Genomic DNA, 60,948 nt, shown 5'->3' with positions numbered 1-60,948 from the left:
TGCGGCTGGTATTAATGGTGGTGGTGGCGGTGTTTGTTTAATGCGCAGAGTTGAAATGGCACCCAGTTAGACAACGTTTTTCTTTTTCTTTAATTCTTTCTGCAATGTTTTTATTTTTCTTTATTTTATTTTTTTAACTCAAAACTTTGTTGGAAAAGATTGACTGGTCAACACTGATTTACTGAAAAGACGAAGAAAAAAAAAGATCGACGGTTCAGCTGGAATAGTGATCAAAATCATACTAGGGTAATCTAGTTACGGGCAATAATAAAATATCAACAGACTAAAATATCGGTAACAAATCCGTTTTATTTCAAAAAGTCGGAGGAAAAAGTCCGGTTAAAAATGTGGATCGCCAAAAAATAAGATAAGCTACAGAATTGTGAGTATTTCGGATTTGGTTAAAAACAACGCTAGTGAAAAAATCGGATATGTAAAAGATTACACATTATAGGATTATGATTTGCAGCTATTGCTTAGATAAACTAAAGTCATTAAACAATAAGTTATAGCCATACTAGTGTCATTAGAATAATGCTTAACACTTTTTTATTGAAACTTTCAATTAATTCAGCAACAATGTTTACTCTGTTGTCACGTCACAAAAGATATCCTAAATTTATTAGGAGAACAAAATGAAATAACAATAATACTAAATACAAAAACTAATTCGCAAATAATAAGAACGGTGAACCAAGATATGTGATTATTTTTCAAATAAAAAAAACAAAAACACCCTCACTATATAATTGCAGTTAATTAAAAGAAAACACAAAGATCCAAATATGTAAAATAGTGATTCATCCAAAATGTTATGTTGTATACACTAATAAAATACAAAAATAAAAATAAAAATAAAGTATGAAATTAGTCAAATTTCGCTATGCATAAAACAACAACAATAAAATGCTTAAGAAAATTTGAATCTTACATTGAATTCTTAGCTACCTAAATCTTAATATTATTGAATGTCTCTCTTACTCTTTATAAGGACACTATGGGTTTAAAAGAAAAAAAATAGAATTTTCATTAGATTACTCTTCTTCTAAGGTATAGGATTGTTTTAATTGCTATGTTTTTTAGAAATATATTGCTTGTACTTTTTCATACAATTTTTTTTAAGGAACTCATCAGTGAAATTTTTGATGGAATTTTTTGTTAAATCAAAAGTATTAATTTACTCACACTGTTAATGTATTTATCTTTAAACCAAAATTCAAAAATATTAAGCTAATGAAGAAATAAAGTTATAGAGAAGAAGTTCTTTTTGAAAAGAGATAAAATACAGACTTATATCAGTTCCATTAAAAAAACACGAATTTTTTAAGATCTTTAAAAAAACTCGGAGTTTTAAACATATTTCCATTTTTTGAAAAACTCGGGTTTTATATGAGACTTGCTAACTGTGGTTGTTCTCTGACCATCTTTAGACATCTCTAAGAAGAATTAAAAAGTAAAATGTTTTGGAGCTCGAAAAATGAACCAGATCATTTCCTCTTCTGAAAATGGATGGCGTCCATTTGATTCTAATACAGTTTTAAAAACTAAAATTCATATTTTCCTTTTTCGGAATCGATCAAAAGGTGAATAGCAAAATGATTTGATCTCTTCCCGCCAGCAGCCCTAGTCAATCTCCATATTGAACTTAGTAAATGCTTTGCTATGTTTCCAAGACCAGATTCTTCTTTGAAATTATTGTTGTGCTTCATTTTGCTTCAAATTCACTGCCCATTAGATTGACTAAGGCTGGCTTTTGAAATTTTATGCATGCCATAAAGATACATTTAAGGCGCGTTTTACATAAATGTGTACACCCGCAAGTACACAAAGGCAGGGATCAATCATCTATTCAAATAATGGATGGTGAAGATGGAGCAGTTTTGGTGGAGGTCACCCTACGTTGGAAGGTACACAGACTGGCGTCTATTTCTTCTCTCAATGTACTCTGGAAGCACCACCCACATACCTACAGTGATGAACGATGGCAGAGAAATTTCACTCAAACTCTTTCGAAATTTACTGTCGACATTCATGACCTTTTTTATGTAGTAAACAGTGAATTTGTGGCAATTTCACTCTTTAACTCTTTCAGAATTTTCTATCGACATTCATGACCTTTTTTATGAAGTAAACAGTGAATTTGTGATCTTTCGGAAAAAACAGAATACTTCCAATGCTTTCCTAGTCCCTACCATACTGCCTGCTCTTTTCCAAAAGTGATACCCATCATGGCTTTAGAAGCTGTACATGATACCTTGTAACGCTCATCGCAGGGTAAAACACTTAGGATTGACCCATCCTATAAGCATCACACATCATTGCAATATATATATAATAGATGCAATATACTATATAGAATCCCCATAGTGGTCATAAGTTCCAAATATTTGTCCCTTCTTTTATTTAAAGCAAACGTGACTCTTTGTTAGTTCACACCAAGTTTCAGGGGGCAAGAATTTATTCATCTAAGCGGTTCCACAACCTGGATATCGACAAATGGAATAGATATTGAATTACAAGAGAATCAAAACACATAATTTGAGCAACCAAATCAAGCCTATTCATTGCACAAGATAAGTACAAAATACAGGCGTGGTTTTATCATTTTCAGTATTATAAGACAAGTAGTATGTTAAGGGAATGATGATTCAACAAATTTTACATAGAAGTAGCGTAGGAAACAGATTCAGTTGCCAACGCCATTCTCTTGCGCAGGGCTCTTGCTTCCTTTCTTGGAGGAGCCGCTGCTAAACTGGTTGGTCACACTCCTCCCCACAAAGCGCCCTGCCTTACCAATCCCACTACTAACTGCTCCAAGGCCGCTGCCCACAAATCCAACACCTGCCCCAATGCCGGTCCCCACCAACCCAACGCCAGCACCAATGCCAGTCCCCACGAGCCCGACCCCTGAACCCACCAAAGAAGCAGCTCCATCTAGGGCATCCATGGTGCTTCCTATCACACCAGCTTCCTTTAACTTCCTCCTCTCCTCAAGTATTCTCTTCTCTTCTTCCACGGCCTGCAACTGCTCTTCTTTGTTGAATTCATGGTAAAAGACCTGAAGAAGACACACAATTTGATCTCTGACCCCACAAGCTAGCAAATTTCTCATTTGCATGGCTAAAAACTTAGCAATGTGGCAGGTATAACAAAAAGAAATGCATTAGGAACAAAAAACACAAACCATACTGGTCTTTTACAGGAGGAGATTAATGGAGACCCGCTGCAATGGAACACTCAATTATGAAGCCAAATGTAACAAAAAGAGTTGTTCCAAGATACCATAGGAAAGAGAAAAACTTTCGAGTGACTAAAATATTCTACTATTAATTACAATAATCCAGATTCTATGAGAACTAAGAGTTTGGCAATTGTTATATAGGTTAGTTATATCAGAAGAACAATATACAAACACAAGCCCTAAAAAGGCTGTTAGGTGCTTACTGACTGCAATATTCACATGATTAGGATGCTTTTGTCATCCCTAGAGAAGATTGTAAACGAGACGATTGTCTAGGACAGTACTTGACTCTTGTCATGAGCAAAGATAACTAAGAGTTTGGCAATTGTTATATGGGTTAGTTATATCAGAAGAACAATATACAAACACAAGCCCTAAAAAGGCTGTTAGGTGCTTACTGACTGCAATATTCACATGATTAGGATGCTTTTGTCATCCCTAGAGAAGATTGTAAACAAGAAGATGGTCTAGGACAGTACTTGACTCGTCATGATGGTTTCCTACTTTCAAAATTAATAGTAAATAAAAAAAGAACTGCTAAACAATAAAGGTCCACCTTCCCGCCTAGGTGGCCGCACCACACCTTGTATTGGGCCAAGATGCCTAGGCATTGGTAAGCCATTATGAGTGACCTGTCCCTGCGTGCTTCCCTGCCTAGGGGGGCTAGGCACCGCATTGGCGGATGCCCAGCGCCTGGACTGGGTGGGTGCCCACGTCACACCCTAGCGCGACGGTGTAAAATGCCCTTGGCAAGAGATATTTTTGGCTTTTTCCACCTTTAAGGGGGAGAAAAGGGTGTGTGTCCACAGGTGGGAGGCTTTTTTGGGTTTGAACCTTTCAAACCACAAAAAAAGTTCAAGAAAACGATATTTTCTAAAAAACATTTAAGATTGTAAATTTCGACAAATTTGATAAATCATCCCAAACTTCACTTTTTTTGCTGAACACATTGTGAATCACAATGATAAATTATTAGGGGAATTTTAGGGTGATTTAGACGTTCAAACTTCCAAAACTTTGGAAGATGAGACAGTCTTGGAAGACTAGGCAACAAGTGTTAGTTTTTAATCTTCAATTTGAGATTTCTTCCTTTTTGCCAAATCTCTTCCACATGTTCTAATAGCAGCGGAGTGCAAGGATGAAAATATAGGTTTTGTAAAGAACAAAGAATAGAACAAAATCCGGTGCAATTTTTGTGGTAAATATACAAATGCGAGGATTAACAAATTTAAGGAACACCTAACCAATATTAAGGAGAATGTTGCCCCATGTAAGGATGTTCCAGGCGAACTTAGGAAGGAGATTCTTGACTATGTGGGTGCTGAAAAAAGGAAGAAATTGGCAAAAGATACAGGTATGGCAGAGTTGAGGGTAGAAGTGAATGTTCTTGGTGATAATGAGGTCAACGATGACGAAGGGGAAATACAAGTTTTTTCTTCTCAAAGTTCATTGAGAGAATTTCAGTTGAAGAAAGCTTGTAAAAGGGGGCAAATGATCTATCTTCTCCCCACCCCAAAAAATAAAAAACACCCACCCCCCACGCAAAAAGAAAAAAAAACAAAAAACAAAAATCATCATCGTTAGAGCCTCTTTCCCAGCTATTTGGGGTCGGCTACACGAATCCTAGGGCCATACCCTCAGTGAGATCGTAAGTCCCCATATTTTTTCTCACTACCACCAAAAAACGAAAAAACCTTGATGCTGCCGTAGGCCCTCGACTAGCGTCAGTGCCTATGTAACAATGCCAAAAAGATGTTATAGAAGTGTCTAATGGCACACCAAGCCCCAGAAGCCCTCGATGTTTTCGGTCCTTTAGGAAGCCTCCATGACCCATTAGACTTGTATTTTATGGAACACCATTGATCTCCAAAGAAGATCCTGGTTAGTGGCAAAACACCACTGCCACTTACCGAGGAGGGCCATGTTAGTATTTTCCAAGTCTAATAAGCCCTCCGGCCGGCTAGCAAATATTGTCCCCATTTAACCAAATGGTAATCATGGTGGCCAGCACAACCATTCAATGGAAAATTCCTCATGAAACTTTAAAGTTTGTGAGACACTCATTGGCACGCAAAAAAAGGGCATTTGAAAACTAGATATTAACAAGTGTGGACTAGATCAAAGTAATATGGCTAAGGAGAGAGATTGACATTTCTAGGCAGCCAACTTTCTCCCAATTTTTTAGTAATACCATTCCAAATGGATTTCTTTGGCTTGCCAATGTAAGGGTAAACCTAAGTATTTGGTTGGTAGGATGTCTGCGCCACACCCACTCTATTTGCCCCATATTTACTCTCAAACTGGAGGAGGCTAATGCAGACATAAAATTAAGAGCCAAAGATTGTCTACCTGCCGTGGGTGGCAACTAGAAGCTCAAAGTATCATCCGCATATAGAATGGTTAGTTTACAGGGATTTCAGTTCTTTTAGGGATTCTAGGAATTTTTTTTTTTTTTTTTTTTAGTATTTTAGGAGATGTTTAGAAAAGTGGTTAGAATACTTATGGAGTTACCTGTTTTATTCAGGGTAAAAGTGTCATTACGAAATCTATTTAAGTGTAGAGACTTATAGGGTATTTTTATAATATTTTAACTTAAGTGGGTATAGTTTTGGTCTTTTTTTTATTAAAATGTAATATAATGGTCTAGGATGTTAGGGTTTCTAACACTTTTTGGGCGTGAGAAGTAAAAATAGGCTATGAATACTAACAACGACCCCAATTTATATTTTGGGGTCACTTTTTTGTGCAAGGACAGCCAGATTCACTCAAATCTGGCATGTTTTGATGATTATTGAATTGTTTTTTGCCAATTTTCTCTATTTCTTGCATCATAGGAGAGAACCCTAAGAGGGAGATTTAGATCCTGCACCAACCAGCCATTGTAGTATAAACAATTTTCAAGAAGCATAAAAATGTATCCTGCAAGAGAGTCATATCCCACATTACAACAATATTTTTTTCATTTTAAAGAAATAGGCTTTTTAATGTTTAACGTAATGAACAAAAGTACAATTTTTCCATTTACCATATTTATAAATCTCAGTGAATATTATACAACAAATTTTTACAGCGCATTAATTTCTCATGAAATGAGATTGAATATGCAAATATCAATTAAGCTCGAGCGACCTGTTACATCATTACACTGTTAATATTTGATGTCTCAGCAACTACCCATTGCCCTCATTAAACTAAATAAAGCTTTATGTACCTCCCTTCAAGTAGGGATGGCAAAGGGTTGGGTCCGACTGGACCCAAACCCAAACCCGAATAGATTCGGGTCAAGCTTTTAGACCCGGATCCGACCCGTTAGGTCCCAAAGTCACACCCATACCTATACCCGTCAGGTTCTGGGTCTGGGTGGGTCCATTGCCACCTTCACTATGTTCTTTTTTCTTTTAGCCCTTTTTTTACCATCATATGCCCATATTATTGGCAACAAGATCACAATCAACCGCCATTAGATTTCAAGCCATCTGATTTGTCGTTTAATAGCTAAAGATGACTGAGTTCTTATTGTATATGATCCTTAATACACCCAAACAAATAGGGCTTGAAGTATTTTATCTTCAAAAGTTTACGAGTACAAGTCGGTCCAACCGGACCTGGACTCGGACCCAAATAGTGTTCGGGTCCAGGTTTGGACCTGGACCTGACTAGCCGGATCGAAATGTTGGATCAATACCCGGACTCATGTCGGGTATACTCGGTGGGTCCCGGGTCAGGTCCAAGTCCATTGCCACGAACTTCAAGCAACCTACCCACTCTAAACTTCTCATCCAAAGCACCTTCAACAAGAAGCCATGCTTCGAATGTTATGCAAACATTATTTCAAAAATTCCAAGCACACTTCTTCGATTTCTTTTTGTTTTAGCATGATTTTAACATATCTTGGCACTTAGTATGGCTGCTCCTTGATGCCTCAAATCTTAAAGAAAAGAAACATGGTTTCTCCCTTTCACATCTTCCAACAGACGTTTCATGCATAATAAAAATCCATATTCATGTAAGAGATACCAAATTATGAATCGGATCAAAGGCACAACTTGTTTTAGATGCGCATGAAAACAATGGATGTAAGTTTTAGTTTCTTGTTGAACTCTATCCAAGTAACATTGGTCTCCAAGAAATAACCAGACTAGAGTAGGCCCTTTCCAGTAAGAGGTAATACCACTTAAGAATAAAGCTTTACTTTTTCTAAACAAAATTTTGTAATGTGGACCTTATACTTAATCTGCTATTCCTTAACCAAATCCTCTTTTCTCTATATTTACATGCCTTTTAAATTGTTAGGCTCAAATAAGTTTTTACATGCCCATTAGTATTAGGTTCTGAGGAAAAATCAATCTTAAACATCAAGGATAACATCTAGAATTAATAAATAAGAAAAAAGAAAGGAAACACAAAATACTAAGTTCTAACCTTTATGTTAAGTGTTCCTCTATCCTTCTTATCTTTAATCTTCAACATATCAAGTGATGGTAAAAGTCTTAGTTCAAGCTCTTTCTCAGTTTTGGGCACCAAGTCAATTAGAGCTAATTTCACAATGCCCAATCTTTTGTCTTGTGTAATGTCTTTATCAAAAACCTGGAAGGAGAGAAAAATATGAATTAACTACACATTTCAAACCACAATCAAAGAACCATTAATAATGCAATCCATATTAACAAAACAACAACTACTATTGTACAACAAGTAAATGGCAACAATAAAACTACCACAGTACAATTTGTTCATTTTCAATAGTTGAACCCACTAGGAAGCGGCAAGTTTTGAGGATTCAAATTGAACTTTGCGCTATACATCCTAGGAATGCTTACATCTCGAGTATTAGATTCATGCTTTTGCCTTTTGTTATATTGTTGGTAGCAACCACAACAAGAAGAGTAAGTTACACATGGTGCTTGGATAAGATGGTTTCTTACGATTTCACTCAATTGTTTTCTCCAAATATTTCCAAAAGTTCGGAATATTCATTGGCTTACAGTTTATAATTAGCCCAGTCAATAGAATACCGAGTAAAACAATATTAAAATGGTATGGAGACGTCTATAGGGAACCAGCTACATGCATAAAAACGGTGCACACTGAACTTTTTTTTTCTTTTTTCAATACCAGGTTCGGAGACCAAGGCCTAACTGAATTCCATCCCATGGTTGAAGTAAACCAAGGATCACCTAATATTTGGTACCAGGTTGCATCCGAGGCCATCAGGCCATGAGCATGCGTACCTGGGCATCACATAAGCACTGAGGGAAAAACAAATCCATTGATACTTGAAATCCAAGTCTGAGGCCCTGGTGGAGAAGATTCTAGCACCATCCCAATACCAACATCTCCTCCATGTGTCCCACCAACGGCCCCTTGTCACATCTTGCCTCACCCATCATTCCGACATCTAATGTTACCCATCTATCCACTTCTCACCTAACTCTTCTTACCTCACTCTTATCCTCCAACACCTAGCTTTCATGGTCATCCACAATGCCCCCCGGTGTTCAAAAAGGCAATCACCTCGGTGCTTAGGTGGGCCAAGGCCATAGGTGCATTGACTAGAGGTAGGGGGCAACTTGGGTGGAGGTGCCTCTAGGTGCCCGCTTAGGCGGGCCCCTAGTGACTTGACAAAGGCTGGTGCCTTGGCCCCTTCTTCTTCTTCTTCCTACATATACATATTGTATATTATACAATTCTTTATATATCCATAGTACTACATAATAAATATAGTATTACTACAAAGCACTTTAGTAAACTTAGTACTATAGGAATATAATATTACATATATTGCTATAGTGAACATACAATATTATTAGAATAGTAATATAGGATATTAGTAGTATATATCATATAGCATAAAGAAGTATTGGAGTACTATCATCATCATCAGCTTTCAAGGCTTATCCCAACTATTTGGGTCAGTTACGAATCCTATTACGCTATTTTGCTCTATCAAGAGCCACACACTTAGTTAGACAATAAGTCACCGTATCTCTTCTTCCATCTATGTTCTTTGGGCCTTCTCCTTTCCCTTTTAAAGCCTTCCACTCGAACCATTGTTCTAGGTCGATGCTGCACATGGCCAGACCACCTAAGTCTACTTTCCCTCATCTTGTTGCCTATTGGAGTTACCTATAAGTTCTCTCAGATGTATTCATTCCAAATTCTATCCTTTCTTATCTTGCCCCTCATCCATCTCAACATCCTCATCTCAATTACACTCATTCTATATATATGTTGTTTTTTTACCGCACAACATTCCACCCCATAAAGCATGGGTGGTCTTAAACCTCCCCTTTAGTTTTATTGGTATGCAACAATCACAAAAGGCTCCAGAAGCACATCTCCACTTCGTCCACCCATCGGCGACATATTCCTCAACCTCTCCATTCTCATGGATTATTGACCCAAGATATTGAAAATAATCTCTTTTAGGTATATTGTATATAGTTGTTGGGATCTCCTAACCCCGAAGGTGATCCCAGTCCAGAATATGCTTTCAGGTTTCGTGAAAGTGATCTTCAAAGGATCTTGATTTTTAAATTCTAGGATCTTGATCCCACCTGTTACTGATCTCAATCCCCACAATTAAGAATCTCAATCCCCAACTTAAAGACTAAGATAACAACAAAAATGATGATTTTCAAATCACCTAGCAATGCAATTATATTTTTAATATTGTTGCATTACTTGTCGGCTATAAAAGAGATCCCTAGTTTACAGAGTATGTATACTCCTATATTATAGATACTCTCCAAGGTTAGGAGCAAGATCCCCAAGAGGTAGGAAGATCCCAAAAGGTCGTGATTGAGATCCCAAAAAGACTGGGATTGCGATCCTTAAGATTTAGAGATCTCAACCCATAACATATGCATATGCATTGTAAGGAATTGCAGTCTTTCCTAGCATAAATATCCATCCACACCCGACAATGCTCCCAACCAGAGGGATCATCTAGCCTTTTCACAATCCACCCGCTCATGATCCCAACATTTATGATATTGTCGTGCCACTTACATACCCTCAAAGCTTGGATGCCACCCTCTTTTAATAATTGTGCTCTTTCCAGAAAAGACATTAAAACCAATAATTGTGCTCTTTCTAGAAAAGACATTAAAACCAAGATCATTCCCATAACAAACCTGGAGATTTCCAAAGGATCCCTATCACTCCCTAGACACCATATAACTTCTATGAACTCCCAACACAACTTTCAACCTTTTTAGTTCTTACAACATGTCCCACATTTCACACTCATCTATGCATTAAATCTCTTTAGGACTCTCTTCGGTGTAGGCACACCAATTGTTGACACCTAAGATTGTGGGCCCCACACTGTCCCTACATCAGTCTCCACGGCTTAGAAAGAACTCGCCCTCGAGTTTGTATTGGAAACCCCACAATATTCAGTCAAATTTTGTATGCTAAAAATAGGGTGAGTGTGGATGTTCGGCAACAACTCGATCTTTGTAAAAGTTAACATTAATTTTCTCTCCAAAATGAGGCAGGGCGTAACTTTTGTTTCATTGAGCTTGTTGTGAGTGCCCACCAGAAACCTCTCTTTAGGTAGGCCGACACAAAGTTTCCTTCTTTAAAAACCAGCTTTCGACGATGTATTTTCACAATTTTCTTGTCTTCACATTGCTAGCCTCGAGCTTTCTACGAACTTCTTCACGGATCCTCATTATAGACTTGGCAAGGTATTAGGCATTATTTGGCTTGATTCTATTTGGCAAAAGGATAAGGTCAAGATAGTGTGTAGGGACTTGCCCATATACCACCTCAAAGGGAACCTTGCCGGTGGAACGGGTCACCATTAAGTTGTAAGCAAAATCGGCTTGTAGCAAGATGACATTCCACTATCTAGGCCTCTTTCCTGACAAGCTTCGGAGAAGGCTTCCTAGTGTCTGGTTCACCACTTCCCTTTGACCAGCCATTTGAGGATGATAAGCACTAGTATAAATCAATCCCAAGACATTTCCACAAAGCCCTCCAAAAGTGGCTAAGAAATTTAGCATCTCTATTTGAAGTAATAGTCTTAGGGATGCCATGGTGCTTAACCATGTCTCAAAAGTATAAGTTAGCAACGTAAGATGCATCCATAGTCTTTTAACTAGAATGACATGTGCCAGTTTAGAAAATCAATCCATGACCACAAAGATGGCATTCATGCCTCTTTGGGTCCTTGGCGAGCCAAGAACAATATCCATACTTATGCCTTCCCATGGAGATTTAAGAACCAGTAATGGGAGGGTACATACCTGTGTTTTGGGCATGTCATTCGTAAATGTGACATTTTGGGCACCACCTCACAAAGTGGTCATATCTCAGTGAATCTTTGGCTAATGGTACTTGTCTTCCACCAATGCAATAGTTTTATCACGGCTGAATTGCCCTCCCAAACCTCGTTTAGGCAGTTCTTTAGTGAGGCCCTCTCGAAGAGAGCATTTTGGAATGCACAAACAAGCCTCTTTAAAGAGGAATCCATCATGAACTAAGAAACTTCCTGGCCTAAATTCCTTGGATGATCTCCAGGCCTCTCCAAAATCTGGATCGTTATAATACAATCCTTCATCTCCTTAATTCCTAGGATATGCGCACTCATGGTGTTTAGAAGTATAACTCACCAGCTAAGTGCATCTGCCACTGGATTGAGTCGCCCGCTTTTGTGTCTTAATACAAGACTATACTCTTGTACGAAAGCCATCCATTTGGCATGTCTTTGGCTGAGGCTTCCTTGGCTGTTTATACAATTGGTGCCTCATGGTCGAAGTTGAAAATGAACTCCCTTTGGATGAGATTATACCACCAACTCCAAAAGGCCTGCACAGTGGTATAAAGCTCAAGGTCATAGGCAGAGTTGTTTTGCCTCGATTCATTGAGCTTTTCACTGAAAAAGGTGATAGGGTGACCTTAAGTGAGCACTCTACCGATGCCAATATGTGAAGCATCGCAGTCAAGCTCAAAAACTTTTTCGAAATCGGGCAGTGTGAGCACAGGTGCCGTCAAGAGCTTTTCTTTCACAAGATGAAAGTTCTTTTCGGTAGTTGGCAACCATCAGAACTCCACTCTTTTCAGGAACTCAGTTAAGGGTGCTGCCATGGTGCTGAAGGTTTTTATGAGATGCCGATAAAATGTGGCCAGCCCATGGAAACTCCTCACCTCATGGATGTTTTGGGGCGTCAGCGAATCTTGGATCATCTTAACTTTGTTTTCATCTACCCAAACACCAGAAGAGGCCAAAACAAAGCCTACAAAGACTAGGCAATCCGCCATAAAAGCACACTTTTTGAGGTTAATGTAAAGCTTTTCAGCTCGAAGTGTGGTTAGAACTTCTCTTAAATGATCGACAGACTCTTTTTGGTTTCAGCTATAAACAAGGATGTCATCAAATAAACAACAAATTTACCAAATGAAGGGTCAAAACACTTGGTTCATTACCTGCATGAAGGCACTAAGCGCATTGGTGAAGCCGAATCACATGATTAGCCACTCGAACAAGCCTTCACAAATTTTGAACACCATTTTCCACTCATCACCTGGCTTGATTCGGATTTCGTGGTATCCACTTATGTCAATTTTGAATGAAAAATACTCACCTCCCAATATATCTAGTGTATCATCATGCCTTGGGATGGGGAAATAGTATTTGATCGTGATGTGGTTGATGGTGTGGTTATCAATGCACATTTGCCACAAACCATCCTTCTTTGGGGTCAAGAAGGTCAAGGACTCACTCTCTTTTAAATGAACCATTTGTGAGTAGGTCCATGACTTGCCAATATTAAGTATATGTAATGATGAATATTCCTTAAGAGGAAGAAGTCATTACGGAAGATCATATGGAGAGATGTCCTTGAACTCCTCTAGAAGAGGTTTCAATTCACAAGGCATGCTTTTGGGTTCAACTATTCTTTAGCCACCAAATTAAACATAGCTCCACTCCATTACACTCTTCCATAAGCTTAGACAAGGAGAGAGAGCAATACCCTCCTCTTGGACAGGATTTGGGAGCACCTTCCTCCTTTCTATGCAAAAGCACAACCAGACTCATTTACCACAACCTCCACATTACCCAGTTGGCCATGGAGTTCTACAAAGCCCTGTCCTCAAACAGAGCACCAACTACTGCTAGAAAGATGCAGTCCATCATGGCTCTCACCCAAGGTGTAGGCTTTCAGTTGGCTTGTGGTCCTAGACAAAGCTTTAACCCTATGCCACATTTATAGTAGAGGAATCCACTCTCAAATAGCCGGACCATCTGCAAAGAATAGGAACTAGTGAACCACATCATCATTCATTGTAATGTTCGCCGTAACAAATATGGCACTTCTCCCTTAAGCTTTTCATCCTGTCTTCGGTCATGCCAGTTTCTACTGCACCCAATTCAAACCCTTTCTTTCCCAACCTTCTCCCTCAACAGGTTTCATTTCTTGGTGACTCACTAGTTGCTATAGTCTGGTTATTTGGTTGAAATATAACAGTAGAATTTTCCATGGTTCTGATTTCTGAGCTCACTTTAACCATGCTTCTTGATGCAATCAAGAAGTATGATCTCTCCCAGGGTCGTATCTTGCAAGGAATTCATCTTAGGAATTTGCAGGCCAATGGAGCACAATTACATGCTTTAAATCCATAGATAAAGGAAAATCCTCAATCTGCATTCCATCAACTAATAATGTAATCAAACTAAACTTTGATGGGTGCTCAATAGGCAAGCCTGATCTTCACAGATCAGCCTGCTAATCCCTTTCTTACTTTCTCAGGACCAGATGCTATTGAGGACTCAATTACAGCAGAGACTCAACAATGTTAGATGGGTTAGGCAACTGCTCAATAAAGGAGATTCCCTTAGTATCATTGGCTGAGCCAACAGAGGGTCCACTTGCCCTTGGCGATTGGAGCATCTCTTTAACAAGATCTCACATCTCTGTTCCACTCTTCGGTGTCCTTCATCTATACCCAAAGAGAGGTACAAGCAGTTTCCCACTCTCTAACCAAGAATGGTGCATAAATGACTTCCCTCTCTGTAATCCGAGATTGGAATTCTCCACCTTATGAGTTTCTCTCTCTCTCTCTCTCTCTCTCTCTCTCTCTCTCTCTCAGAGTTCCTATTTTTGTATAGAAACCATTTGTGATCGATATTTCAGCCTCAAGTCACATTTTTTCTCTTTCATGTAACATAATTTTGTACAAATTGGTCAATTTAATACATAGTTCTTTAACCTTCCAAAGAAATACACATATATTAATTCAATACCTTCACATAACATCTGCCACCCAGACCATTAAATTTTGTAATATTATTAACTAGAACTGCTACATCTATGTGTTCGCTTCATATAAGCAAAACGACCAATTGTAGAGCAACCATCCTACAGAAGCAACTAGTAAAACAGGGCCAAGAGTAAGAAAAACAGACCTCCAAAATGAGGGGTTGAGTTTCTTTATCTTCCACAATCATCTGAAATGTCTCATTCCACACAGGACTAAGATTATCATCAACAACTTTTGTTTTAACTTTGAACATGGGTCGAATGTACACAACAACATAGGGATCTGACTTGCCGATCATTTCCATATTCTTCAGAGCATTTGCTTTCACTATTGTCACAGAAAGACGTCCTTGTGGTTTTAGCTCTAATTCACTGCACAATATAAATGTATTTAGAAACAAAGATTCCAATAGAAAGTTTTTTCTTGGTTTTTGTTTTTTTGAGGAAATGGTTAACTGAAACTGGTTTTTGTTGTTAATAGTCCAATAGAAACATGTATGAAAAAATTGACCAGAAGCCATTGATTTCAGTTAGTTATATATGCATGGCAAAAGAACAAGCAGAGCAACAAACTATAACCATGCTCTTGCTATCTTCTATTATCATACGATAGAAAAATTGCAAGCAAAAACAAAAAAGAAGAAGAAGAAGAAGAAAAAGAAAGTAAGAAAAAATGGCAACAATAGAAATGTAGTCCCCAGTTCGTATCTACCTCGTATCAACCGCTACACCTCCAATAGGAACAACAATCCTATGAGGCCACTGAAGCATATCTGTAACAATTGAATTCACAGTGTCCTACAAAAGATGAAATAGTGTAGAATATTTAAAACTTTTAATGTCAAAGAACTGCTACGTACATAGAAAAATCATTAGAATATTAAACAATATGAGAATCTATAAACTTCTGATCCTTCAGTGGTCCAACACACCTCGATCATATCTGAAAGTCCTGGAATCGCTGATATGCTTCCACCAACAGCCTTCAATGTGTAATCAATTCTAGGCTTTGGCTGTGTCACACAGACATCAATGTTACCAGCTACTGATATATTACTTCCTCAAATGCAATTACTTGGACCAACCTCAAAAAAGAATAAGATCAGTAGTGTTACAAGCAAGAAATACTTCCATACTTCTTTTATCAATATACAGTTTATTTAATCGGATAAAATAAACCCATTTTTTCTGTTATATCTAGATGTACAAGCCCAAACTGGAAACAAAAATAACATGGGATCACAAAGCACAGGATGTATCAAAACAAAACATGCTGTAGGAGGAATATTAAACAAGCTAGAACCAGTTTGTCACAGACCAGATGGTTATTATCTTCAAGAAACTTAAAGATTTATTTATATAAACTATTTATGTAAGGCAATAACAAGTGGATCATGCTGAGCAACAAACAAAGTTTAGAATAAAATAACCATTAAAAAATGGCATATTCAAATGCAATTAAGCAAAGATTAGCCATAACGCAAATTATAATGATAACAGATTGACAAGCAAATCAATACTTCCACCATCACATCTTCAACAAGGCCTCAGGCAATATCTGAAGCAAGAGAAGTAAAAAAAATTAGAGCTCACGTAAACATAGACTAAGTCTGTGCAGCATGGTTCCTAATCAAATCATAAATAACTTAACATTATTTGTTTAGAGAAAAAATCAATTCTACAGTACATATACATGCCACATTTTGTCAAGAATATTTGAGAGCATTGAAATTCAGGTAACAAGTGAAGCTAGCCCCAGATGCATTCCCATCAGATGCTTTACAAACCAACATTAGAATTTATGCAGCTAATTGATTGAGAAAGACTATACACAGATTCTTTTTTGGTAACCCATAATTATATTGTGCAACCAATTGAGATTTCCACAGTTTCGCCAGAAAGGTTCAGACCCACGTCTTATCGTTTAGCTCTAATACAATGTTCGTCGCCTGAGTATACACAAACATGCACTCTTCTTAAGGACTTAGCAAAATACTCTGTGTACTTTTTATATATGGTCTGTATGACAACCTAATGATTGGTCACACATTCGTTTATATTCCACCAAAAAACACAGTGACAATGATAGACACATACTGCCATGGGTGGCAATATCAGAAAACAAAGGTGACTACACTCAGCACCCTGCCATAGGAAATACGAGCTACCTTAGCTATTTTGTATCCTCACCCAAGTCCAAATAAAATCCTATCACCATAATACCTGTAGAAAAAATGAAGAAAATAATCATGTTACCTCAGCTAGGAGAGCTGCAACAACAGCAGAAATGCATGGAATCTCTTCAGCAAGTTGAAAAATCACTCGTACAATAGTGAAAACTTGGAGATCCTTCAGCTGAAACCGGAACCGCAAGACTAAGACTCAATCTAGTTGCATTCCATAACTTATAAAATAAGCATGATTCATATATTATACGAAAGCACATAGGCTTTCATATGCGTTACGAAAAACATATTATGGGAAAACCTTGCAGCTTAAACCCATCAAGGAAAACAAAAATCCAACAAGGAGCTAAACAAGATATCAATAAACACATCATGAGTTAGTTCATTTCTTGGTTAACTGAATAAGGTATGCACCTGAATGGGCAGCGAAGCAACAAGGGCTTCGACAGCAAGAATGATGCTTGGATCACCACCCCATCTCAAATCCAAATCCATTGTTATTTGACCTTTCTTTAGGCTTTGGACACGAATACCTAAAGCAAAATAATTATACCAAAGGATCAGCTTGATGTCCCCACAAACAAGACATTTGAAAATGTCTGAAGTTCATCCAAGAATGACTAGAGAAACATACTTCGCTAAACTAAAAATCCACCGTTCACACATATAAGAGCTACTAGTAACAGACTCTAGAATTTAGACACTATAACCAGATCAAGACAGCAGGAAATATTAATGAGATGATCTTCTTCACTCCAGAGGCATTTACGTAATTTTTATCTAATGCTTTAGGCATGTTTCTGAAGCTTTAGCAGTAGATGCTGGTGTTATTTTTCAAAGTTAAGAATGATTACAGTGAAATTTATGAGTTATTTGATCCATACAACTTTTCTTATAATAAAAGAAATAAGCACTACATAAAAAAGCCTTCTCAAACTGTAAATACCCCTTATAGGGGAAAGTTTTTCCATATCATCTCTCTATAGCCTCATGCCTCTGATATAAATCTCAAGATAGAAATTAGAGTCCGGTGCTTACAACTCAGTCAATAAAACACATGCATTTAGAAATTTTAGAATTATATAGAAACACAATTCCTTGAGATCTGGAAAGTAAAAATGGAAATAAGTAGTTCTCATTAATGAAAAATGTCGAGTGATCACCTTATCTACAATTATCTATATGGAAAAGATTAATTCCCCCTTTAAGAAAAATAAACAATGCCATCAGACATATACAACTAAATACAATTTCGTTGACAAATAACAAATGTTATTGATATAAAATCGGGTGTACAAAATTTTCTTGGTTCCACCAAAAAGGGTTTCCAAATTTGTGAAAGTAAAATTCTACACACTTGAAAGCAAAACTATGCCCAGGATATAAAAAATTTGGACTATTTGGGAATCTCAAGGTGTGGGTACCACATTAAATGATGGTAAGGGAGATCTAGCCAGCCCCCTCCTTTGCCAAAGTATCCGCTACTTGGTTGCTCTTGCTTTGAAGATTACATAGAGCTGGGAGCATAGGATATTGATTTGGTCAAACACTTGTCCCAAGCAATTGTTCGATGAGGTTCAACATCCATAAATAAGTCGTTCCCCGATCTTCCGTTGCAGTTTTAGATGCTAATGAACATGGCTTTTGCTTTTCTTACTGATGAGTCGCAAATATAGTTGTTGGAAACGATTCCGAATCCAAATCGTTTTAGGGTGGAATGACAAAACCGCAACCAGCTAGAAGATTCTTGTTTTTGGAATTGATGTTCAAACAAGAGGAATCGTTGCATAGGATAATGATTTGGTCAAAGACTTGTCCCAAGCAATTGTATTCGATGAGGTTCAACATCCATAGGATATTGATTTGGTCAAACACTCAAGCAATTGTATTCGACGAGGTTCAACATCCATAAATGAGTTGTTCCCCGATCTTCTGTTGCAGTTTTGGATGCTAATGAACATGGCTTTTGCTTTTCTTACTGATGAATCACAATCATAGTTGTTGGAAACGATTCCGAATCCGAATCGTTTTTTAGTGGAATGACAAAACCGCAGCCAGCTAGAAGATTCTTGTTTTTGGAATTGATGTTCGAACAAGAGGAATCGTGGAAAACGAGACTCCTACTTTATAGGAAGCAAGATTCGACCAAAATAGAATCAAGATCCCTACATCGATGGAATTGATAATCCTAGCTCTATAAATCGAGTTTCCGATGTATTTGGAATCGACCAATATGGAATCAAGATTTCTTCATTTATGGAATTGAGATTCATACATCTTTAGAATCGAGATTCCTAGGCATTTCAAATAGAGATTCATACCAGTTTGGAATATAGATTCAACCCAGATTGGAATCGAGATCCATGAAGTTTGGATTCGAGTTTCGACCCCTGAGGCAATCAAGATTTGTAAACCCCTTACAATCAAGCATCAAGCAGACACAGGGATAGTTAGTTTTGATTCTTTGTTCTACTTGCCAATGAAGTATTACCAAACTATTTATAACATATTGCCAATGAAGTATTGTTTTACCAAAACAGTACTCCGTTAATGCCATACAAATTTGAATTGAATCAACTTGGCACACATGTCTTGTACATTATTTTTAAATTTCGTAACATAATATATTGTAGCAAAATAAAATCAAAACCCTCTTTAAAATATGATAATAATATAAAAATATCAAATCAAATCGATGTCAGTGCAAACTTTGTCTATTGGGTCGTCAAAAGTCCTCAAATCAACTACTAGAAGCTCTAAATCCACCCATGAACTATTGCCTTTGTCTTGGGAAGACATTGCAAAAATCAAAACTTTATCAATCTTTTGATAAATCACAAAATAGTATTTTTTGCGGAGTTTTTCTCACCCTAAAAGCCACGGTTTTTGTTTTGGGGGCTCAGAGGACCCCCCAAAACCCTTTTCCCCCAATTTTAGGGCGGGCAAAATGACATTTTTTTCCCCCAATTTTAGGGGGGGGGGAAATGACATTGTTTTTTACTCTGGTCGAACGTTTTTTTCGTCCTTCCGCAAACTGTCACTGGGCGACACCTAGGTGGGCGCCAGACTGTAGAGCCTAGGCAGCGCCTTGCCCACTTAGGCGGGCACCAGGAGACAAGCCGCATAATTTCACCGCTAGATAGCGCCTAGGTGGTTTTTTTGAAATTTTTCGCTTAGGCGGTCGGGCGGCGGAATTTTCGAACACTAGTTATACTTACCTTTGATACTTGCAAAAGATATTAAAATCATACATGTTGAATACCTCTTAAGTCTAACATTTGCATTTGCAAGTTCATTCGAATTACAAATACTGCTGCACTGCATTCATTGGATTACTATTTGGAACACCTATAAACTATGGGAAACAACGTCCTCCAATTAGGTTTCCAATAAACTGAAATCTGAATCCATAAATATTTGAGGTGAGATTACTCGTACAATGAATCGCAGATTTGTGCACTTATGCAACACATTACTTGATTTTGTGGAATCAAGATTCCAAAATAATTCGGATCGAGATTCTATAGAGGTCAAAGCAAGATTAGTGTTGATTAAATCACAATTCCCTGCACCTAAGAACCAAAATACTTGATGCTGTGCATTCTGGATATAAATCCAAAACGAATTGAGATTCATTACATGTGAAATAAGGAATCAACAGATGTTGAATCAAGATTCAATAACTGTTGGAATAGAGATTCGTATAAGTTGGGACCAAGTTTCCATAAATAATGGGATCAAAACTCCAAAAAAGTTTGAAACAACATTCCTAAATTAATGACTCGAGATTCCTAAGATCCAGGAAATTAGTTCCATAAAGATTCCTTGTCAGAATCACGGAATCGTGGTTGCAAACCAGAATTGCGACCTCAGCAGAGAGATTGCAGTAACTATGGTTGCAAACCCAGAGTAGGTAAGAATGGGTTGGCCCATAGTTACAGGATCGGAAGCAAGATCAAATCCTAGATCAGGATCAGGAGTGCGGGATCGAGATATGCCTGAAGATCCATGGGATGGGGATCGAGATCTATACACAAGTGAGTTAAAGGGATCATGATCCCAATTTGAAGGAAGCATGATCTAAATTTGTCCCATAAAGTATATGGGAACGAGGTCCATCTGGCTTAGAATTGTGTCCAAATGTGAGACTTCATTTTGTCCAAATGCGAGAAATCTCATTGTATCTAAATATGAGGAATCATTCTACTTACGTTTGTACAAGTTATGTTGTATGTTTGCAATCTCATTGTGTCCAGATGAATGGAAATCGTGTTTGGGATGTTTCAGGTGTATTTAGTCCTCCTTTGTTTCTGTAAATCAGTGAGTAGAGTGACTGTATCAGTGAGACATGGAAATACTTTTATGAGAAAGTGTATTTAATAAAGGGTGTATGCAAGTCAATTTGTAAAAAAATTTAAATGTTGTGTGCTTAAGAGACGGTATTTAGGTAACCCTGCTTTACTTTTATGAGAATGTGTATTTAATAAAGGTGTATGCAAGTCAATTTGTAAAAATTTTAGGTGTTGTGTGCTTAAGAAACGGGTAAAAAATTTAAGTGTTGTATTTTCATTGTGAATTTATGATTTGAGTACTGGATTTATATAATAGCATAAACTATAGGGGAATGATCCTATGAACTTTCAATACAGTGTGTTACTGTGTATAAAACATTCCAAACCCTTCTTTTGAAAAATTCCCCTTTGCTCTTTTCTCATTCTCCCTTTCTTAATCGTAACAAAAATAACCCATCAACACCTCTTTTTTCTCGTCTCTCTCTAACTCAGAGCGCTCTCTCTTCTGCTTGCAATCTAGCTCTTCAAAACCAGACATATTCCCCTGCTTGCAAAATGTCTACAAAGAAATATTAAAAATCATGACCATGTGTTGGTCTCAAAAGCTATGTTGAAAAACCCATATGTCTTTCTACGAAACCCAGACACACATCCGCTAAAGAGAGGAGCTACCCCTTCTTGAATCTCAGCCTTTCTCTCTCTTCCTCACCATCTTCAACTATTAAAAGAACTTAGGTGTTGCACTCTCTTTTCACAGATGCTGGCTTTTTCTTAGCATCATTTTGTCCCTTCCTTTTAAGTATTTGTAGGTTGGGAGTTTTCTCTCCCTTGTTCTGCACCATCAATGAAATGGAAATTCAAGCCCCTGCAATTTTGTGTTTGCACTTCCTTTTCTTCCATTAAAAAGGGAAAAATAGAAGAAACCAAGCCCCTACTAGACCTCTGATGATTCCTTTTCCTTGACAAAGCATCTCTATGATTCATCTATCTAATGCAGCCTAATACAAATATTTACCCCAAAATTTCACCACTCAAAGTTTCAGGACAACAACCTTTGAAGTTGCAAGAACAAAAAAAACCATCACCATGGATAGGGGTAAAAGTGCTAGAAAGAGAACGGGAGGAGAGGGACAGATGAGGGTTTCAATGGGAAGAGAGTTAAAAGGGCATTCATTCCCTTTGCTACCTCTACTAGAGAGAGAGAGAGAGAGAGACCTCTATAGATTGATCTTTGGCACCCATAGGAGAGAGAGAGGTGTCATTGTGGGAGAGAAAATGGGGAGAGAGAGAGATAAACATGATGAAAGTAGGGAAGAGAGAAAAAAGGAGAGAGAAACTGGTGGGGTAAAAAGGTAAAAGTACAATTAGAGTAAAACGACCTTAAAGGTGTATTGAAAATACACATGATCATTCCCCTAAACTATATTACTAGAACACATCTATAAGTATATTGATATTGATGCAACCCAGAATACTGCTCTTGAATATCTAACTATGAGAGACAAACTTAAAGTTTACAAGAGGAACCGTTGAAGGGTAAAACAATCCTTGAATCTATCCTTTTACACCTTTTATTTATTTCTTGAGTAATTTTACTTAGGGAGAATACGTAGTAATTTCTAAAGTCATTTGTCTCTTTATTCATTTAAAGTCCTTTCTAATAAATAGCCATGATTAGATTCATTAGATGACCAGGATTAAGTCTTGTTTAAGATTTTCTTATGTAAGAGATGTACTCAAGCATAATGAAGCATCTTGTTATGGACTTTATTCAAAACACTAGAGCAGCAAGAGCTCCTTCTTTTATCTCAGGTTTTTGTATCTTTCTCTAATTTTGGATCATCCTTATCTTCTTCTTTGCTAAACCCTAGCTCCAAGCTACTAGATTTACAGCAAGTTGGTATTATAGCCGGACGATCTATACAGATGTTACTATAGCACTTTGCGGACGGTACAATTGTGTCGATTTGTGTGCCCTAGATCAACAACCATGCCTCCATGCCGAGGAAGAGGAGGAACAACGACAACTATAAAAGTCTTTGATGCTAGTTCTCGAGAAGGGATTGAAGATCTGAGGAGATTGGTCGAAGCCTTAGCTCTGCATTTGGCTCAGATGGAAGCGCCATCTCAGGAGGATGAGATCGAGGCAGATGAGTTGGTGACCAAGTTGGTGTCAAACAGGTCGGATTCATGGTGTGATCCTAGTCAAGAATTCACTGCACATTGTCATCGACCTAGGCACGAAATCACTGATGATGTGAGCAGGTTTTATGGAAGTCTATCCAAGGAAAACATCGAGAACTTCGTTCTCATCAAATGGTTCTCAAGATAAACACGTAGTGGACTAGGACTCATTACTTAGCCTTTGACAAGTACCTGGATAAATATTTGGATGTTAAAAAGAAGTTGATGACCATAGCTTTAATGGTGATCCAATCCATAAAGAGGATCAAGAAGAAGATCCTACCATCGGAGAGGATTTTGTGGATGCTTCTATTCTTGATGAAGAACATGGTGGATGTCAAGGAGCGGTTCCCAAAATATTGGAGATAGTTGGTATTTTAGTCCCCAGAGAAAGTAGTGAGGAGAACAGTGTTGAAGGAGGTGATGTTGTTCTTCCTAGAGTTTTACCTGAATTTAGGGTGTCATATGATACACATTTTGAAGAGTCAAGATATTTTCCCCTGAACTCTCAGCTGGTGAGTTTGATGCTCACAGAGGGGTTTGATGAAATCATTCTCTTCAAGAGAATTTAGCTTGAGTCGTCCCTCTGCTTCGATGGAAGAACCAAATATGTTCCTTATCATTTTCTCCCAAAACCTAAACCTAAGGAGATTTGCATCTTGACCTCACCAAATTCAGCAAGGATGCGCCTCAGAGTTCTAAGTTTTTCTTGCAATCTAAGAGAAGAGTTTTCCTCAAGTATGTTTATGATTGATAGTGTTGTGCACTTGTATTGCAGTAGTATAAGCTTCCAATGTGCACAAAACGTAATAGATGAGACGTCTATAAGAGAGATCATGACCGAGAAAATAATCAACTCTAGTTACTTTCAATTGGATATCCTTAAGGTTAAGTTACAATGTTCCCAAGAGATGAAAAACTATGGGTACAATTTGCTCTTGCTAGTATTGCTACATCAAAGTGGTGTAGTGAAAGATTAGAAAGTATGGAAACTGCTAAGTATACCCATGCTAAAGTTCTAAAACATGGGTTTGGTTGTAATCTTTGCACTGGCATTGCATTCTCATCAGTTCATTACAAGGTTGGCAATCTCCTTTCGGCGCATTCGATGATCTATCTTAAAAGTCATCGAGGTGAGATTTTCTACAAAGTTATTTTGAATGGATATCTCTATGGACGTAGGATTAGAAGTGATTCATGACTCTTCCCTCCTACGCTTGTTCATGGTTCTAGAGCAAGTTGTTTTGAATATCATTAGTTGAGCCAGCATAAGAATGGACTGTGTGTAGTGATGCAGAAGATTAAGGACATCCAACAAATCGAAGTTTCTTAGCCATATCCGTACTTCCGATGTTTTTAATGTCAAGCATCTCATTTCATATCGTGGTGATACCTTTGATGACAAGCCGATGTATTTGGGGGAGAGAATTCCTTTGATGAAGGAGGACTGATGCAACCCAAAATACTATTCTCGAGTATCTAGAACAGAGAGACAAGCTTCAGTTTACAAGAGGAATCACAAACGGGCAAAATAATCAATGAATCTGTCCTTTTATGCTTTTTATTTATTACTTAACTCGTTTTAATAACTTAGGGGCAATAAGTAGTAATTTCTAGAGGCCCTTATGTCTTTTATTCACTTAAAGTATTTTATAATAAATAGCCATGATTAGATTAGTTTGATGGACATGATTAAGCCTTGTTTAGAGTTTTCTTATATAAGAAAAGTACTCAAGCATAACGAAGCATCTTATTATGGACTTTACTCAAAGCCCTAGAGCAGCAAGTGCTCCTTCTTTTATCTCTGGTTTTTCCATCTTTCTCTAATTTTCGATCTTCCCTATCTTCTTCTTTGCTATACCTTAGCTCCAAGCAACTAGATCTATGCCACATATGCTCTTCTTTGCATTGGCATTGCATTCTCATCAGTTCATTACAAGGTTGGCAATCTCCTTTCGACGCATTCAATGATCTATCTTAAAAGTCATAGAGGTGAGATTTTCTACAAAGTTATTTTGAATGGATATCTCTATGGACGTAGGATTAGAAGTGATTCAAGACTCTTCCCTCCTACGCTTGTTCATGGTTCTAGAGCAAGTTGTTTTGAATATCATAAGTTGAGCCAGCATAAGAATAGACTGTGTGAAGTGATGCAGAAGATTAATGACAATCCTACAAATCGAAGTTGCTTAGCCATATTCGTACTTCCGATGTTTTTAATGTCAAGCACCTCATTCCATATCGTGGTGATACCTTTGATGACAAGCCGATGTATTTGGGGGAGAGAATTCCTTTGATGAAGGGGGACTGATGCAACCCAAAATACTATTCTCGAGTATCTAGACAAGAGAGACAAGCTTCAGTTTACAAGAGGAATCACAAAAAGGCAAAATAATCAGTGAATCTGTCCTTTAATGTTTTTTTTTTATTACTTGAGTCGTTTTAGTAACTTAGGGGCAATAAGTACTAATTTCTAAAAGCCTTTATGTCTTTTTATTCACTTAAAGTATTTTATAATAAAAGGCCATGATTAGATTAGTTTGATGGACAGGATTAAGTCTTGTTTAGAGTTTTCTTATATAAGAAATGTACTCAAGCATAACGAAGCATCTTGTTATGGACTTTACTCAAAGCCCTAGAGCTGCAAGTGCTCCTTTTATCTCTTGTTTTTCCATCTTTCTCTAATTTTCGATCTTCCCTATCTTCTTCTTTGCTATACCTTAGCTCCAAGCAACTAGATCTATGCCACATATGCTCTTCTTTGCATTGGCATTACATTCTCATCAGTTCATTACAAGGTTGGCAATCTCCTTTCGACGCATTCAATGATCTATCTTAAAAGTCATAGAGGTGAGATTTTCTACAAAGTTATTTTGAATGGATATCTCTATGGACGTAGGATTAGAAGTGATTCAAGACTCTTCCCTCCTACGCTTGTTCATGGTTCTAGAGCAAGTTGTTTTGAATATCATAAGTTGAGCCAGCATAAGAATAGACTGTGTGAAGTGATGCAGAAGATTAATGACAATCCTACAAATCGAAGTTGCTTAGCCATATTTGTACTTCCGATGTTTTTAATGTCAAGCATCTCATTCCATATCGTGGTGATACCTTTAATGACAACCCGATGTATTTAGGGGAGAGAATTCCTTTGATGAAGGGGGACTGATGCAACCCAAAATACTATTCTCGAGTATCTAGACAAGAGAGACAAGCTTCAGTTTAAAAGAGGAATCACAAAAGGGCAAAATAATCAGTGAATCTGTCCTTTTATGTTTTTTATTTATTACTTGAGTCGTTTTAGTAACTTAGGGGCAATAAGTACTAATTTCTAGAAGCCTTTATGTCTTTTTATTCACTTAAAGTATTTTATAATAAATGGCCATGATTAGATTAGTTTGATGGACATGATTAAGTCTTGTTTAGAGTTTCTTATATAAGAAATGTACTCAAGCATAACAAAGCATCTCGTTATGGACTTTACTCAAAGCCCTAGAGCAGCAAGTGCTCCTTCTTTTATCTCTGGGTTTTCCATCTTTATCTAATTTTCGATCTTCCCTATCTTCTTCTTTGCTATACCTTAGCTCCAACCAACTAGATATATGCCACATATGCTCTTCTTTGCATTGGCATTGCATTCTCATCAGTTCATTACAAGGTTGGCAATCTCCTTTCGACGCATTCAATGATCTATCTTAAAAGTCATAGAGGTGAGATTTTCTACAAAGTTATTTTTAATGGATATCTCTATGGACGAAGGATTAGAAGTGATTCAAGACTCTTCCCTCCTACGCTTGTTCATGGTTCTAGAGCAAGTTGTTTTGAATATCATAAGTTGAGCCAGCATAAGAATAGATTGTGTGAAGTGATGCAGAAGATTAATGACAATCCTACAAATCGAAGTTGCTTAGCCATATTTGTACTTCCGATGTTTTTAATGTCAAGCATCTCATTCCATATCGTGGTGATACCTTTGATGACAAGCCGATGTATTTAGGGGAGAGAATTCCTTTGATGAAGGGGAACTGATGCAACCCAAAATACTATTCTCGAGTATCTAGACAAGAGAGACAAGCTTCAGTTTAAGAGAGGAATCACAAAAGGGTAAAATAATCAGTGAATCTGTCCTTTTATGTTTTTTACTTATTACTTGAGTCGTTTTAGTAACTTAGGGGCAATAAGTACTAATTTCTAGAGGCCTTTATGTCTTTTTATTCACTTAAAGTATTTTATAATAAATGGCCATGATTAGATTTGTTTGATGGACATGATTAAGTCTTGTTTAGAGTTTCTTATATAAGAAATGTACTCAAGCATAACAAAGCATCTTGTTATGGACTTTACTCAAAGCCCTAGTGCAGCAAGTGCTCCTTCTTTTATCTCTGGTTTTTCCATCTTTCTCTAATTTTCGATCTTCCCTATCTTCTTCTTTGCTATACCTTAGCTCCAAGCAACTAGATCTATGCCACATATGCTCTTCTTTTTTGTAATGTAGCTCTATGATGAGCAACACAAGGGGGAAAAGCCACGAACCTGCAAAAGATTAACCTTTGCAAATTGAGTTTGAGTTGTACCTCTTATGGTTACGAGCACAACTTCAACTCATTCGAGTTGGCAATTTCTTAACCCATTGTCCTACTACTCCTAAGTTCTATCAGTCCTCATATGCCTTAACAAGGAAGCCCTAACTTCCATTATGGTTTCTTAACCAATAGGACCATGCAAAAAACAAAGAAACAAATTCTAGCGAAAACAGATAGTACAATCTTCTTAAAAGGTTAAAATCAAAGGTTAGTCAACAAGAGCGCTACTATATCGACCCCATTCCTATGTGAGATACGGAGATTTCTTAGATGGTTAGTCAGTGCTGGAGATGATGAGGTGTTCCCTAGAAAGAGCTTTAGCTAGGGCAAAGTATGTGAAGCTGTTGGGACCTCGTTGAGCCTAGTAGGGGCCATTGGATTTAGATCTTCAAGAAAGAGCATAAAGACAATAGGGGAGGACGAGGATGAGGCTAAATCAAATGAGATAGAGGAAGACAAACACTATATTACACAGGATCTAATGATGATGGCTTGACATCAAAAGCAACTAATAGTGATGGTGGTGATAATAGTGGACATGGCAGTGACGACAGTTTGCAATTTGAGAATTGTTTTCTTATTTTGAGGCTTTTGATTTTAAGGACTTTCTGGTAGTGATTAGTAAGACGGTATGGCATGTAATATAACTCTTTATACATAAGGCATACGTGGCCTATGAAAGTTATTCCTTACTCCCACTCCCTATTCACAATGTTGTATGACTGAAGTGATTTTTTATTTCATCTCAAGTTCAGCATTCATGTTTGATTAAGTTCGAATTTCTAAAGGTTAATAATTTAAGCTTCAAACCAGTGTTTTAAAAAACGGCGAGTCGAACCGGACTCGCCCGGTTCGACTCGGAAACACGCGTGCCCGTGCCGGTTCTAAACAAAAACCGGAAACCGCCCGGTTCTAGAGTGGAACCGCCGGTTCCCATCCGGTTCTATCCGGTTTAGCCCGGTTCAACCTGGTTCACACACGTAAACGCATGACACGCACGTGCGAGCGTGCCACACGCACACACGTGTGTTCAAGCGCACGTACGAGCGTGTCCCACGCACACTCACATGCACACACGTGTTCAAGCGCATGTGCGAGTGTGCCCCACGCACACTCACACGTGCACACGTGTGTCCAAGTGCACGTGCGAGCGTGCCCCACGCACCCACACGTGTGTCCAAGCACACGTGCGACCATACCCCCCACACACTCACGCGTGCACACGTGTGTCCAAGCGCACGTGCGAGCGTGCCCCACGTACACTCACACGTGCACACGTGTGAGGTTGCCCTAATATTTTTACACACATTTTATTGTTCATATTGCATAGGTATTTATATACCAATGTTGAATACCCATCTTTTGATGTGGGATAATTCCCGAACATCATTAAATGAAAACGAAATGTAAATATAGTCTATTAATCAGCAATTTATAATCACATGTAGTTAGATGGCTTGATGGTTATGACTTTGATTCTTTTAATTGAGGTCCCAAGGTCGAATCCCCTTGGGCACCCCCTTGGGCATGTGTTGCATTTGAATCCCCTTGGGCATGTGCTGCATTTTTGTTGTGTATAATAGTGGTTGGTATAAATATTTTTGTTGTTTTCGAATCCCCTTGAGCATGTGTTACATTTTTGTTGTATATATAGTTATTGGTATAAATATAAATATAAATATTTTTGTTGTGTATATAGTGGTTGGTATAAATATAAATATTTTTGTAAATAATATAAAAGACATAAAAAAATGAAAAATAAAAAAATTAATTTTTTATATAACAGTTAATTTTTGTTGTATATAGTGGTATAATTATTTTTGTAAATAATATGAAAAGTATAAAAAAAATAAAAATAAAAAATTTATTCTATTTGAACTCTCCATCTTTCTACTAACAATCTCTTTTACTAAATTTATTATAGAAACCTAAAAAAATAATTTTTTGAAAAATTGAAGTGTTATTTCCAAAATTTGTACGCATTTTATTAATTTTTATATTGATAGCCAAATATTTTATTTTATTTATGAATTTTTACATTATAAATCATGTAATGTACTATTTTTCTTACAGTTGTCAATAATACATTTTAAATTAGATAATGTTATAAAATATTTCTAATTTGTTATTATTTGTCTAATACAATAATTATAAAATGTAAACTAATAATTATAATTTCAATATATAATATTATAATTAGTGAGGTTGTAATAATTTTGGATTATAGTTAGTTAGGCTGTAATAGTTTGGGTTTTTTTAGCGGGTTAGGGTTTTTCACCAAAACGAGATTTTAATAACCATTCTTTCATTGATTAGTCTACTTTTTATAATAGTCCATATATAATTATATATTTTATCCATGATAATTCTATGATTTTTCTTTTATGTGATGCAAATTTAATAGTTAAAATAAATTTATACAGGGAAAGAACATTGCAATATTCCCAAATTGATAAAAAAAATGAAAGTTAATAATGTAGTACCCTCATTTTTTATTGGATTCCTAAAAAACAACATTTATAATGAATTTTAATAATTTTTTCGGATTTTTTTAAAGCTTTAATCCGACCGATTCAGCCGATTCTCGATCCGAATCGCCAATTCGCCGATCCGGATCGATTTTTGAGGTGCCTGATCTGGGTCACCGATTCGCTTTTTAAACCATTGCTTCAAACTACTGTATGTATGTACAACACAAAAAAGCAAATCAAATGTCAATTTTCTTAATTGTTAAAATATCACATTAGGGGGTTTGGTATCACATATACCCCCCACCCCTCCTGCGCGTTCTTCCCTTATCTCGTTGTTTTTAGGATCCCTCAACAACGAGGGAACCACATAGGCAGCTAGGACCCCTGGCCACCTAGGTGGAGTCTTCCACGCTAAACATTGGTCTTCAATAGACATGCGATTATTAATTATTTACAATATTTACATATACAAATATGCTATGTATGCTAGCATTCACAAAGAAAATCTATACCTTCTCTCAGTATTATGTAGGGAAAAAAAGACTAGATTAGTGTTTTAAAATGCGGCCGCATCAGGCGATGCATTGGTCAGCACATCAAAAATCCCCGCATATGCGGTTTGGAGAGATGCGCTCGCATATGCGCCGCATCTCTTGCGCCGCATCTCTCCGCATCAGAGCCGCATCCCGCATCTCAGTGCATCAGGCCGCATAAACTTCCGCGAATTTTTTCTAAACTGTACCCCTCGGGCAGAGGTAATAAGGTCATTTTGACCTTCGAAAATGGGGGGAAAGGGTTTGGGCGCGTATTAAACCTCTCAAACAACATTTTTCAGCCACATCCGTCGCTTTTATTGGATCAATTGAATAAAAAAAAAAAATTGGTTGAAATTTTATTTGTTGAAGTTCTTCAATTTGTGCATTTGTTGATTCTTGGTTGTTAATTTGTATATTTTGGGTGTTGATTTGAGGAAGTTTAGGCGAACTTGTGACAACAAATCGAGGGTTTCAAGGCCATGAAGAAATCGATACTTTCTTCAAGTATTTTGTAACTTTAAAGTTTGTGGTTGCCAATTTGTGATGTTGAATATTTTATGAAGCTAGTGTCAAGTTTCTATCAGGGGACAGTGGATACAAAATCACCGACAACTAATATTTTTGGCGTTAAAGAATAAATTAAATACCTACTATCACATATATATCATCTCCATATTTTTTTTATGCATTAACCTACTCTTTTAGATTTTTTAGAATTTTTTTATATTTATTGACTTCATCGCCGCGATGCACTCACATCTAGACCGCATCGCTGCATCGGCACCCACATCGGCATCCCTCATTTTAAAAACACTGGACTAGATAGACATCGATCTGTCCTTTTCTGGTTTCTGAGGTAAGTTAGGAGTGGGAATCAAATCTGAGGCAACGATGCAGCCCCTCAATGCACTAACCACCAAGCCAAGTGCCCAAATCCCAATATCAAATTAACTTAGGGAAATTTGTCAAAATAACTATGAGATATGAACTACTTAACATTTACCCATATAGTTTGATTTGATTTCAAAAAGCTCATCAAAAGACACATGATCACAAATTGGAATAGTGGCGACTGTGTAAAACGTTAAATAGTGCATCTCTGGTCTGTATTTTGATGAGTGTTCCTTAAATTTAAATCAAAACATGAAATCCAACAACAAAACATAAGTCTGAAACACAACGCAAAGCAGTATACAAGACATGAATATGTTCGTTCTTCAAAAGACCATTCAAACCTTCAATTTTGGGTGGCACATGTCCTAGAAATAATTTACTGAACTTCAAGGATGAAATCCCAGGGGGTCGATAGTCTTCCAACAAAGGCTCAACAGATTCCTTAATGACAATCGATGCTGCCTGCAAAACAAGTAATCTACCAATGTACATGACTGCAATCACAGAAAAATACAACTAAAAGAAGAACCACAGCATACTTGACAAAAGAAGCGAGGAACCTCCAAAATCTCATTGACACCGACCCAACAACAATAACCATATGTAGAAACGTGGATGGAATTAAGGAAAGTACCAAATGTTTGTTCATGTATGTGGGCATTATCAAATATAAAAACTTGGAGGACTACACTCCTCAAAGTTAAAACAAGTGCTTTGTAACTATTATAGTTTGCGTGTAAACAAACTGAAAAGTAGAAAGTCTACATAAACTGAAGCTGAAAATAGGAAGTCGAATAACAACCTGATTAATTAAAAATATATCCAACTACATAGAACACATACAATGCAAACCTATATTCTGTATCGTTTTTCTGGCTAAAAAAGCAAACCTATATTCTCTTTGGGAAAAAACAAAAAAGTGCACTCCAAATGACCTTGTAAACCTCCCAGTCCCACCAAAGCAATCCTATGTCCTGATAATAAGTGTTTATTAACAGAACAAATTTGTAACCAACTTATTAACATAACAAATTTGTAACTGGCAGATGCTTCCTAGTCAGAGGATCAAGCAAAAAGAGATCAAATAATGATAATGCACAATTCTTTCATTTCTAAAGGTATTTTTATGGTTCTACAAAATACATCAACCAAATCAAGGTGTGGATAGAGAAACTCTCAAAAGATAGCCTTCACACAAATTCGTTCAATAAGATAAATCTTGTCTTGACTTACATCTGCAATGAATGGCCACATTTTGCTCAGCTGCTTGTTCAGCCATTTCACCTGCAACAACAGATAAGGAAAGAATACACCTCAATCAGCTCAGAAAACAACTGAAACCGAGTGAAGAATTACAAAGTAACATGATGAAACTGAAAAAGAAAAATCATTCTGATGGAGGGAAAATTTGTTCTTATGCTTTATTTTCATTCAACTTTAAAAGATGTATATTATAGTTTGCTTTTAGGGCTTATTTCTAGGGTTTTTAGTTTTTTAGGGATTCTAGGGTTTTTATATTTTTGGTTTATTTCATGGAAACTATTCACAAGTACTATTTATGGGTATAATTCATAGGGGTCAATTTGTCATTACGAAATTTAAATTTAAGTTATGATATATAGCTTATTTTAATCATTGTATGGACATGTAATATCCTTGAATATTGAGTTATAAGATATAAGATGTGTGAGGCCTTGGGAGGGTCAATTACACTTATTTTTAGAAATTGAAAGAGAAAAGCTTAGGCTTTTGGAACCCTAGCTTGAGGTATGAAGAAGAAACCCTAATTTTCTTCGACTTGTGCTTGTGTTTAGTTTTGCCCCTTGTTGATTTTTTTTGTTCCCTCAAATTTCCTTGCATCAAGTGGTATCAAAGCTAGCGATCTATATGAAAGTTACTGTAGCAAGTACGGACGTTATTGTAACATGTACAGAAGTTACTGTAGTATGTATAGAGTTAATGTAGCACCACGTTTTTTGGTGCCCTCGGTCAACAACAAAGAGGGGAAGTTATAGTGGGGTCTAGGGTTTGCTGATTTTTTGCCAAAGTTTTGCCAAAACAACTTAAAGCCTGATGATTTCAGCAATTTTTATTGATTATTTGCCTAGAGTTTATGATTTCAGCGAACCTATGGCAACGAAAAGGGGTCGTAGGAGGGAAGCTTTCGTAGATCCACTTTGTGATCAATAAATGACAGAATTGAGGAACTTGAAATGCAAGTATAGCAGTTGGCGCAGCAAGTCGCCAGCCTCAATAATAGCCAAGACAGTGACCATTTAGCCCAAGAAGATTTCGAATACAAGCCTTTTCACTTTTGCGCTCCGTGTGTGGAGTCGAGTGATGAGGATAACGATAGAAGACCTAGATGTGGGGAACATCATTCTAGGGTTTTCAATTTGGAAGTTGAGATTTTTTACTATGATACAGATTGCATAGAAATTTAGCAAATTGTAGATTGTGATTTACTACCAATCTTCAATATGTACTCAGATGAACAAGATTTCTTAGGAGATCCAATCTATGATAAAGATCACGATGATGATGAAGATATTTTGGAAGAGGGTGAAGTTGGTTTAATCGCTGATCTCAAAGATGCACTCGAGGTGTGTTCTAGAGCTGAGTATGGGCAAATTCCGCATGGTTATATGGCTGAAATGATGCAAATTTCAACAAGTTTGTATGATTAAAAATATTTTATCAACATACAGTGACCCTTTCCTTGAGGGTTTCTCAGTTCCAATGAACAATTATTGTGTTTTGATTAGTGTAGTAATCAACAAGTCTCAAGATCATGTTTATAATCGAGTTGAAGAATGTTATCGGATTAACGTCAGTTTCATCTTAGCATACTTCAAAACTCAATGATGAGTTTTCTCCAACCAAGAGAGAATGATGGAGGGAAAATTTGTTCTTATCCTTTAGTTTTATTCAACTTCAAAGGATGTATATTATAGTTTGCTTTTATGGCTTATTTCTAGGGTTTCTAATTTTTTAAGGATTCTAGAGTTTTAAGTTTTTTTGTTCAGTTAATGGGAACTATTCACAAGTATTATTCATGAGTACTATTCATGGGTATTATTCACAGGGGTGAATTTTTGTTACAAAATTTAAGTTTAAGTTATGATATATAGGTCATTTTAATTATTGTATGGACATATAATGTCCTTGAACATTGAATTATAATATATAAGGTGTGTGGGGCCTTGAGAGGTCAATTACACATGATTTTTAGAAATTGAAAGAGAGAAAGCTCAGGCTTTAGGAACCCTAGCTTGGGGTATGGAGAAGAAACCATAGGTTTCTTCCACTTATGCTTGTGTTTAGCTTTGCTCCTTGTTGACTTTACTGTTGCCTCAAATTTCCCTACATCACATTCCTTGAAGACTTTTGACAACCAGATACTTCAGAAATTCCATTTGCAAAAAGAAACACTCTGACGCATATGAAGGACTCTATACCAAACACAGATGGTGATTTCAATTCTTTACAGACCTTTGCATGGTAGACATTTGTATCTCATCACTACTAGAACAAGTATATGTTGAGTAGTCTATCAGTTTGTCCAAACCCCTAGAAAATCATAATCAACATGACACTCTGGTATTACACTGCCATATTCATCAAATATCCAGCTAACTTATGAAGATTCTGACACTTCCCGTTGGATATCATGGTTATCAGATGTGGCCGCATAACACATCGCATCAAAGCAGTGTGGCCCTTGGTTGCACCACATATGGCAATCTATGGAGGCTTGCAAGATGCATCTGATTAGGCAACGTATAGGCCGCATATGTGGGCACATCACACTATATGGCATGCACACCTATGTGGACCACACTAGTTAGCGGAAAGCTGGAAACAATGCCCAAATCTTTCTTGGATTCAAGGGGATTAAGGCACCATTTCAATCCCTAGAAAAAATTGATTGAGAAAAAAAAACTATTACCTTTGAAAAACATTTCGTGCAAAATGGGTTTTTGCTATTTAGATAGCATTTGGATGCAACTTGGAAGATACATTTCTATTTCATAAAGGGTTTAAATGCAGGGAATCTCTAGAGAAGAAAAACATGGTCTAGATAGAGAGAATGTAACGGCCAGAGCAAGATGGAAGTACAAAGAAATTTCTATAAACGGGGAGAGATCCATGTTAGAAAAATGGGGTGATCTAACCGATAACCGCCCGATTAGATCGGAACCGGTTTAGGGCTGTTTTGGTGATCGACCAGTATTTAAAAAATAACAATTTAAAAAATATACATAAAATCTTAAAATAAGGAATTTGATTTGTAATATATTTTTTAATATTCTTTACATTATGGTAAGATTAGAAATTGTTTTGGTCATCAATACTCACTTTTATATTTTTCCATCTTTTTCGATAATTTGTAAAAATACTCTTAGGCACCTTTAAATTCCATTTTTTCATTAATTTTCAACTTCATTTGAATGTGTTTTTTTTAATCGTTCTTCATATGCTTTTCATATTTTAGTAGATTTTTTTTGTATATTTTTTATTTTTGCAACAATTTTTTGACCGCCTCGAGACTTGCCCAGTTAGAACAGTTGAATCGTCCGGTTTACCGGTTAAGCCGGTTAAACGGCTTCAGCCCTATGTCCAATTAACCATTTTGGTTCGATTTTGCAAACAATGGGAGAGATAGACAAGGAGATCAGAAACTAAGGTATAAAAATTGGAGAGAGAGAGATATCTAGGAGACAGAGAGAGAGAGAGTTAGTGGAGTAGGTTTAGCAAGGGGAGAGAGATAGAGGGCGAGGGTGAGATGGAAAGAGATTGCCCTTTTTTGTTCGGGACCCAACGAGCCATACGCTCGTTTTAACTTTTGCTTTATTCGACTTCGTAAAGAAATTTGACATGGACATAAATTTTTCAGCCTGTTGGGAGGAAAATAATTCCTCTGCTTTGGGCTAAATATTAATATATATATATATATATATATATAAAAATTAATTTCCACCCCAGATTTTGGATCCAAACAGCTAAAATGGGGAATCTCACTAGAAACCTATTTCCTTGTAATCTTTTTGCTAGGATCCAAAGGGCCCCAAAACGATCGATCCATTTTTGCGAATTCAAAGTTTTTGACGAACATTGTGAAGGTGATATAGTGTCTAGGCTCCTTACAATCAACACTTGAACTATGTTGAAAATGGGGCTGGGGTCGTGGTGGTGCTACCACCTAAGCCCCAGTTATGTTTTTATAAATTTTATATTCTTAAAGTACGATTTTAATATTTATTATCTGCATTGGAAGGTATGCTCCTACATCACGGCCCTATCAAGGAGCATAGTTCATCAAAACCCCCTAAAATCTTAAGCCCACACCTTGCATTTGACAACCTTATTTCTCAAAAAGATTAATCTTCTCTTTTGCGAGAGAGAAACAAAAAATGAGAAACAGGTCAAATTCTACCATTAGGCAAAGGATCAATGATAAGTTTTATTTAAAACTCTATCAACTTACATGGGAATTATATATCAAAACTTGCTTCCCTTTGTCCAGCCAATATTTTGGACCTTAAAAATTGCAAGAAATCATACTTCTACAAGACAAGGCATAATTAATGAGTATAATATTTTTATATTCCTTTCTATTTAATTAAATTTTATTTAATTAACAAATAATAGTTTTATATTCCTCTTTAGATGTATCATATGTAACAATAATCCTACAAAATACAAGAGAAAAAAAAAAGAGTACAATGACAATGCAATAGAAATTATTTTTAAAAAATTCGCTTTATTTATGGTTTCACACACTTGCAACATCCAAATGCATAACAAGGTGCTTTATTTGTAATTTTAGACTTTATAACATCCAAAAGCATTAGAGAGTGTGAGTATGAACACAACTAGGATCTAAATGAGTCATCTTCTTAGCCTCTTGTTGCCCCTTCAAGTGGCTAGGATCAATCTCTAAAAAGTGGGGATCAAGATCCCTATCCAGGAGCAATAGAGAAAAATCTAGGAGCATGATCAACACCTAGGTTGCGTGTCTAACATAAAGCACAGAGTTAAAATGTTCTAAGTTGGAAGACAGGTTACCTAATGGTAGTATCAGTCTCAAATGCATTACATCAATAGGATAACATCATTTGTTCACTATATCACTAAGAGATACAAAACAAACACAACTGATTAGTGAACAAAATATCACTTATATCAGTTGATCCTCCAGTTGATGGTGTAATCAAGAGTCATGACAAGTAGATATGCTTCATTGATATATACTTAAATCAGGGGGTATTTGTGAAGATTTATGAGGGTATTTATTTTAACATCACAAACATCTCCTTAGTAACCAAATAGGTGGACTAAGCTAACTAAACCCTTTGATACATTTAGAACGTAATTGCTAAAGACAAGTGCCAAGTGCAAGAAAATTTATCAATGATAAAAATACATGGATCCAAAACAATTTCCTAGATACACCTGACCTGTTCATAAGCAGGGAAAGAAATCCATTCAGGATAGTTGTCACCACAAAGTTTCTTCAAGTCATCCCTATTAAGAGATCCTAAAATCTTTAGATCAACTGCCTGCAAAACATTATAGACTAGAGTGAAAATGCAACCAACTCAACAAAGAAGAGAATAAAGTCACAATTCATATATAGGCCTTGAAGGAAAAATCCATGCCACTTCTTAATGGTAAAGAAAATAAAAAGCATCAAAGTACTAATTCAAAATTTATATCATATGATGTACTCGAAATTTCATAATGCATTTATCATTACACGTTCAAAGCTTAGCAATGGCAAATATAAAAGCTCACTATTATTGACACATGTTCAGAGATAAAAGATATAGCAATTACAATAAATCAACATCAAACTCTTTGTAAGTTAAAGAAAATGTGATAGCTAATAGGCATAAACATAAATTTATGGTTAAAGACCATCTCAAAAACGTATCCTCCCAGCCATAGTTGTTGGGATTTCCCCACTTAGCGGGTAATCCCACACCAGAATCTAGCTCTTGCACTCAAGGAAAGGGACATCAATTTTTAAATTTTGAGATCTCGATCCCCACCTTAAGATCAAGTTAACAACAAAACCAATGATTTTCTTTATTTATAGCTAGCTAGCAATGCAACTACACTTTTAATATAGTTGCATTGCTTGCTGGTTATAAATAAAGAAAACCAAACTTTAAAAAGTGTGCACAGTTCTAGATTATATATATATTCTTTAAGATTCGAAGAACGATTCCTAAAAGGTTGGGATCGGGATCCTAAATTTTGGGGATCTCAATTCCTAACCCAATCCTAATCATGCACCTATGTTCCCAACTTATCTTCAAACACCACCTATGTGTATCAATGGATTCGAGAAACCTCAACAAAACGACACATCAAAATTATCATTGTCCAACAAAGTAAATAACAAGACTGTCGTACACCGAACTGCATAATGAAAGTAAAATTTATCTATATGCATATCGTGGCAACTAAATTTGTTACAATAAAGTCAATTAAACCAGAAGGTAATGAACTCTGAAACAAAATCCAGTGTCATTATTATTGTGAAATTTGTCAAAGCAACTATACTGAATGAGTTCATATAACAATTTCAATTACCTGAGCTATAGTATCATGGGAACATTGCCCCCTCTATACTACAATAACTTCAAGGTCAAATAGAGCATATTATTATTCAGCAGAATACTTCAAAGCAGAATCGCCAGTTAATTCCAAAAATTCAGCCAAACCATATTATTTAGGACCCAACCATTAGAAGGGTCGGGTCGTTTTCTTTAAATAAGGATTCACAAGAAATCCCTCGAGTCAACTTGATGGACAGTGAAATGAAGCTGACAATGCTACTTTCACCTTTCAAATATTAAACTGCATAACTCCATTGTTGTGCTGTTTGTATCACTAACAAAATCTTTGTTAGAAGATATACGTGATGGAAGGCTAGATTTACAAGGCAATAACTGAGGCCCTGCAGACAGGAACTTAAAGAATATCTAAGTTTAGGTCTTTGGGCATAGTGTCTATGTTTCATGCTTCATCTCAAACACCACCGTTAACATGATATTACAAAACTCATTACTTAGCTCTTTGCCTTTATGAAGTTCCACAAGATTGTGGATAGATGGAATATTTTATGATCCATAACCATGTGTAGATAAATATATAGAAATTTATAATCACGTCCTTTATGACAAAATTTCTATTCCATTATTTTATAAGAAATTTTCACTTTTATAGCGAACTAATTATGGGGAAAAAAAAAAGATTTTCTTTTTTGTAATCATGCAGAGATTGACAGTTTGACAGTTAAAATTTATAGATTATCAGAAATTTCTCTTTCTTATTTTTTCATTTTCTAGGTTATTTTTCTAATAGTTTTTCAAATAGTTTTTCAGTTATGCAGCTTTCCGTTATTTCTTTTATTTCTGTGAATTTTCTATAAGGTATGAACAATGAGCCAACTAGCATCGTTGTGACTCAACTGATAAAAAGATAAAACTGGAAAATCTTATGATTGCACATCTGGTTTCAGCTCTCCTAACAATACTTGCAATTCTTCCTATGAACAGCTACAGACAGTATACATCATTGGATGCATCTGGTACTCTAAGTCATACAACGTGCACATGTGGCTGATTTATCAATCATATAAATACCTACTTGAACCACGCCTAAACATAATTGACACCCATCTAGATTATGGATGTGCCCAGATATAGTAACAAACAGTTCATTCCCATGAATTGAAGTTAAAACTATTATTTGTATTTACTAGACATGCACACTTGGAGCCACATGTATGTGTGTAAGGGAATCCTTGATCAAGCAGGTCATTTATCAGCTAATATACCTAATCCTTACATAACATCACAATATGCTGCTCATCACAACAAATGCGCCTAGAAGAGGCTTCCTCATAAAATAAGATAGAATCATGACGGCGCCATTTGCGTTTGGGCTAAAAAACCTATGATTGGTTTTCTTTAAGTCAACCTTAAAATCTGCACTCCCTCCCCTCTTGTCTCTCATATCATGCTCTCTTTTCTCTCCTTTGCCTCTTTTCTTTTCTCTTTTCTTGCTTTAGATTCTCTAACAAAGCAAACATCTTAATCCTTGCCTCAACCATCTTCATTCTTCCTCTATCTTCTTTGTGCAGTAGTTTTTTTCTTTATTTTTTTAATCTTAAAACCGTAGGACTGTTTGATTGTAAAACCTAGGGCTGTTTTCAAGGTTTTTTGCAAAAGGCCATGTTGATCTGCAATTAGTGTGGCGATGTTGCTGCTTGTGTGATTTCTCTTTTGTGATCAATATGTAGAGATAGATCCACCTGATTTCAAGATGTTGCCAATCTATGTTGACGTGAGTGTGTTTTCTCTTTCAAGGTCAAGATCTACAGAGAGATCGTGACCTAGTTTCAAAGTATCCCTCAGTGCAAAAAAGGGAAATTGATATTCTTGACTAAGGACAAGCCTAGTAAATCTAATAGTAGATATGAAGAGTGGATGAGGGAGAATTACATAATCATGACCTGGTTATGGAGTAGTATAGAACCCAAAATAAGTGCCAATGTGATGTTTCTTGATACAAATAAAGAAATTTGGGAGACTTTGAAAGAAACGCATTCATCAAATAAAAATATCTCTCAGGTATACGAGCTGTTTGAGAAAATGTTTCAATTGCAACAAGGTAATAAGAGTGTGAGTATCATAGTACCCTCAAGGGTATGTGGGAAGAGCTGAATCTATATCAGCATATCTCTAGTGGTGGAATTATAGCAGAAGCAGCAAGAACTTAGTATTGCTAAAATTTTAATCTAGCCTTAAACCTGATACCGGTGAATCCTTTGTTTTATTGTCTCCAAATAAAGTGTATTCCTAATTTTGTTGTTACCTTGGTTAATGGATCGTATCTAGTATGTCAAGACAGAGTATAGTTATGCATACTTGTGTTCCTCTACCATATTTACTATATGTTCCAAAGTTCCCTTTCAGTTTATTATCTGTGGGCAAATTAACCAAATCTCATGTAACCTTTTATCCTTCTTCTTGTGTCCTTTATGATCTTAAAACAAAGAGGACGATTGATGACACGTAATGAGTCAAGTGGCCTGTGTTGGATCATAACCTGATTGGTGTCACTCTTCACTCTGTTGATTCTCCTTTCGAATGGCATTGTCGACCAGGTCATTCTTCTCTCAATATCTTAAAGTTATTAGTCCCTTCTTTGGAGTCTGTGTCTACTTTAGAGTGTGAAGCTTGTCAGTTAGGAAATCATCATAAGGTATCATTTCATCCTAGAGTTGACAACCAGAGACTTGCTTCACTTATAATGGTTCATTATGATATATGAGGTCCAGCTAGAGTACAATGTTTGTCTAGGAATAGGCATCTTTGTAACTTTCATAGAAAATTATTCACAAAATGACATGGTGATATTTAACAAAAGAGGGATATGCGATTTTTTCCATTTTTAAATTGTTTCATAAGGAGAGCCAAACTCAATTCAATAAGAATATGTGCATGTTACGTTCTAATAATTCTAAAGATTATCTTTCTAGAGATTTTGAGAATTGTTTTGTTCAAAATAGACAAAAATAGATCTTTACACCAAAATTCTTGTTCGCATACTCCTCAACAAAACCGGGTTGCTGGAAGGAAAAATCAACACTTACTTGAAGTAACCCATTCTCTAATTAATATCGATATTCCCAAGGTTTTGGTGAGATGCCTTGCTGACCTCATGTTGTTTAATTAATTGTATGCCCTCTTTAATCTTAAATGAAAAAACACCATATACGGTTCTCTATCCTGATGCTCCATTGTTTGGTGTTCCTCCTCGAATGTTTGGGTGTGGTTGCTTTGTTCATATGTTAGGTACCGGTAATGCTAAGCTAGATCCCCTGGTTGTCAAATGTGTCTTTCTTGAGTATTCATGCTTTCTAGAAATATTATCGTTGTTATCATCCTAGTATACAGAAAAAATTGGTTGTGTTAATGTTACATTTTTTAAAATACTCCTTTTTTTTTTAGAAGAAAGTCGTGTGCTTGATACAAATTTTTTTATCCTACTACTGAAGAAGTCTCAAAGTCCTCGGCTTCTATGATTCCTCTTCCTATTCCTCTTGATACTTCTTCTTCATCCCAGTTACCTAACTCCGTTGAATCTATTACATCTACACATCATGGTGTTTCTCAAGAGCAGCCCATAAAGGTTTATACCAGAAGAAAAATGCATGGTGGACATCCCCCACCAACTCAGCCAACCACTCAATCATCATCTTCGTCCACTGATGCACTTCCCACTTGTGATGATGAGGTACCTATTGCCATATCCCTAAAGGTATCAAGTCTTGTACCCAACATCCGATTGCACATTTTATTACCTTTACAAATTTGTCTCCATCATATCAAAGTTTTGATTTAGCCCTTTCATCTATTTATGTTCCTAAGACCTATCAAGAAGCACTTTCTCATACTAGGTGGAAGAAAGTGATGGAAGATGAGATGGACACACTCCACTCAAATGATACATGGGAACTCACCAAGTTACCAGCTAGAACAAGGACTAATAGGTGTCGATGGGTTTATGAAGTCGAATATCCACCCGATGGCCCTACAGAAAGATTAAAAGCCAAATTGGTAGTCAAGGGATACACACACATTTAGCATTGACTACTTTGAATTATTTGCACTTGTTGCTAAACTTCAAGTGGTTATATTGTGACTGCAAACAAGGGATGGTCATTGTGGTTACTTCATGTAAAGAATGGTTTTCTCCATAGTGATCTACAAGAAGAGATGTGCATGGAGTAACCACTTGGATTTGTTGCTCAAGAGGAGTCGAATAAATTGTGTAAGCTGAAGAAAGCCATTTATGGCCTGAAACAGTCCACACAGTCATGGTTTGAAAAGTTCAGTGAAGTTGTTGTAGCATATGGATTTCGACGCAACCATGCAGATCATTCAGTGTTTGCTTAGAAATAAGACTCCGGAATAATTGTTTTAATTGTCTATGTTGATAATACTATTGTTAGTGGCAATGATCAAGAAGGACTCAGTCATTTAAAGAGACATCAAAAACAATATGTTCAAACTAAGGATTTAGGCTAGCTAACGAATTGAAGTAGCCAGATCAAAGCATTGCATTAATTTGTCTCAAAGAAAATATGTGACTGATTTGTTGACATAAACTGGAATGTTAGGTGCTAGACCAGTGGATACGCTTACGGATTCCAATGCAAAATTATTAGTTGATCATGGGGAGTTGTTTGTGGATCCATGAAGATACAGAAGAATGGTAGGTAGGTCGATTTACCTGAGCATCACCAGGCCTGATATTGCTTTTGCAATGTCTTGTGAGTGGATTTATGCAAGCTTTCAAGATTTCTAACGGGGATGTTGGTTATAGAATTTTAAGGTATCTGAAGGGAGCCCCAGGTCGACATTTGATTTACATGCCAAATAATCAATTAGACATTAAAAGTTACTCAAATGCTGATTGGGCAGGTTCACCATCTAACAAGCTGTCTATATTTGTGGAAACTTGGTAACATGGAGAAGCAAGAAACATAATGGTGGCTAAATCTAGTGCAGAGGTTGAATATAGAGCAATTGCACATACTACATGTGAATTGATGCGAAGAAAATCACTAATGCAAGAGATGGGATTTACTGATGTCGAACCCATGAAGATGTATTGCGATAATAAAGCCGCCACCTATATAGCAAGTAATCTGGTATTTCATAAAAGGACCAAGCATATTGAAGTCGAAAGTCACTTTATCCAAGAGGAAGTTGCTAGTAAGAAGGTGTCTACTCCATGTGTGAAATCTAAGGTTCAGCTGGCAGACATCTTCACCAAAGGCATTGGTCATGATATGATCCAAACAATTTGTTCCAAGCTAGGCATGGGCAACATTTATGCTCTAGCTCGAGGAGTGTTAAAAATTCCTTTACCTAGGTCATAAGACCTAAATGTCCTAAGTTTATTTTTATGAGCACTTTTGTCGATAACATAATTGTTTAATGATGTAAAAGATTGATGAGGTGCGTGAGTGTGCAGACCTCACGGCATTCTCTCCTCTCAAGTCTATCATATCTCTCTCTCTTTTCTCTCTTCTTTTTCTCTTTTCTTTTCTCTTTTCCCTCTCTAGCTTTCTGACATGTTATATGCTGTTTGAATAGCATCTAGAAAGAACCCAAGTTTTATACTAGAACTGCTTCGACTCAGCTATTTGTAAAACATGGGATTTGCTTGATAGTATCTCATTGCGCTTTGTAAGGGTTATTATTTTGCCTTTCTATTTAACAATCAATTTGTATCCTTCCATTGATGTTCAAGTTGTACGGGCAATTACTTTTTCATCTTCTTTTTTTCTTTTTGAAGATCTATGCAATTTCTTCTTTAGTTTTCTACTTTTTGTAAGATCTATAGGCTTTTTGGGTCAATTCTTTAAAGAGATCATTGAAAATAATTAGTTTATCATCCTCATGTTTCTGCAAAAAAAATGTCTAACAGAAATTAATGGAAGGAAGTTGGAGGAATGCCACTCTCTCTGTTATTAGATCAATGCTGATTTTTTGAGAGGAGTATTAACACACAAAGTACAGAAGACCAATGGAAAGACGGAGAATATACAAAAAATTCTCCTATGAATGTAAAGATATAAACTTAGTCAAAACATCAAGCAAAAACATAATAAAAGCAGCATCAAAAACCACAATCCCATCTACTTAGAAGACTAGGATTGGAGTTTTCTAATCTAATAATTTCAAGTTCTTAACAAACAAATAGCACTAGTAAGAGAATGCAATAAGGAGTCTTAAACTGAATTCTCAATTGGGAAAAGTCATAAAAAGGCCTTGATCCAAAATCTGAGTTTCACTGGAGATCAAGCTCTTTTAATCAAGCATTACCAATGAAAACAAGGTAAAGATGAATATAAACTGAAATTTCTCTCTTCAGAAATGCAAGAACCAAACTTACTCATCTTTGTACAAGGTTATGTTTATTCCAGCTAACACTCACCAGTAAAACACTGTAATCCGTACTTAAACTCAATTCTCTTCCCTAAAAATCGTCTATTTCAACACGAAAGGATCTCATTTATAAGAAGATGCATTAACATTGATTTACTATAAAACACACCCCAAACTTCTATCTCCTGCTTCAACAAAGTCAGGGCGGAAAAAATCACAAAGCATCAATCAACTCAACACTGTGAATCAAGGCCCATTCAATGCACATATTAGGGTCATTACCAAAAGCCACAAAGGGTTCTGGAGAGAGAAACGGGGAGAATTTCGGGCAACTGAAGAAGGGGAAAGGAGAGGGAAAAAGAAAAGCCTAAGGAGAAAAGAATTCACATCTTTTTCTGATGTAAATTTTTAGTTGGGATTTAGGGTGACTAAAAGTGAGGGGGTTCCATTTGTGCCACCTAGCTGAATTTTCATAAGGATGGGAAGTGCAGAGAGAAATGAGGGGAATTTGGGGTGATTGTAGAAGGGTAAGTAGAGGGAAAATTAATGAGTAAAGAGAGAAGAATTCACATCTTCTTCATATATGAATTTTTCATTTGTTCAGGTGTTCCGCAACTGCTATGGATCCACATCTTTTTCAAGTGTTTCCTTGCACACGCACACGCACACACACATGCACACACCTATGCACACACACAGTAAAAGAGAGAGAGAGAAAGAGAGAGAGAGAGAGAGAGAGAGCATTTTCCAATGAACAAACCCGGGCCCATCAAACTTGGGTTTTTGGAAAACCCACTAGCAAAGGGGTTTCTGAAATCTCAAAAATGAATCAAAACCAGGTCACTCAAAGCCTGGGTTTTGTGAGAAAAAAATGGTTGGTGCCAAACAAAAATGGGTTGTGAAAATTCCAGGACCCAAATGGGGCCAAACAGTAAAACAAATATCCCAAATGATATCCCCATGATACCAAAAGCAGGATACAGTTAACTTTTATGAGACAGTTCCGTAACGCCCAATCACTCAAGCACATGGACAGGTACTATCATTTTTAAGATTAGATGAACGGTATCCACCTGCAACTGATGTTATGCAAAGCTATCCATGACTTCTCTGTAGGAGGAATAGGGCACTAAGTTATTTCCAATCCTCCCAATTAGCATCAATAAGGTAAACTTTAACATAAAAACGTGCATTACAGATTTTAACTATATAGAGATGTGGCATTAACGCATAAAATGCACAGTACAGACCCAAGTTTAAAGGAACGCCCAGTAAAATCAAAATCAGTACATGGCATCCATAAAAAGGCAAACCAACTCACTAAATTACTAAATAAAATGCCTCAAGAATTCCACTAGATCAATGGACAAACTGATGATCAAGTTAAAATTCAACTAAATAAACAGAGTAACAAGCACAACATTTGATATCATCCCGTGCAGCGATTTCAAAGTCAACAAATCGACCCGGAAACTTGTTCTTAAGCACAAAACCACCAGAACAGCACAAGAGATCTCTTCTCGCATAAAACAACTACTAAATTTCCACTTGAATTCCACTTCCCACTGAAGAACATCAACAGAAAATGGTAAAATTTTGGAAACGAAACTTACCTTCGCCACACGCTTCGTGCCTCGATACCTCATCATACGCTGCCAACCCGCCATCAAAGCAATTCCAGCCACCATTCCCAAAAACAGACCAGAAATCAACCCCATCTCTGCAAATCAGCCACTCAAAAGAAAAGGAAACCCTTACTACTCCTCCTCCTCTAAGGCCTTAGAATGACTGGATCCCCAACTGCAACGTTTAAAAACGGAAATGGCGGACTCCTCATAGCCAGATTAATTAAGCATTTTGTAAAAACCCAAAATGAAAAAACAGAAAATGGGGGGATATTATTTTTTCAATAATCAATAAGAAAGCGAACCTTTTGATTCAAGTACGTTGAAATGAGACGTGGCCTATTGTTTTTGGCTTTTTGGCTTATCCCAAAAAATATAAAGAAAAATAAAGGTTTTTGTTCTTTTCGGATATTTTTAAGTGAGAGTGGTCCAATTGTGTCACGCGGGCTAGACCCATTGCTACCATATGCGGCTTAGAGGTATAAAGCATCCATTTTAAAGATGGATGAAAATAGATGGTCCATCTAAAAACAATGGTAATTAATGGTTCAAATATTTTTTAAATATATTATTTTTAATTTTAATATTTTTTTCATATTCATGATTTCCATGTTAAATATTAATTATTTTTAAAATATTAAAATAAAATTATAATTAAAATATATATTTATTGCCAAGCCCGTATTTCTACCTGTGCGGGCTTTGACCCGCGTTCTATCCTCGTATTAAATTCGTCCGTTTTATCCTCCATTATTCATCGAAGTTATGACACGGTAATTGAATGAAAAGGTGGCCGTTGAATTACCTTTAGAAATAGCGGCTGCCGACAACTCAAAAACACGGACGATCCACGTGGCTATTAATTAGGATTTTTTTTTTTTTTTCTTTTAGCAATTCGGGAAAACAATGCATAAGCAAATCAGAGAAGCGTTAAACAAAAAAACTAGCAGCAAAAAAAAAAGAAAGAAGAATGGTAGATTTGACCAAGTCGGAGACAACATTATCTGGACAAATCAAATAATTGTTAATAAATTGATTTTGGTCAAAAGTGGCAAATAGTCACAAAAAAATTATGAATTGCCAAAAATTAAATAAGAGAAGTTTATCAAAATGAACTTATAACATTTTATTTATTTTTTAATTAAATTTCATAATACTCGTCATAATACACATGATCACAAGGAATAGTCACAAAAATAGTAAAATGTCAAATACTTGTCAATTTGGTGTGCATTTATAATTTTTCCATTAAAGAAACATGAATATTTTGGATTTGACTTAAAATAAAATGAAAAATCAATTACATATAAATGTCATGAAACAAAGATACGATCTACATTACTGTGAGGATTCAATAAAGCCATGGGCCGGGGGTAACCCAAAACCGGTTTGATAAGCAATTGTAACCAGGCAGGTCCTAGACAGGCTGAAAAGAGTCAAAAAATTTTAAAGGAAATCTCAAAAAATTTCAAAAAATATGAAAAGTATGTTTAAAATATAACTAAATAAAATATATCCAAATTAAATAAAAAAAATTAGTGAAAAAACGATTTTGAAAAATCAATTTGTGCTTAGGGGCATTTTAGAAATAATCTAAAAAAAATGATAAAAATAAGTATTTATGACCAATTACTTCCCAATATTTTCCAAAACAATAGAAAGCATTAAAAACCTATTACAACAAAATTTATCTTTTTTGGATTTTTTATAATTTCTTGAATTTTTTTTTTAAGTTCTCTTAGCTTAATCAGCCTGGTTCTAGGTAACCTGGCCGAATCCAGGTCGACCCAACCGATTTTGCAAACACTAATTTAGCCTGACAGCACGTACGTAGGAATGTTGGGCCTGGGGTAGGCTGGCCTTGGCCCAAGCCCATACCTGGCCCCTATAAGATCGCCTATTAAATATGAAAAAGCAGAAAAAAAAAGGAGAGAGGTGGGGGGCACCTAATAAACTACATGCCGCTTGGCCCTGGCAGGCCTATCATGCCCCCTCAACCCACATTTGGTGCCCTAGGTCCTACTATTAGGACCATGCTAGGCCACCCCACCCATTGCCAACCTTATATGTATGCTTCCATATCCATCATGACACAAAATATACAATGAAGTAATGGAATGAAAGTACAAAAATTAAATTAGTAAATAACATGAAAAATGAAAGCTAATATAGGATTATAATTGACAAAAATCCAAAAAAAGCCAAATATATGAAATAGTGGTCCATCCAAATTGTTGAGTTGTCCCCCCCTCCTAAAGAAATACAAAAAAAAAAAAAACTAAAAAAAATGAAATAAAATTAATTAAACTTATTTATACAAAGAGAAAGTAACATAAGACGTACTTGTGCCAACCGATATAAACAAACCATATAAGAATTGAACCTTATCCTAATTTCCACTACCTGAATCTAGTTGTGAATGAATCTCTCTACTTGATGTAGGATCCTTAGGAACTCCTAGCTTAGCGAATTTGGAATCTTAAATATTGGGATCCCACCTAAAATCGTGTATATGTTTGGCTAAATGCAAAATAGATGAATACAATTATAAATCGAGTGCAAAAAATTCCACGTTCCGCAAGTTAGGAGTTCTCAAGGATCCTACATCAAGTTGAGAGATTCACTCACAACTAGATTCAGGTAGTGGAAATTAGGATAAGGTTCAATTCTTATATGGTTTGTTTATATCGGTTGGCACAGGTACGCCTTATGTTACCCGTAGGGCTACATCTATGGCCTCGGCAACTAGAAATCCACTATCGCAATGAAGATTACAGTTTTGGGTTACAAGAGATATACCTCTCTAAAATCGATAAAAAACCCTTCTCAATCTTTCTTTCTAAACCCCGTTCTCTCGACCGAGAAACATTGCCGATCAACATATTTCCCACCGCTATATTGCTGTCGAAAAGGCCACCTTGAAAGCTTAATTGACCCAAAATCCCATGGGAATACCTCCTCTTGGAGGGCATATCTCTATCTTGGAAGCCCATCTCAATTTTGAAGATCATTTCCCATAACCCCCAAAAGGTGACCCTCAAAATGATGAATAATATGTCTTTATTGACTCTCTTTTATAGATATCACTTTTTTGTTTTAGAAAAAATCCATTTTCTTTTTATAATAATATCTTTAATCTTTTAAAAGAAAATATGGGTATGGTGGTTTGGTCCGCCACTACACAATGATGTCCATGGCTAAGGAGAAAAAAAATATAATTGGTTTATACTTCCTACAATTGTATTGGAAAATAGATAATTTGGAATAGCATTTTTTTTTCTTCAAATACATTAATAACTATTCTAAGTTCTTCTTTCCTTTTATTTATTTATTTATTTATTTTATTGGGGTGGATGGGGGGAGGGAATGTGAGTGCGAGGATACGTTATTCTCGGAATATGTTGGTCTAATTCTTTTATGAAAGTTTTTGTTGAATTAAAATTCTTGACTAATTTCATTTTAATAAGCTCACCTCAAAGCCAAAACTCAAAGATTCCACAACTAAGAGTATGGAACTTTCAAAAAAGATAAAAAAAAATGAGGATATTAAAACATGCAAGAAGTTTCTTTTAGAAAGTCTTTTTTAAGAAAAATAATGAGAAAATGTGAGTGCGAGGATAGGTTACTCGGAAAGTTTTTGTTGAATTAAAACTCGAAGATTCAAAACTAAGAGTATGAAATTTTCAAGAAAGTTAAAAAAAAATGAGGATATTAAAACATGCAAGAAATTTCTTTTAGAAAGTATTTTGTAAGAAAAATAAAGTGCATGTTTATATCATTTTAGTAAAATATAAACCGTAGTTTTATGTGATCTTCACATATTAATGAAGCTGAAGGGTAAATTCTATAAAACAACTATGAGACTAGCTTTTGCTTTATTAGGTGAAATGTCGGTGGTTAAGAAATAGCGTACCTACAAAATGTGTGTAGCTGAGATGTGGAGGTTAAGATAGATGTGTAGCAAAACAAAAAGGGATAGAATTCGAAACAAATATACTCGGGAGAATTTAGGTGTGGCACCAATAGGTGATGAATTGAGAGAAAGTAGATTTAGGTAGGCAGACCACGTGTTGCGCAAACCCAGTACACCACTTGTTATGAGGTGCAAGTTAGTTTAAGTGGAAGGTTAAAAAAAAACAAGGGGCAGTAGGCTCAAAAAGATATGCTTAAAAATAGTGAAAAAAGATATAGGGACTAATGAACTGATTGAGGGTATGGCCCTTTAATATAGCATAATAGCAGACCAAGATTCATGTACTCGACCCTAATTATAGTAGAAAAAGCTCTAACAATGATGATGATAATGATTATAAAAAAGTGATTTTTTAAAAAATATTTAAAAAACCTGAAATTTTATGGAATTTCAAAAAAATCAAAGATTTTTAAAAATCGTGCAGTGTTCGATTGGATGAATGTGTAATCAGCCTATCAGGGCAGGTCCTGACCAGGCTAAAAGGAGATAAAAAAATCTAAAAAAAATATATCAAAAAATCCCAAAAATATGAAATATATATTTAAAGTATAATTAAACAAAATACACCCAAATGAGATTAAAAGAGTTGTGATAAAATGAATTTTGAAAAAACAATTTGTATCCAGGAGTATTTTAAAAATAATTAAAAAATGGAAAAAAAAGTAAAAACAAGTATTTGTGGCCCAAATGCTTCCCAATCTTTTCTAAAACAATAGAAAATATTAAAAAAATTTATTACAAATAAATTTTTTTTTTTTTGAAATTTGTTTTAAGTTAGGGTGATCAAGACGGTTGACCACCATGGTGGCCTCTTCCAACTAAACCAGCCCGGTTCTCGGACATTAAAATCGTGTTTTAATTAACTTGCTAACCATGGTTTGGAGATCACTCGCCTCTATGGAAATGAGGGAAACTATAAACTTGGAAGTCGAGAAAAGTGAAATTTAAAATATAATGACTAGTAATTCGTTTGAATTTTATGTTGCTTTTTGTTTTACTTTGGTTAAAACGCAGGAAATCGGGAATCCAGAAAGGAAAAGTTTTGGGGAAGTTGACAATCATGCATCCGACCTCGTTTTTAAGGTTTTACAACCCGAAAACACATCCCAAGTCTCTTCAATTTCATGGTTGCCTCAAATCCATGAATGTGGAGCTCCAAAAAAAAAAGAAAAAAAAAATGCAAATATGATAATTTTTGAAAACTTAAAATGAATGGTCGAAAAAATCTTGTATAAGATCCACAATCCAAAATTACCTTTTAAAAAAGAAAAAGAAAAATAAGAAAGCTCCATAGTTCAAAATTATATATCAATTAAGTTTTTTTTTCATATAAGGTCAAACTTTAACCCGAATGGACCTAAGATCCTTAGTCGCAATCTAAACGCGAAAAATGTTTAAATCAAAATTCCATTAGGCAATAAGCTTTGTAATTGATCCAATTTGGATCATATAGATCAAAATGCTTAAAACATATATCGTTGAAGAATTTATGAAGTTGTTCTAAGCCAAAATTTCTTAACCGCTGGCAAAAGTGGTGGGCACTTTATAAAAGATGAGAAATTAATACAAATATATCACAATGTTTGATCCTATACTGATTTTCACAACTTGTTTGGATCATATATCCTTAGGCTTTTCAGTAGTTTAAGACTGATTACTCTTTATATAGCAAATTTGAGATATGTTTGTGATGAAGCTAAACTCAAGTACACTCAAATGCAATGAGGCTGAACTCAAATACACTCTAGTGAAATCACCTGCACACAAAATGCTCGCCATGCTTTTATTTTGGGGAAAAGTTTGTATGAGGTTGTTGAAACAAAGGTAAGGTGCATCTAAAAAATCAAGTAGAAAAGAGCATTTTGAAGTTCGAAAACCTTCCAAGTGATCATCTCGACTCAGAAATGTATGGAAGTAAAGAAAAAAAGAATTTCAAGCTGTAAAAATAGTGTATGCTGTAACAAGTTATCTGGACCATTTATTTTCGAGAAGTTGAAGTGTTTATAGATTTGCTCGATCTGCATATTTTTTAGAATTTTAATTTCATAATTACAAGCAAAATTTAGAATTCTGTCTTTCTTGTATAGTATAAGATAGACTCCTTATATAAATCCCACCTTTAATTTTATTGTTTTACTTTTTTCTGTGTTAACATCGAGAATGGAGGGTGGGATGTTCTGTTATGGCATCCGCGCCCGCCCCTAGCCACATGTGTCCCACCCCCATTCCTACTATGGCTATAAAAATGTTTGCATAGAGCGAGGCTCTAAACAATCAAATTAGAGCCCACCTCAAAAATTTCACTAGAAGAGGTTGTTTTGATGCTCAAATATCCTCAAATAAGATGCTTGGAAATGAGAAAAAAATAGATTTCAAGTTTTGGAAATAGTGCATCTTGTAATGTATTTTTGGATAGTCAATTTTCAAGTTTTCATAGATCTGCTCAATCTACACTATTTTTGAAGCTTTAGATTTTTATAATTAAAGATGAAAATTTATTTTAACGCTATCCCAAAGATTTCCAGTATTGAAACTACATTTCTCGATACTATTTGAAGGTGCGGTTTACCTTGATTGTTTAGAGCCTCGGCTCTATACAAACTTGTAACAATCCTAACATTTCAAAAAAAAAAGAAAAAAAAGAAAAAAAAAGAGAAAAGTACTTTTAAATAGGCGATGGTCTGTTTGAGCATGATGGTCCTTAAGGACCATCACTATTTTCAAAAGTTTTTACTTGGTTTAAACTCTTGCTTGCTGCTTGCCACGTCCTTTAGTGGACGTGGTTTTCATATGTTAAAAACGGACTTTTAACGCGACACCTCAGGTATGAGGTAGAGCCTAATAAAATAATATAATAATACGTTATAAGAATTTAAATAGGGGAGGTGAGCACTCCCACCCTAAAAAATTTTGAGATCTCTCTTTCTGGTCGAAACACAGTGAACTCCTCTCTCGAACCGAATTTTTTATCGGAAGCTCCCTCTCAAATATTTGTGTGTAAGTGATATCGTCTTCCTGAAAAATAGTCTGTTTTTAATAAATAGTGATATTTCCATCTAGGATCTTTATTTTATAAGTTTTGTGTGTAAGTGACCTCATTGTCTCAAAAAATAATCCATTCTTTTTAAAAATAAAATGAAATAATTATTTTTGCTTATTATCATGAATTTTAGGCGCGATAAATTTTATGCGCACATGACTTCATTATCTTGAAAAATAATCTTTTTAATAAAAATTGCGATATTTTATCTATGTTAGAAATTTTAAATGCTGTAAATTCTTAGAAAAATAAATTTATTTATTTTTCTTTTCTATTGTTAGAAAATTTTAGATACTATCAAATTATTAGAAATAAATGTGATATTTCTGCTTTTAATAAAATTGTGAGATTTCTTTTTACTGTTTTTAAATATTTAGACCTTGTAAATTTCATGTGCAAATGACTGCCTTATTATCTGAAAATTGATATTTTTGCATTTGATTATAGCATTGTTGTGAAATGTTTATTTGCAAATTAACATCCCATAAATTGTGATAATTCCGTATTCTTGAATTTCTATAAGAGTTTTTCTATACATATTAGATTGGCAATTATGCTAGAATATCTTTACGAACTGCTACCTTTCTAAATTTGAGCCCAAATATTTGATTGGTATTTTTAAAATGTTATTGAAAGTGACTGTTATTAATGGTTTCAGTGAAATTCATATTAATGATTTTAGTGATATATTAAGTACATGATATTGCTGCTTTCGAATGTTTAAAGAGATTTAGAAATACTTTAAGTATACAAGTGGACTCATCCGGTTCGCCGGTGAGGTATAAGTGGACTCATCCGGTTCGCCGATAAGGTATAAGTGGATCTATCTGGGACACCAGTAGGGATTAAGTGGACTCATCCGGTACGCCGGTGAGGTATAAGTGGACCTGCAGGGATTAAGTGGACCTATCTGGGACGTTAATAGGGATTAAGTGGACCCATCAGGACGCTGATGGGGTATATAGGTGACCTACTTGGGACGCCAGTAGGGTATTTTGTGAAATCCTTTGAATTATGCACTACCGTTAAAGTGTTATATGCATTTCAATCATTTGAATTGTGTGTAATTGTGCATTTCTGAAGGTGAAATTGTTATCTATAAATGCTAGTACTCGCATTATTTTTTATTGACTTCCATTTTGAAAGTTTGTTTATATCTTTCATCGATGATTATTTTTAGGATTATGATGATCACTTACTGAATAGCCAAACTCATCAAACTATGGTAAACATTTTTTTCAGGATAACTATGGATTCATTTTAAGTGCTAGTCAAGATCAACCTTAGAAGATATTGTTGTTGTGCTAGCTTTCTTTTGTTACTTTGTAAGACCTCGCCACTGTAAATTTGTTCTATCAAGAGATGTATATATGTTTTGGACTGTCACATCTCAAGAATATCTGTATTGTAATTTCTTGGGGTGTGATAATTATGGTATCAGAACAATAAGTTTAAGATTCTTAGGAATAGAAATTTAAAAAGAATGTACTTAAAATCACATTTATTGTGTGTACAGACCGGGACAAAGTCAAGATCCAGAATAGCTGAGGCTAATATGGAAGGAATTCACAAAGCCTTGAAAAATATGGTTACTCTAATGCAACATCAGATGGAAAACAATAATCCACCCAGGCAGTCAGTTACAGCAAATGGTGGGAGTAATATCGAACAATTTAAGAAATTGAACCTACCTTCTTTTAAGGGTGCTGTAAACCCACTAGAAGCCGAGGGATGGATTATGCAATTGGAGAAAATATTCGAGGTAATGGAATGTCCTGATAATAGGAAAGTGGCCTTGGCAGTCTTTATGTTAGAAGGTGAGGCGCAACACTGGTGGCGAATGGCAAAAGGAGTATTGGTCAAAGAAAATAAACCCTTGACTTGGGAAGTATTTCTAGAGGCATTTAATAAAAAGTATTTCCCATATTTTATTCGAGACAAAAAAGAAATGGAATTTCTAGAATTAATCCAAGAAAATAGGACAGTAATACAGTATGAGGCCAAGTTTACTGAATTGGCCAGGTTTGCACCACATATTATTAACAATGAGGCAAGAAAGGTGAAGAAATTTGAAAGGGGTCTCAGGCCAGCTATTAGAAGCAGAATATCAGTCTTGAAATTAAGAACTTATGCTGAAATAGTGGATCGAGCCCAAATTGTCGAAAAAGATTTTGAAAATTACCAAAAGACGAAAAATCCGAAAAGTCATGTTAGACCTACATCATCTAATCGACAACAGTTTGAAAGGCCAAACAAGAAGCCAAGGCCCTCGCCATTTCAAAGCCCAATAGAACCATGTAGAAAATGTGGGAAAACCATGGATCAAGCCCTTGTTATTGGAATACTGGAGCCTGTTTTAAATGTGGAAAATTGGGACACCAGATTAGACAATGTCCTAGCTTACAGACGCAACAGCTTCCAAAGCAGGGAGAGATAGCTCCAAAGCTTCAGATGAAGGGAAGAGTATTTGCGATTACCGAGCAAGACGCTCAGGCCTCAAAATCAGTGATCCAAGGTACTCTTACTATCTTTCAAAAAGTAGCTCATGTTTTGATTGATCCTGGATCTACTCATTCATTTGTGTCACAACACTTTGCATGCCACTTAAAGGTAGAACCAGAACAATTATAATACATTCTAGAGGTAGCCACACCGATGGGAAATTCAATTAACACCAATATAGTGTACAAATCATGTGTAATAAAGATAGAAGAAAAGGAACTGCTGGTTGATTTAATACTCCTGAAAATTCAAGATTTTGATGTAATCTTAGGCATTGATTGGCTTTCTGCATACCATGCAAGTATTGATTGTTATAAGAAATTGTTACCTTTAATATTCCGAATCAACCACTATTTTACTTCAATGGTGTCAAAGAAGACTCCCCATCATATTTAATCTCTTGTATTCGAGCTAATCGCCTCCTTCGAAAAGGGTATCAAGGCTATCTTGCCTATATCAAAGAAGATAGGAAGGAAGAGATAAATTTGGATACTACTCTGGTTATCCGAGAATTTCCTGACGTTTTTCTAGAAGAATTGCCAGGATTACCGCCTGACAGGGAAATTGAATTCTCCATTGAATTATTGCCAAGGGTAGCACCAATTTTTAAGGCACCTTACAGAATGGCACCTGCAGAACTTAAAGAACTGAAACAACAATTGGAAGAATTATTAGATAAAGGTTTTATCAGGCCTAGTGTGTCACCTTGGGGTGCTCCAGTATTGTTTGTCAAAAAGAAAGATGGGACTATGAGATTGTGTATTGATTATAGATAGTTGAACCAGGTGACAATGAAAAATAAGTATCCATTACCTAGAATTGATGATTTATTTGATCAATTACAAGGATCACAAGTGTTTTAAAAAATTGATCTTAGATCTGGATACCATCAGCTTAAGATTAAAAGTGAAGATGTTCCCAAGACAGCTTTCAGAACAAGGTATGGCCATTATGAATTTTTAGTCATGCCTTTTGGATTAACCAATGCACCGGCTACATTTATGGATTTGATGAATCGGATCTTTAAGCTCTTTTTGGATAAATTTATTGTGGTATTCATTGATGATATTTTAATTTATTCCAAGAATCAGAAGGAACATGAGCAGCATGTAAGAATGGTATTGCAAATATTAAGAGAAAAGAAATTGTATGCCAAACTTAGTAAATGTGAATTTTGGCTTGAACAAGTGACATTTTTAGGACATGTTATATCAAAGGAAGGTCTATCAGTTGATCCTTCAAAGGTTGAAGTCGTTGTTAATTGGAAACAACCAAGTAATGTGACTGAAGTTCGAAGCTTTTTGGGATTGGCAGGATATTACAGAAAATTTGTAGAAGGACTTTCTTGAATCGCAACTCCATTGACTCGATTGACACAGAAAAATGTCAAATTTGAGTGGACAAGTGAATGTGAGGAGAGTTTTCAAGAACTAAAAGTTCGATTAACTTCAGCACCTATTTTAACTATTCCTGAGGGGAGTGGGGGATTTGTGATTTATAGTGATGCTTCACATAAAGGTTTGGGCTGTGTATTAATGCAATATGGGAAAGTAGTGGCATATACATCCAGACAGTTGAAAGAATATGAGAAAAAATATCCAATTCATGACTTGGAGCTAGCAGCAATAGTATTCGCTTTGAAAATATGGAGGCATTATCTATATGGTGAGCAATTCGAAATATACACGGATCATAAGAGTTTGAAATACCTATTCTCTCAAAAGGATTTAAATATGCGACAGATAAGATGGATGGATTTCTTAAAAGATTATGATTGTACAATCCATTATCATTCAGGAAAAGCTAACGTTGTGGCCGACGCTCTAAGTAGAAAATCTACGGGAGTCTTAGCTCATCTAATGATCCAAGAAATGAGATTGTTAGAGGAAATAGTGGATTGACATCCAACTCCGTCCATTAATGGTGTGGTAAGTATGATTGCCAACATTAAGGCGGAACCCCAATTAATCCAACATACAAAAGAAAGACCCTCAGCTTATAACAATTATAGAAGAGGTGAAGCAAGGAAAGAGAGGTGAATTCTCTATATGTAGTGAGGATTTGCTAAGATTCAAAGGTCGGGTTTGTGTCCCGAATGATGAGAGTGTGAAGAAAGCTATCTTAGAAGAAGCACATCATTCTCGTTATACGATACATCCGGGAAGCATTAAAATGTATCAGGACCTGAAAAAAACCTTTTGGTGGAATAATATGAAAAAAGAGGTAGCACTATTTGTGTCTAAATGCTTAACATGCCAGCAAGTAAAAGCTGAACATCAAAGGCCCGCTGGATTGTTGCAGCCTTTACCCGTGCCAGAATGGAAGTGGGAGCACATCTCTATGGATTTTGTCTCTGGCTTGCCTAGAACAAATTCAGGACATGATAGCATTTGGGTCATTGTGGACCGGTTGACCAAAGCTGCCCGCTTTCTACCGATTCGCACGACGTACACTTTGGATCGATTGGCTCAGTTGTACATTAAGAAAATAGTGCGGTTGCATGGAGTTCCTGTCAGTATTGTATCGGACAGGGAAACTCGGTTTACTTCTAAATTTTGGGCTAGACTACAGTCAGCCATGGGGACGAGACTCACCTTTAGTACTGCCTTTCACCCGCAAACTGATGGACAATCGGAGAGGACCATCCAAACCTTGGAAGATATGCTGAGGGCCTGTGTTATTGACTTTACAGGACGTTGGGATGATCATTTACCCCTGATTGAGTTTGCTTATAATAATAGCTTTCAAGCCAGTATTCAGATGGCATCATATGAAACCCTGTATGGAAGGAAATGCAGCTCACCCATATGTTGGGACGAGGTTGGTGAAAGAAAGCATTTGAGGCCAGAAATTTTCCAGATAACCACAGATAAAATAGCATTAATTCGTGAAAGGCTCAGGACAGCTCAGTTTCGGCAAAAGAGTTATGCCGATAACTGAAGGAGAGATCTTGAATTTGAAGAAGGTGATCGAGTTTTTTTAAAAATCTCACCAATAAAGGGCATTGTGAGATTCGGCAAGAAAGGAAAGTTGAGCCCACGTTACATCGGACCATTTGAAATCCTGAAAAGAATCGGAGGTGTCGCTTATAGACTTGCCTTACCACCCGAATTGGCAAACGTCCATAATGTCTTTCATGTATCTTCACTACGAAAATATCAGCCCGACCCATCCCATATCTTAAAATATGAACCTTTACCGATCAGGAAGGACCTACCTTTCATTGAGCAGCCAATTTTGATACTGGATAGAAGGGTGCAAGTGTTGCGTAAGAAAGAGATTCCTTTGGTCCGTGTATTATGGCAGTACCATTCAAGAGAAGAGTCGACTTGGGAATGAGAAGACGATATCAGAGAAAAATATCCCTATCTTTTTCAGTAATCAGGTATACAAATTTAGATGACTAAATTTCTTTAAGGGGGAAAAAATGTAACAATCCTAACATTTCAAAAAAAAAAAAAAAAAAAAACAGAAAAAAAATACTTTTAAATAGGTGATGGTCTGTTTGAGCATGATGGTCCTTAGGGACCATCACTATTTTCAAAAGTTTTTACTTGGTTTAAACTCTTGCTTGCTGCTTGCCACGTCCTTTAGTGGACGTGGTTTTCATATGTTAAAAATGGACTTTTAATGCGATACCTCAGGTATGAGGTAGAGCCTAATAAAATAATATAATAATACGTTATAAGAATTTAAATAGGGGAGGTGAGCACTCCCACCCTAGAAAATTTTGAGATCTCTCTCTCTCTGGTCAAAACACAGTGAACTCCTCTCTCGAACCGAATTTTTTATCGGAAGCTCCCTCTCAAATATTTATGTGTAAGTGATATCGTCTTCCTGAAAAATAGTCTGTTTTTAATAAATTGTGATATTTCCGTCTAGGATCTTTATTTTATAAGTTTTGTGTGTAAGTGACCTCATTGTCTCGAAAAATAATCCATTCTTTTTAAAAATAAAATGAAATAATTATTTTTGCTTATTATCATGAATTTTAGGCGCGATAAATTTTATGCGCACACGACCTCATTATCTTGAAAAATAACCTTTTTAATAAAAATTGTGATATTTTATCTATGTTAGAAATTTTAAATGCTGTAAATTCTTAGAAAAATAAATTTATTTATTTTTCTTGTCTATTGTTAGAAAATTTTAGATACTATCAAATTATTAGA

At 36.0% G+C, this 60,948-nt stretch overlaps 1 protein-coding gene across 1 annotated transcript; it reads right to left on the bottom strand.

Annotated features, from left to right (window-relative positions):
- Positions 1 to 2,537: 2,537 nt before the first annotated feature.
- On the bottom strand, positions 2,538 to 47,417 carry NTMC2T4 (Calcium-dependent lipid-binding (CaLB domain) family protein). The gene is made up of 11 exons (XM_006829062.4): positions 47,250 to 47,417; positions 38,119 to 38,220; positions 32,891 to 32,941; positions 31,999 to 32,119; positions 17,112 to 17,230; positions 16,768 to 16,866; positions 15,444 to 15,524; positions 15,224 to 15,309; positions 14,658 to 14,883; positions 7,664 to 7,828; positions 2,538 to 3,058 (listed from the first exon to the last, which is right to left on the bottom strand). Exons 1-11 carry the CDS (start codon positions 47,352 to 47,354, stop codon positions 2,687 to 2,689), a joined length of 1,527 nt encoding a protein of 508 aa, XP_006829125.1. The 5' UTR covers positions 47,355 to 47,417; the 3' UTR covers positions 2,538 to 2,686.
- Positions 47,418 to 60,948: the final 13,531 nt, after the last annotated feature.

Source organism: Amborella trichopoda, chromosome 9 (assembly GCF_054954075.1).
Source record: "Amborella trichopoda isolate Santa Cruz 75 chromosome 9, AtrichopodaSantaCruz75HAP2 v2.0, whole genome shotgun sequence".
Classification (NCBI taxonomy): Eukaryota; Viridiplantae; Streptophyta; class Magnoliopsida; order Amborellales; family Amborellaceae; genus Amborella; species Amborella trichopoda.
The sequence above is the reverse complement of the archived record's forward strand: the minus strand, read 5'-3'. Positions and strand labels throughout refer to the sequence as shown.

What these genes read in the sequence shown, in the direction of transcription:
- NTMC2T4 (XM_006829062.4), bottom strand. Translation starts at nt 47,354, where the DNA reads ATGGGGTTGATTTCTGGTCTGTTTTTGGGAATGGTGGCTGGAATTGCT. An exon ending in GGTGTAGCGGTTGATACGAG is followed by an intron (nt 14,884 to 15,223) that starts GTAGATACGAAC and finishes TATATTGTGCAG; the next exon opens with TGAATTAGAGCTAAAACCAC. An exon ending in GAGGAACACTTAACATAAAG is followed by an intron (nt 3,059 to 7,663) that starts GTTAGAACTTAG and finishes TGTCTTCTTCAG; the next exon opens with GTCTTTTACCATGAATTCAA.